The sequence below is a fragment of the Raphanus sativus genome, chromosome 1, assembly GCF_000801105.2.
Source record: "Raphanus sativus cultivar WK10039 chromosome 1, ASM80110v3, whole genome shotgun sequence".
Lineage (NCBI taxonomy): Eukaryota > Viridiplantae > Streptophyta > Magnoliopsida > Brassicales > Brassicaceae > Raphanus > Raphanus sativus.
The window spans coordinates 8,776,424-8,843,535 of record NC_079511.1 but is presented as its reverse complement, the minus strand read 5'-3'; the positions used below and the strand labels follow the sequence as shown (position 1 = coordinate 8,843,535).

The 67,112-nt window shown below is 34.1% G+C and overlaps 12 protein-coding genes, 3 long non-coding RNA genes and 2 other non-coding genes across 20 annotated transcripts in view; 8 read left to right on the top strand and 9 right to left on the bottom strand.

The window, feature by feature from the left end:
• Positions 1 to 1,319, top strand: part of LOC108807589 (expansin-A11) — a 1,489-nt gene extending 170 nt beyond the window's left edge. Inside the window, exons 1-3 of the mRNA XM_018579862.2 lie at positions 1 to 109; positions 190 to 511; positions 845 to 1,319. The exon at positions 1 to 109 is cut by the window's left edge and continues 170 nt beyond it. Of these exons, the coding sequence (XP_018435364.2) occupies positions 1 to 109; positions 190 to 511; positions 845 to 1,151 (738 nt within the window). The 3' untranslated portion in view covers positions 1,152 to 1,319. The remainder of the gene's footprint in view (positions 110 to 189; positions 512 to 844) is intronic.
• Positions 1,320 to 1,405: 86 nt separating this feature from the next.
• Positions 1,406 to 3,277, bottom strand: LOC108844617 (UPF0496 protein At1g20180-like). The gene is made up of 2 exons (XM_018617904.2): positions 2,691 to 3,277; positions 1,406 to 2,466 (listed from the first exon to the last, which is right to left on the bottom strand). The coding sequence occupies exons 1-2, from the start codon at positions 2,746 to 2,748 to the stop codon at positions 1,547 to 1,549; spliced, it is 978 nt and encodes a 325-aa protein (XP_018473406.2). The 5' UTR covers positions 2,749 to 3,277; the 3' UTR covers positions 1,406 to 1,546.
• A 6,400-nt stretch (positions 3,278 to 9,677) lies between these two features.
• Positions 9,678 to 12,708, top strand: LOC108807555 (CO(2)-response secreted protease). 2 transcript variants are annotated; one of them, XM_018579836.2, is made up of 8 exons: positions 9,678 to 9,887; positions 9,975 to 10,343; positions 10,428 to 10,941; positions 11,043 to 11,143; positions 11,242 to 11,484; positions 11,564 to 11,678; positions 11,773 to 11,983; positions 12,052 to 12,708. In XM_018579836.2, the coding sequence occupies exons 1-8, from the start codon at positions 9,709 to 9,711 to the stop codon at positions 12,630 to 12,632; spliced, it is 2,313 nt and encodes a 770-aa protein (XP_018435338.2). In that variant the 5' UTR covers positions 9,678 to 9,708; the 3' UTR covers positions 12,633 to 12,708. The 2 variants fall into 2 exon arrangements, with proteins under 2 accessions (XP_018435338.2, XP_056865480.1); XM_057009500.1 differs by lacking the exon at positions 12,052 to 12,708 and having other exon boundaries at positions 11,792 to 11,923.
• A 777-nt stretch (positions 12,709 to 13,485) lies between these two features.
• LOC108807563 (SKP1-like protein 4) lies at positions 13,486 to 14,478 on the bottom strand. Its single transcript, XM_018579841.2, has 2 exons — positions 14,072 to 14,478; positions 13,486 to 13,831 (listed from the first exon to the last, which is right to left on the bottom strand). The coding sequence occupies exons 1-2, from the start codon at positions 14,381 to 14,383 to the stop codon at positions 13,658 to 13,660; spliced, it is 486 nt and encodes a 161-aa protein (XP_018435343.1). The 5' UTR covers positions 14,384 to 14,478; the 3' UTR covers positions 13,486 to 13,657.
• Positions 14,479 to 20,846: 6,368 nt separating this feature from the next.
• LOC108857530 (uncharacterized) lies at positions 20,847 to 21,919 on the top strand. Its single transcript, XR_001950362.2, has 3 exons — positions 20,847 to 21,055; positions 21,157 to 21,629; positions 21,837 to 21,919. It is a non-coding gene; the product is annotated as an uncharacterized LOC108857530 (long non-coding RNA).
• Positions 21,920 to 22,023: 104 nt separating this feature from the next.
• Positions 22,024 to 22,563, top strand: LOC130501626 (uncharacterized). Its single transcript, XR_008939831.1, has 3 exons — positions 22,024 to 22,126; positions 22,322 to 22,396; positions 22,499 to 22,563. It is a non-coding gene; the product is annotated as an uncharacterized LOC130501626 (long non-coding RNA).
• Positions 22,564 to 27,824: 5,261 nt separating this feature from the next.
• LOC108855149 (anther-specific proline-rich protein APG) lies at positions 27,825 to 30,150 on the bottom strand. The gene is made up of 5 exons (XM_018628887.2): positions 29,711 to 30,150; positions 29,265 to 29,395; positions 28,948 to 29,181; positions 28,237 to 28,492; positions 27,825 to 28,140 (listed from the first exon to the last, which is right to left on the bottom strand). The coding sequence occupies exons 1-5, from the start codon at positions 30,042 to 30,044 to the stop codon at positions 27,947 to 27,949; spliced, it is 1,149 nt and encodes a 382-aa protein (XP_018484389.1). The 5' UTR covers positions 30,045 to 30,150; the 3' UTR covers positions 27,825 to 27,946.
• A 1,081-nt stretch (positions 30,151 to 31,231) lies between these two features.
• On the bottom strand, positions 31,232 to 33,574 carry LOC108852944 (anther-specific proline-rich protein APG). Its single transcript, XM_018626417.2, has 5 exons — positions 32,661 to 33,574; positions 32,359 to 32,507; positions 32,030 to 32,263; positions 31,694 to 31,940; positions 31,232 to 31,591 (listed from the first exon to the last, which is right to left on the bottom strand). Exons 1-5 carry the CDS (start codon positions 33,508 to 33,510, stop codon positions 31,401 to 31,403), a joined length of 1,671 nt encoding a protein of 556 aa, XP_018481919.1. The 5' UTR covers positions 33,511 to 33,574; the 3' UTR covers positions 31,232 to 31,400.
• A 6,683-nt stretch (positions 33,575 to 40,257) lies between these two features.
• On the top strand, positions 40,258 to 41,912 carry LOC108844807 (uncharacterized). 2 transcript variants are annotated; one of them, XM_057009493.1, is made up of 4 exons: positions 40,258 to 40,597; positions 40,962 to 41,205; positions 41,298 to 41,492; positions 41,608 to 41,690. In XM_057009493.1, exons 1-4 carry the CDS (start codon positions 40,517 to 40,519, stop codon positions 41,688 to 41,690), a joined length of 603 nt encoding a protein of 200 aa, XP_056865473.1. In that variant the 5' UTR covers positions 40,258 to 40,516. The 2 variants fall into 2 exon arrangements, with proteins under 2 accessions (XP_056865473.1, XP_018473625.2); XM_018618123.2 differs by having other exon boundaries at positions 40,261 to 40,597; positions 41,298 to 41,912.
• Positions 41,913 to 45,796: 3,884 nt separating this feature from the next.
• Positions 45,797 to 47,823, bottom strand: LOC108853941 (uncharacterized). The gene is made up of 5 exons (XR_001949798.2): positions 47,667 to 47,823; positions 47,267 to 47,588; positions 47,086 to 47,177; positions 46,884 to 46,992; positions 45,797 to 46,723 (listed from the first exon to the last, which is right to left on the bottom strand). It is a non-coding gene; the product is annotated as an uncharacterized LOC108853941 (long non-coding RNA).
• A 2,320-nt stretch (positions 47,824 to 50,143) lies between these two features.
• Positions 50,144 to 51,264, top strand: LOC108841276 (uncharacterized). Its single transcript, XM_018614050.2, has one exon. The coding sequence runs from the start codon at positions 50,483 to 50,485 to the stop codon at positions 51,068 to 51,070; it is 588 nt and encodes a 195-aa protein (XP_018469552.1). The 5' UTR covers positions 50,144 to 50,482; the 3' UTR covers positions 51,071 to 51,264.
• Positions 51,265 to 52,127: 863 nt separating this feature from the next.
• LOC108852198 (uncharacterized) lies at positions 52,128 to 53,608 on the bottom strand. Of its 2 annotated transcripts, none has more exons than XM_018625705.2 (6): positions 53,452 to 53,608; positions 53,019 to 53,155; positions 52,886 to 52,926; positions 52,549 to 52,617; positions 52,403 to 52,459; positions 52,128 to 52,334 (listed from the first exon to the last, which is right to left on the bottom strand). In XM_018625705.2, the coding sequence occupies exons 2-6, from the start codon at positions 53,134 to 53,136 to the stop codon at positions 52,260 to 52,262; spliced, it is 360 nt and encodes a 119-aa protein (XP_018481207.1). In that variant the 5' UTR covers positions 53,137 to 53,155; positions 53,452 to 53,608; the 3' UTR covers positions 52,128 to 52,259. The 2 variants fall into 2 exon arrangements, with proteins under 2 accessions (XP_018481207.1, XP_056865469.1); XM_057009489.1 differs by having other exon boundaries at positions 53,492 to 53,604.
• A 577-nt stretch (positions 53,609 to 54,185) lies between these two features.
• TRNAL-CAA (transfer RNA leucine (anticodon CAA)) lies at positions 54,186 to 54,269 on the top strand. Its single transcript has one exon. It is a non-coding gene; the product is annotated as a tRNA-Leu (tRNA).
• A 1,647-nt stretch (positions 54,270 to 55,916) lies between these two features.
• LOC130497852 (small nucleolar RNA Z161/Z228) lies at positions 55,917 to 56,007 on the bottom strand. Its single transcript, XR_008936874.1, has one exon. It is a non-coding gene; the product is annotated as a small nucleolar RNA Z161/Z228 (small nucleolar RNA).
• Positions 56,008 to 56,727: 720 nt separating this feature from the next.
• On the bottom strand, positions 56,728 to 58,349 carry LOC108850413 (protein PXR1). Its single transcript, XM_018623954.2, has 4 exons — positions 57,973 to 58,349; positions 57,736 to 57,888; positions 57,577 to 57,647; positions 56,728 to 57,169 (listed from the first exon to the last, which is right to left on the bottom strand). Exons 1-4 carry the CDS (start codon positions 58,249 to 58,251, stop codon positions 56,857 to 56,859), a joined length of 816 nt encoding a protein of 271 aa, XP_018479456.2. The 5' UTR covers positions 58,252 to 58,349; the 3' UTR covers positions 56,728 to 56,856.
• Positions 58,350 to 58,535: 186 nt separating this feature from the next.
• On the top strand, positions 58,536 to 60,277 carry LOC108833646 (uncharacterized). Its single transcript, XM_018607059.2, has 6 exons — positions 58,536 to 58,906; positions 59,013 to 59,212; positions 59,429 to 59,569; positions 59,672 to 59,752; positions 59,853 to 59,977; positions 60,080 to 60,277. Exons 1-6 carry the CDS (start codon positions 58,684 to 58,686, stop codon positions 60,126 to 60,128), a joined length of 819 nt encoding a protein of 272 aa, XP_018462561.1. The 5' UTR covers positions 58,536 to 58,683; the 3' UTR covers positions 60,129 to 60,277.
• A 4,006-nt stretch (positions 60,278 to 64,283) lies between these two features.
• On the bottom strand, positions 64,284 to 66,575 carry LOC108839430 (HVA22-like protein h). Its single transcript, XM_057009456.1, has 7 exons — positions 66,400 to 66,575; positions 65,776 to 65,817; positions 65,592 to 65,690; positions 65,446 to 65,502; positions 65,303 to 65,366; positions 65,017 to 65,226; positions 64,284 to 64,892 (listed from the first exon to the last, which is right to left on the bottom strand). The coding sequence occupies exons 2-7, from the start codon at positions 65,805 to 65,807 to the stop codon at positions 64,425 to 64,427; spliced, it is 930 nt and encodes a 309-aa protein (XP_056865436.1). The 5' UTR covers positions 65,808 to 65,817; positions 66,400 to 66,575; the 3' UTR covers positions 64,284 to 64,424.
• Between the last annotated feature and the right edge of the window lie 537 nt (positions 66,576 to 67,112).

Sequence of the window (67,112 nt, the reverse complement as noted above, 5' to 3'; positions counted from 1 at the left end):
TTGGCGGTTCTGATCGCTCTTTTTATGGCGGTTGATGCGTTTAGGCCTTCTGGTTTAATCAATGGTCACGCCACGTTCTATGGAGGGAGTGACGCTTCTGGAACAATGGGTAACATCAACGGCATAGAAATATATTTCCATATGATTTGTCAGTTTCTTGATGAAAACTGATGATTTTTGTTTATTCAGGCGGAGCTTGTGGGTACGGAGATCTCTACTCGGCGGGGTACGGGACAATGACCGCGGCATTAAGCACGGCTCTGTTCAACAACGGAGCTTCTTGCGGAGAATGCTATAGAATAACGTGTGATTACGCTGCGGACTCACGGTGGTGCAAGAAAGGAGCTTCGGTTGTTATTACAGCAACTAACTTCTGCCCGCCAAACTTCGCTCTACCGAGCAACAACGGTGGTTGGTGCAATCCGCCGCTAAAACATTTTGACATGGCACAACCCGCTTGGGAAAAGATAGGAATTTACAAAGGTGGAATTGTTCCCGTCGTTTTCCAAAGGTTAGATTTTTTCAAGAACCCATTAAGTTTCCATCTTTTTATTTTAACCCTTATTTCGTATGAAAATTTCGTATGAAAATTAAGCCCCTAATTTGTCATGATGTTAACAATTACACCCTTAATATTGGGTTCATTTCGGTTTAGATCGGCTAGATTCGATTTATCAGGATTGAACATTCTACATCTGAAGCTTTTAATATTGAAAATAGTCATGTATTTTAAAACACGACAGTTGAAAGTTGTCAAAAAAAGAACAGTTGTAAGTTTTGGGGTTTTTCTTGAATTTTTAGAAGTTTTTGTGTTTTTATTTTGTTTTGGTCTGGTAAAAAACAGGGTAAGCTGTTACAAGAGAGGAGGAGTGAGATTCAGAATAAACGGGAGAGATTACTTTGAGCTGGTAAACATATCGAACGTAGGAGGAGCAGGCTCCATTAAATCTGTCTCCATTAAAGGATCAAAGACTGGTTGGTTAGCCATGTCTCGCAACTGGGGAGCTAATTGGCAATCAAACGCTTATCTAGACGGCCAGTCTCTATCTTTCTCCATTACCACTACCGATGGTGCTACAAGAGTCTTCCTCAATGTTGTTCCTTCTTCTTGGTCCTTCGGACAGACTTATTCTTCCAGGGTTCAGTTTTGAAGACTTTTGTTACGCTGTCTGAAAGATTCTTGGCAGTGGATGCGCTCTGAGTCTGTTCTTTTCTCTTTGGAGCGACCCGCCCAGTTTGTTATATATACTCCATGTAAGATGTTTTGGTTAAAATATAAAGATTAAAAGAACCTATTTTAAAGATAATCTAATTTAAAACGAATTAACCAATCATAAATAGTGAAATAAATATTATTGGTGAATCAATTTTAATAATAGTAAAATTATGAAAACATTTTTATTTTGAAACTTCAAATATTTTCTAAAACATCTTTCGTTTAACTAATCATGAAGAAACCAATAAAAGACATTCTTACGTTTTTATGATACTTAATTCATAAGCCCTACACAAGTATTTATTTTGATGAACCAAAATAATCAAATAATCAAGAATTTGGTCCCGTGATTTGCGTTAACACTAGTCTTCTTGATCTATTAATAGTGTGGAAACATAGGTATAGATGTTCTTCAAGCTCTTGCAACAGCTCTGAGAATCTTTCTTGATGTCCATTAAACACTCTCAAGGCTTCCTTTAACACTTCAATCTTCCCACTCTTTGCGCACATCGCAGCTACGGTTTTTCTATGCTCTATCTCATCGAATAGTCTCCCGGCAAGTCTACTCAGAGTATCCAAATCATTCATCATTATGAAAGTTGCTTTAGCTGCAATATCCACTAGACTACAACCTCCTAGATTCTTGCAAAATGTAAAGAACCATATTTTTCTTCTGATTCTTCTCCTTTTCGATGTCAATCTAGCGAGCAAATCCGAGTTTGCATCATGAACTCTGGGGAACTGAGCTTTGTCGATGATACAATATAAAGGGTTTTTCAGCAAGGCGTATCTCGAGAGCTCTTGAAATATCAAAGCACAGAGGTCCGGGGTTTTAGCACCATTACAAACCCTTTTCCCAATCTTGATAACCCTTTTGAGTTTCATGTCATTGATCTTAATTTGTTGGATGCATTGAAGGAGAGACTCACATACATCACAAGCATCGGAGCTAAAGTCAAAGTATTTAACTAGAAGATTGTGGAAACTCGTGTCTTGTGTAAGAGTATCGAGAGTTTCTTGAGGAGGGTCGAGCAAGTAATCGGTGAAGTGTGAATGGAAGCTCAGATCTGAGGATGAAGGAGAAGGAGAAGGAGAAGAAGAAGAGAGTTTGGTAGAGAATGTAATGCCTAACTGATCTTCTGCTTTTGTCCGAATCTCTAAGTAGGAGTTTGTCCTGAAAGCTTCCTTGTACTCCTCGTTAACACTTTGCTTGCACGTCAAGCTACGACGACATTCCTTCTCGGAATTATCTGCTTCATTGACAAAAAAACAGTTTAGATTAACTCAAAAAGGTTTTGTTATGGGATTTTTCAGAAGTTTCTGTAAAATGTAGAAACTAATCTCGGGACTCTGGCTAGATAACATATCTAAACAATCCAAAAGTATTTCAAGAAATAAATTAAGAGAAGAAGGAGAAACATGTCATCACTCAGAATGTTCTTGAACAAAGTGGAAAGAAAGAAAAAGGTTTCACCTTGTCTTGCTGAGAAAGACTTTAATCTTGAACCAATAAAATTCTTCATTTTCATCATCTGATGGAGCTCAAAGGCAGATGTGATTCAGGTGATAATAATAGTAAAGCTTCTTGTTTCTTCGTCTTTATCTTCTTTTTTTGGTATGGCGGTGTATGATTTATTGTGATTAAAATATAAATATATATTTTAGCAAAAAAGTATAAATATATGATAAACGTATAATTAGGAATGATTGGTTGGACAAAGATAGAGAGAAGAAGAAGATGATTGAGAAGCGACAGCTAGAGAGATAGTACGTTAGCACCGGTACGTAGATTTTGCTTTGGAGCTTTGAACGATAACTTCTGGTGCAAGTTAGAGGGAAATACACGTCGCGTTTTAGACGTGTTGTGGTCTTTAGCATGGAAGGTGACTTGAACAGTTTGGAGAAGAAGTTTCCTTTTACGGTGTTATACCTGCGTTGTTAAATTAATTAAAAAACAAAAACATATACTAATTCGTTACGAGAAATTAGCATGGAGTTCCTCGTACGCTTTCCCAAACGAGTGATTGCCATGTAGACCTCTCTCCTTTCAGATATTATCTGATTTGGACCTCATTTTTTTTTTTGGTAATCTTTTGAGATTTGTTTAAATATATATTTTATTAGTGTATACTGTATATGCAGGTGCTTTCATTATAATTATATTGTAGAATTTTGTAATTAATTCTTCATGTTACCGATCATAGTGTACTGTGTATACTATAATGAATATATATATGAATGATCTGAAGGATATCATTTTAACTGTCACGGTGGTGAAGTAATATATACCAAATCAGCGGCGAATCTAGAAAAAAGTTTTAGTGGGGGCATAAAATAAATAAAAAGTTAAGTAAAGGTGTAGGAGAGGTTTGAACCTTGGTCTAAGGGGGACATACACATAATAAAAACCAACTATGCTACAGAAACTTGCTGTTTCTTAAGCCAAAAAAAAAACTATTTTCACATTATTGTGGGGCAACTGCCTCCTCCTTAATGAACGTGGGTTCGCCACTGTACCAAATGATTCAATAAGATGTTATATAATGTAACCATACTTGCTTACTATATACCAAATTGTACAATTTGGTTATAAATAGAAGTATGTGGCTCATGATTCATAGATCTTCACATCTGCCTTTTCTTTTTGGTGATTCACAGTATTGCAAAAATAAACATTTCACATCATTCTATCTGGTATGATTGATTTATGAAATTTGAATGCGAGTTTAGAACTATAATTATATGATTAAATTAACAATATCAACTATACGGCTACGAGATACTTCAATCCCCATAATCGGAAATATTAATTGGGCATGAAAGTTTTAGCTGATATCTCAGGCTTTCTTTCCAAAAGAACTAGCCCAACGTTATTTCTTTCATATATTGTGACCAACCGAATGAGTTAAGTAAAATTTATTATCACTAGCGAATTCGGTTTAGTTTTGTCATCGGTTAAGTCCTCCGTTTATCTATAAAAGAATTTTGCAAAACTGTTTAGTCTCTTTCTAGCTCTTTTAGGTGTTTGACACTTATTGACGCACTTGCCCATTAAAACATTTTCTCTCTACTATTTTTATCTACTAATAAAAAGTCATAATAGGTTTATTTCATTAATTACATAATATAACATAATAATTAAATAATATTAATAATAAAACAATTTTCACTATAAATTTGAATTTTACTTTTAGTTATGACAAAATCTGTTGAGAAAAATCTAACAAAATCTAACAAAATCTTACTAAATTTTTTTAAAAAAATTAATTAAATATTTCATTAATTAATTTCGTAATTAATAATAGTATATTAATTAATATTATTTAAATTTATTACAAAACAAAAAAGTTATATGCTATTTTTTATAAATTTATATTAGTCCTATTATACTAAAATAGAAGTACTATAAAAATAAAATATTAAAAAATTATATTAAATTGGTAAATTTTTATTTGAAACATCCTTTAGTTTTTATTAAATATATTTTATTAAGACTAATAATATATATAATCTTTAACTATATTAATCATAATATCTTTTGATATCTTTCATTTTAAATATAAATAAATATATACTTTTAAAATTCTAAGAAATCTTTTTAAAAGATTCTAACAAGATCTTAATTTTCAAACATTATATGTAAATATTTTCACTAATTTTGAAATTAGTTATGAAATATTATTATACATTAATATATTTTATAAAATTAAAATTTAAATTTAATCTTATTTTATTTATTGTATAATCATAATCAATCATTGTAAGAGAAAATTATTATATCAAGATAAATATGATAAATTATATTCAATTTTTAAATTTTTAAATTTATTTTCTTAAGTATTTATGTTCAAAATATAATACGTTGGTAAATCGGGTTAACATTAGCAAACTATATAATACATGTATAAAAATTAGTATGTGTTTCATTAAATATAATAATATAAAATACTTTAATCATGATATTTTTCATTTTAAATATAAATATTTATTTTAACAATCTGTTGAAAAATCGATATTTTAATTTTCAAAAAGTTTATGTAAATAATTCAATAATTTCGTAGCTAGAAATGAACTGTTGTTATACATTAATATATATTCAGTTATCATTTATAAAATGAAAAAACAAAATTTTATCTTATTGTTTCTATTTTATAATAATAATTCATGTTAAAATAAAATTATTATATTGAACTAAATATGATAAATTTATATTAAGTTGATAAATTTATAAATTTTATTTTCATAGATATAAATATTTATGCTAAAATGTAATATGATGACATAATGACTTAACATTCACAAACTATATAATACATGCATAAAACTGATATATCTTAGACTTTTGTATATATAATAATATATTATCTAAAATTAATAAAAGTAAAAAAAATATTTCTAATAGGAAATTCAGTTTTGAAGGTCGGCGGGTAAAAATGAGCATATATTTAATACAATATAATTTTGAATATGTTATTTAATGCATATATTAATTTGTTCTATAAATAAATGTGAATACAATAAGATAAGTATATAAGAAGAAGCGACAAATACATGTGACAATTTTAACCAATTGATTAATTATAACATGTAAACTATAAAATTATTGTATTTGAAATAGTTATATAAAAATTTAGATATATGATTAATGTTAAAAAAGTATACCACTAAAAGTATAAAATAAATATATATATTTATATAAAACTGAAAACAAACTCCCGCGCGATTGCATGGATCAAAATCTAGTTTTCATTAATACAAATAAAAGGTCAAATAGAAAGGAAAGTTTACAAAACTTCTTGACATTTTTCAATTAAATCATTTTTTAAAAATAACTAAACAAAGGTCTTAAACTTAACAAGAAAAACCAAAAGTATCATACCATCTAACAATTTTAGAGACAGTTCTTTTTTTTGAAACACAAAAGAAATGATTAAAATATATATTAACCATTTTTATTGACAATATCATCGCCAAGTTTATTTTATATTTACTTTTTTTATGCCGTCTGATATTATTAAAGCCTAAAAAGGCCACAAGAAAAACCAAGCATACAACACTAAAGGCCCAAACCGGGCAATAGACCCAACAGGCCGATACAATTTCCAAGCCCAAAACCGAACAAAAAGTAACCCGACCCACCACCGCGAACCGCTCCACGTGGTAAGATCTCCACAGCAAAGGAACGCGTGGCAAGAAAACGTCGCGTCACCATCGGAATCGATGGAAATCACCGCCAGGACCGCTAATCGACTCTTCACCGGAGGACGAGCCACCATCATCGTCTACGATTGGAATTCGCCACTGTACCAAACCCATCACAAGACCACCGGATTCCACCGGGAAACACATCTCGGAAAACCTACACCCACTTTTAACGACAAATGTTAAAAGTATCGGGTTTCAGTTTCTTCCACATAGACGCTGCAGCATCAAGAGCATCATCACGAGCTCCTCCACGCTCGGCCACCACACACAAACACGAACTTCAACATCGCGATACACTTCCACGAGAAACGACGATAGCCGGCAACCACCACCGAAGCAGAGACGGCGCGGCTCCAGAGACATAAGCCAGTCATCCATCAAACAAGCGATGCGATACTGGGAGCAAAGACCGGACATGCAGCGCCAAGGAGACACCACCGCCAGAAAAGGAGAAACTAGATCTATAATATACAGAACAAACAAGAAAAAACAGAGAAGAGAAGACATAGCCGGACCGACGGTGGCTAGAGTAGCCAGACCCGCCAGCCGGAAGCACAGATCAGTCAGTGGTTGCGCTAGTGAGAAGGAGGAGAAAAAGTTCTAGAGAGAGACTTCTTATTTTATATTTACTTTATTAATATCAAACTAACTCTTATCTTAATATACATATATAGTTGTTATTAAACTGAATATAAGATAACTTGATGATGGTATTGTCAGTAAATATGATTAATTAATTATTCTGAATATAATGAAAAATCAATAGCTAAATCAATAAAATTGTTTATTAAAATTATTGATTTGTGCCTTCAACTATGAAAACATGATAGTATAACGAGTTTTCCAAAACCTGTTGGCCTTCTTTAGTTTATAGAAACTGATTCATAACATTTATTTGCTTCTATTTACAACATGTTCACTGTTTGTACACTAAAATGACATTGAACCAAAAAGATATGACTTTCACATGGTATTTGCGAAGATGAAGACATAGTACTTCTTTACAACATGAACAACAAACGGAACAGAGAAACAAGAGCCACAAGCTACTATAACCTAGAACAACATACCTCTAGTTTCCTCTTTGAGCATCATGCATCAAGAGGCCCATAACAAATTATTTGATGAGATGTTGGATGTATACACGGTAGTCAAAAAAGGAGAGCTTCACAAGCTCATCCACCAACTTATTCCTTGTAGCTTCAATCAACAGAATTTTTGAATACAGCTACATGCAAAGGTAAATCAGATTAGCAAAACTTTCTATTGTTAATCAAAAGAAATTTCAGATCCAAAATTAACCTTTTGCTTGGCTAGTAAGTGGAGACGATCAATTTTCTTGATGGTTGCATCATCATTGACTTGGTGCCTATCGATTGTGTTAAGGAGGTCACCTAAAGTTGGTGAATCGAATGGTGTGGGACATGGTTCTCCTTTTTTCAGAACATCATTCACAGCACATGAGAACATTTCCTTTGTGTCACTCTTTTGACATTCAATGCATAAGAGCGATTTATCTTTGAACAACTCTCTTGATTGGGTAAGCGAAGCAATGTAGTATTCCTATAGCTGAATTTTTACAGATTTTTCTTGAAGGATTCTGCATATGAGCTGTAGAACCCTGAGTAGAGCAACCCAAACATACACATGATGCTGGTGAGGTGGAGAAGGAAAGTTAGAGCCACCTTGGTTGAATGTGTAATCATTCAACCAAGTGACGAAATAGTCCCCACATGGATGATTAACTGTCCCATAGTGAGTCAGTGGATCAAAAAATCCAACATCCCCTTTGTTATCAACCCTCTAAACTTCTCCCCGCAGCAGTCTCTTGTCCAAAAGGAGAAGTGAATGATCACAACTAAAGTCAATCTTGCCTCGGAAACCAGTAACACAAGACAGCATGTCCACTGCTCTGCGGACAAGGTTTGCACCATCATCTCTGCTACATTTCAACTGCCTCAGGAAGTGAAAAAGCTGGTTCAGCTCCTTGCAGTCCAACAAGGAGATGGTCAAGAGTTTCAGGTTCAGATGAATCTTCTTCTTCAAAGTTCATTTTGCAATCTTGATCAACACCATTTTTCTTCCTGCATCTTCTTATTACTACATTTTGCTAGAGTAAAATTTTTATATTATTTTTTTCTTGTTTTTCACAAGTTTTATTTTCACTCGTTTCACCTTTTTATTTTACTCTAGAATTACTAATCAAATCCTAGATAACAGAAATTAAGATCACTAAGCATGTATTGATGATTAAAGTTTATCGGAAAATATCACCCAATAATCAAAATTCTCAAAATAGCATCTATTTAACATGAAAAACATTAAATTACTCTAACCCCTAAACCATAATCTCACTCCTAAAATCTAAATATTAAATCCTAAATCTTAAATTCTAATGACTAAATCCAAACATAAAATGAAATATATGGCTTTAATTTCTAATTGTTTTTTTATGATTTTTCTTGTCAACAAATTTGTCATAAACATAAACATGATTTGGTGTTATCTAAAGGTATTACTTATTAGGCAAAAAGAAATGTATTGATGATAAATACATACATTCCCAAAGTAGCACGAGTGCATTCCACTCTGAGCCACTGAAAACGTCGGCAATACAATATCATTCTTTAAAATGAAAAATTTAGAAGGTGCTATATAAAAATGTATATGTTCTCGATTACACATTAGTTTAAGTACAAGTCATAAGCATGCTTTGGATGAGGAATCCATATGAGTAGCACTCAGGCCCGCACCACATCTCTTTTTATTGGCTAGCTACTTAACCAATCTTTTCTGAGATTATTATTATATGAGCACATGTATATGAACCTTAATACTTTGAAATTAGTGTAGACTTAATTCATATTCTCTTATTATGTGTCAAGAATCTTCCGATTAGTAGACACTCACACTGAGCACCATAAAACTAAAGGGCTTAATCTTATCTAGAGTTGAGGTTCGCAAAGTGTAAATAAGCAATGAAGTAGTAAATCATTTTGTTCAAAGTCTTTGGAACCTTGGAAGAAAAAAACATGTTGAAGTGATGTAACTACTTAAACATAAGATAGTGGTCCGATCACTAGCTTGCTATATCTTAACTTTCTGCCCAATTCAGAAACCCACCAACTCTTCAAAGTGGGATAAGCAACTCAAGCATTAGAGACTCGTGATTCCTTTTGCTTTATCTCTATCTTCCAACCATCTCTCAACCATTATATATACCATTTGCTTGTGTTACGTACACTATGTGAATAAGTCTTTTAAGTGACTAAAAAACTACAGGAGACATGAAAGGCCTTTCCTTCTTCTCCTCAATGGTTCTCTTTCTTCTATGCATCTCATTCATGACAGAAACTGAAGCTGGGTTGAGAAACGGTGATGGTGTTTACATTGTTTACATGGGATCAGCTTCCTCTGCTGCAAACGCTTATAGAGCTCAGATACTCATAAACACCATGTTTAAGAGGTTATACACACTACTGAACATGACATGCCTTTGTTATATACATATAGTTTTGTTTTGTGGACTCTGAGACGGGTTTGTTTGTTGTAGGAGAGCTAATGATATCGTCCACACATATAAACACGGGTTCACTGGTTTCGCTGCTCGTTTGACAGCTGAAGAAGCCAAAGTCATAGCCAAGAAACCAGGAGTTGTGTCGGTTTTTCCTGACCCAAACTACCAGCTTCACACAACTCATTCATGGGACTTTCTCAAGTACCAAACAGCAGTAAAGATCGATTCCGGTCCACCTTCATCACCAGCTTCAGATGGATCATACGACACCATTATCGGTCTTCTAGACACAGGAATATGGCCAGAATCAGAGAGTTTTACTGACAAAGACATGGGTCCAGTTCCCTCTAGGTGGAAAGGTACATGCATGGAAGCAAAAGACTTCAACTCTTCTAACTGTAACAGGTTACACACTTTCTTTCACACCCTTAGTTAAACTAGATGTTATGTTGTTAACTTCTTTTTTTGAGTACTGTCTTATATATGCAGAAAGATAATCGGAGCAAGATTCTACAAAAGCCCTGAAGATGATTCAGAATACTTCACAACAAGGGATGTGATCGGCCACGGTACTCACACCTCCTCCACAGCAGCTGGATCAGCCGTGGAGAACGCGTCCTACTACGGTGTAGCTTCAGGAACCGCTAAAGGAGGTTCACCGAACGCTAGGATCGCCATGTACAAAGTATGCAATCCAGGAGGATGCGCTGGCTCCTCTATCTTAGCTGCTTTCGACGACGCGATCGCCGATGGAGTTGATGTTCTGTCGCTCTCTCTCGGAGCTCCATCTTACGCTAGGATAGAGCTGAACACTGATCCTATAGCCATTGGAGCTTTTCATGCGGTGGAGCAAGGGATCTTGGTGGTCTGCTCTGCGGGGAATGATGGACCTAGTGATGGTACGGTTGTCAACACTGCACCTTGGATAATGACTGTTGCAGCAAACACTATTGATAGAGACTTGGAGTCTGATGTTGTGCTTGGAGGCAATAAAGTCATCAAGGTAAAAAAAAGCCAAACATATAGAGATATTATTATTTTATTATTATACACTGAAAACAAAAACATCGAGTGTTCTGTTTTGCTAATATATTTTTTCTTCAGGGAGAAGGCATACACTTTGGGAATGTTAGCAAGTCTCCTGTATATCCTCTGATTCATGGCAAGTCTGCAAAAAGCGCTGATGCTTCCGAAGGTTCAGCCAGGTTTATAAACAACTGTGGATGATTCAAATACAGTATCTTGAACATATGTGTTAGAGAATTACTAATAATTGTTTTTATAAAATACTTGGGGGTTTCAGGACGTGCGACTATGGTTCTTTAGATCAAGAGAAGGTGAAAGGGAAGATTGTGTTATGCGAGAACTTTGATGGATCATCTTATGCATCAAGCGCTAGAGATGAAGTGAAGAGCAAGGGAGGCATCGGTTGCATCTTTGTAGATGATAAAACAAGAGCAGTTGCTAGTGGTTATGGTACTTTTCCTACGACTGTAATTGACTCAAAGGAAGCAGCTGAGATCTTCTCCTATATCAACTCTACCAAGTACTTTGACAAACAAACCTTGCAGTCTCAAAAGTTCTATATATATGAACTGTAATGTATTGAAATCTTGTTGTTGCAGAGATCCTGTAGCAACGATTCTTCCCACTGTAACAGTTGAGAAGTTCACACCTGCGCCTTCTGTTGCTTATTTCTCTTCCAGAGGTCCTTCAAGCATCACAAGAAGCATTCTCAAGGTAAAAATTCTCCCCAAAAAAAAAAAGACTTGTGGCCTTTTTTTTTGGTTTCTAGGGACTGATTCAGAGAATCCACTTGCCTCTCTATTTGCAGCCTGACATTACAGCACCAGGAGTGGCGATACTCGCTGCATGGACAGGGAAGGACACAAGTATTTCACTGGAAGGCAAGCCGCCTTCTCAGTTTAACGTCATCTCAGGAACTTCCATGGCGGCTCCTCACGTTACAGCTGTTGCATCTCTGATCAAATCACTGCATCCCACATGGGGTCCATCTGCCATCAGATCAGCCATCATGACAACAGGTTAGGTCCCCTTTCCCTTTGCATAATCCAAAGTTTAACAATGATTCTCACCATATACCGTTTTGCAGCGACTCAAACGAACAATGACAAAGGCCTTATAACAACAGAAACTGGTGCAACAGCCACACCTTATGACACAGGAGCAGGAGAGCTAAGCACAACAGCATCAATGCAACCAGGACTGGTTTACGAGACTACTGCTACTGACTACTTGAACTTCCTCTGTTACTATGGATACAACATAAGCACAATCAAGACGATATCAAAATCAGTTCCAGCAAATTTCACTTGCCCTGCAGACTCCAAGCTAGACTTGATCTCAACCATGAATTACCCGTCAATCGGAATCTCTGGATACAAGGGAAATGAGAACAAGACAGTAAGCAGGACAGTGACTAATGTTGGTGGAGACGGTGTGGCTGTTTACACAGTCAGCGTGGAAACACCACCAGGGTTTAGCATTCAAGTGACGCCAGAGAAACTTCAATTTACAAAAGATGGTGAGAAGTTGACATACCAGGTGACGGCGTCTGCTGCTGATGCTGTTTCACTTAAGAAAGATGTATTTGGGGCTCTTACTTGGTCTAATGCTAAGTATAAGGTCAGAAGTCCAATTGTAATTAGTAGCGAGACTAGTACCACAAACTGAGTAATGCTATAAAAACTAAGTTCAGTAATGATGGATGTGAAATAATAATAATAAAACTTTTAAACTTAGTGCAAAATAAAACATCTTTTCCGATTCTTACACGAATAGCTAAAGCAGTTTCTTACTTGCATCAGTATCAGGCAAAACTCCCATGCACAGATACAAATATGGATTCTATGGATTTACAACATATTTATCAGAAGAGGAAGTACCCCTAATGGCCAAGCAACAAGGAATATTAATATTATCGGTCTTTCCCGGTCAATGTTACCGCTCAACATGAGACGTCTTGGTGCAAGAAAGCTATGAAAAAGAGACGCAATTAAATGAAATGAACTCTCAGCCATAACTAGATGTAGCAGTTGGAGACACCATCATCGTCTTCCTTAATTTAGGTGAGAACATGTTAGAGAAGATATATATATATAGTCTACTTCGTCACCTAGACTGGTTGACGAACCAATTAAACAGACGGCCTAACCTCCCTCTGCTATTATGGGTTTCACTTCTATCTCAAAACCCATACCGAAAGTTTTTGCTTGTCCTGAACAAGGGGGCACATATCTATTATCATCAAGCATCAATCTCAATTTCCAACTTCAACGGATAACAAAGCAGAAGGGTAGGCAGAGCAGTGACTAATGTGAGAATCACGTCTCATTGGAGATTAAGACACCGTCTACAATGTGAGCATCAATGCACCAACAAGGTTTTACACTAAACTACCAAAACATCCACACTTGAGGAAGATGCGTTTGGATCAATCACATGGTCTAATGGAATGTACAGAGTTAGTATTCCGTCGTTGTAACGGGAAAAAGATGATAATAGCAACCAATTATAGATCAAAAGAAAGCAAAAAGACACAAACTTTATGATCTAAAAAAAAACCAACAGAACTTGTCAGTAGAACAAAGCCATTAGGGGTTCGTACACAGATGATGAAACTTCAAACCAAAAGAGAAAAAGAAAGAAGACATCTAATAGAAGACAATCCTAAAACAAACACCAGGAGAGATCATAAGTCACTCGAAGGCCCATGCATGCTCCTTGCGAACCTCTTCTTCTTCCTCCTTCGTGTAGTCGTTCTTGATGTTGAAGTGGGCGCGCATCTGCTCTGGAGTCTTGCCTACCATCATATCCGCCACAGTCTTGCACGTCAAGTCAAGAAGTCCACTGATGTTCAGATAGTTAGCAGCCTACACCAAACATCAAAAAATACTCAATCTTTACCCAAAATTCAATCATACCCTAAACCGAATTCGATCAAAAGACTCAACCTTTACTCAAATTCAATCATACCCTAAACCGAATTCGATCAAAAGACTCAACCTTTACTCAATTTCAATCATACCCTAAACCGAATTCGATCAAAAACCATCAAAAGACTCAACCTTTACTCAAATTCAAAGATACCCTAAACCCTAATTGGCTATTACCAAGATGAGATCGAAGAGCGTAGGCTGATCAACATTGACGAACTCGGTATCCCACTTCTTGAGCTCGGTGTCCTCGGTGTTACCGTAGATATCCTTGTCTCCGGCCTCAGCTTCGGCGGCGGCGTCGACGTGCTTCTTGCAGTACTCGATTACCTTAGCGAGGATGACACTCGTGACGTTCGGAAGAGGGATCCCGTCAGCGACGCAGTCGTCTTCGACCATGTGCTTGATCGTCTGCGACTCGAGCGCAACCGCTTCATCGACCTCGAACGATTCGCCGTCGGAACTCTTCAGGATGATCTTCTTCGACATATCTGCGGTAAAAGAAACGACTTTGATTCGAAACGGCAAAGATAGAGCGAGAGAGAGAGGAGGAGGACTCGACAGTTAGCGATGAATGAATAAAAGGGTTAACGAATGGGTACAGTATTTATAGAGTCTGTGTGATAAACTATAAAATCTTTATTTATAATTAAAGTCGGTTTGTTGCGATCCTTTGTTTAAAGAAAAAGGGAAAAGAATGTAATTACTTATTTTAAATTTATAAAATCAGAAAATAAAAATGTTAACTGGCATATCAATCCTCCTATACATTAAAAGAGAAGTCACTTTAGTGATTTTTGCTTAGGTGACATTCATAGAGAGCTTCTAGGATTAATTCTCTTAATCTTATTGGTTGAATTTTTGATAATTTCTTTTTCATTTATTTTTTATAATCGACCAAACATTACCAAATTTGAATCCATATAATTAATACGGTCTTATTAATATAGTATATTTGATCGACACAAACATTACCAAATTTGAATCCATATAATTAATACGGTCTTAATAATGACATACTTTATGGATAAGGCATTCATATTAGAAATTTGGAAAGCTTCTCAAATATAGAAATTATAGAAAGATTAATAATATTTTATTTCTTACTTTTAATATTTATAAACTATAAAATATAATGAACGAAATTTTATATTAGATAATTATAATAGTTTTATACTCTACTTGATGAATTGTATTCGAATATAATTATATAATAATTATTTTAAGTATTAAAAAATCCAAAAATGTTTATTAAAATTATTTTAAATTATTTATCGTTGTTTAAAGAATAAATTTATCAGAATTTTAAAATAATTTACAGAATGTTATAAATTATTTATAAAAAATAAATTTACTATATATTGATTGAGAAGTCACATAAGTGATTTTTATTACGTATCGATCATAAATGAACTCTTAATCCTTCTATATATTAAAAGAGAAGTACATTGGACACGTGGCGCTCACACAGAGCTTCTCACGGAAAATCTAGCGATTATATTGGTTTTATTTTTGTATTTTTCTTTTTGATTTATTTTTCTACTCGAGCTTCTAATTGGAAAATCACATTAATTGTTAATCGCACTAATCATTTCTTGCGCTAGAATCTTAATAAATGTCCGCCATTAATCACAACTTGCAGAACAATTTTAATAAATGTCGACTAATAATTAAATGTTTTAATGGCATTAAATGTCTTGCGCAAGTTATGATTATGAACATACCTTACTTATACCTTACAAATTTAATATATTTCCTTTAACCAATTGCTCTCATTAATCATAACTTGTTAATCGGAATATTACATTAATTGCTCTCATTAATCATAACTTGCGCAAGAATTACAATAAATACGTGTATTAATAAGTTTCTTTTTTACAAATTCAGAAATAAAATATTATGATATTTTGGCTTATCATGCAAGCTAAATCATTGAGAAACGTACACCAATTTACTATATATAAGATATTTACAGTAGAAGAAACGAAGCCACTGACTTTTTATTCTCAACTTTTTATGTTCATATTGTTTTTGTTGTTTTACATCATTAAGCTTTTATATATACATATTTCATCAGAGCTGACTTTTCTTTTGATTTATATGCAGATGCCCTATTATAACGATTTCACCACGATGCAGGTAAATTTTTTTATCTCTCTATATGATTTGATTAATCGTAGATTTATTTGAATTCTAATTCTTACTTTTTAATATGTTAGAAATGATTGTTTGTTAGAGCTTAGAAGGAGAATAATGCTTTCATATGTATTTTCCTATTGGTTTTTTAATTTACAATTTTAGTTTATATATGCGGAGACCAACGATTATGATGTTTCCTCATGTGGATCCATATGTACTTAAATGATCATATCATCCAAAACACGTAAACTACAATGTAAGTTTCATGCTTTGTTACATTCTTCATGTTTTTCAAATAATTATTTGCTTATACATTAAAGAACAAAATCTTTAATCAATATTTTATTATAAAAATTAGTATAACTTTTTATTCATATTATCAACTTTGTACTAAAATATAATTTTATACAATTTATCATATTATAAAATGTATATCTTATAAATTCATATATATAAACTATATAGTTCTTTTTTCTCATCATAAACTATATAGTTCTATGTCAACTATATTATAAATTGATTGGCTGATTTATTTTTAAATTTTTTTCTTTTTCTAAAAACCTATCCTACGCCATCTCTTTCTCTCATCTCCTTCGTTTTCTTCTTCTCGATTTCACTTTATACTAAAACAAAACTAAACGGAGTAAGGGAAAATTGGGAACACATATCTGCACATTTTTGATAGAACATGCATTGATTATTAATTATTTTCTTGCGCAATTAATATGATCTCTTATGAATCTATTATAAATGTAATTTACCTTATTTATTTGAATAATTTTTGCGAAAGTTTTAATCACATTTATTGATATTTATTGAGAATCTGTTATTCTTGCACAATAGGGTATCACATTAATTCGACTTTTAAATCTTTCTAAATTTTCAAAGTCGTTTTTAATCTTGTTGCCTTATTTTAAATAAATCTAACTTGCGCAAGAAGACTAATATTTAATTCAAATCAGTTTATGATATTGTATATTTAATAACTTTATTTATTCTTGCGGAATGTGGTATCACATTAATTGGACTTTTAAATCTTTATAAATTTTCAAAGTCGTTTTTAATCTTGTTGCTTTATTTTAAATAAATCTAACTTGCGCAAAAAGACTAATATTTAATTCAAATCAGCTTATGATACTGTAGATTTATTTATTTTATTTATTCAATTTAAATGTTTATTATGAAAAATTAATATTTCATGCTTTGCCTCCTAAACAGGTATTACACTTTAGTGTTTGCTTACATTTTAGAGTTACAATAGCATACTAATGAGATGAACTCTTTTTTTTTTGCAGGTCCCGATGTTACAGTCCTCAAGTGATATTTTCTCTGGTTCTGGATTTTTCAGGAACTCCCTTGTCTAAAAGAAAAAAGCCAAAAAGATCATGATAGTAGCCTTGAGGATCAACACTCTCTCAACAAGAGACATTCCCACAAGAAAATCAAGGGGGAGTGATCTCGAAGATTTTTTAAAACATTTATTTCCTATCGTTATGGCTTTGTCTTACTTCCGCATTCTTACTATGATAAAAATGGATTTGACTTATCATATCTAACTTGGGATTTTTTTGATTATTGAAAACTTACTTATGTTGCAATGGTTTTTGTCACTATCCGCGTTATTCATTATTATTTATTTCAAAGAAAAACACATTTAGTCTTTTCTTTTCTTGTGATCATGATAATTTTTAAAATAATTGCATTGTAATAACGCCCATATTTTAGTAATAATCTGTTAGAAGAGATGAAATTATCTAATTTTCGTTCTAATGACATGTTATTATTTAGTCAATGTATTCGTTATTGTTTTTTAGTTATATTTTTTGTTGGATTATTTTTTTGTTTTCAGATCTCAATATATAATAAGGTCATTTTTATAATTATTATTATCATAATTTAACAATTATATTATTACTTGTTTATTATTTAGTTGTCACAATTTGCCTTGAATGAAAAATATGTCTATATTTATAACATTAATGATTACCAATTAATGATGATTACAACATCACGTAACATATATTCGTCATATTTAATTCACAAGATTGATTGGTAATAAATAAGAATGATCTATGTTAACGCATTAAATTCAAAACATCTATATAGCAATAAAAAATGTAATAAATTGTAGGAATATATTATTTGATACTAACTTGTCGTGCAATCATATTTAAACACAGTGATAAATATGATACCAAGTTGCGCAAGTAATCCACAATAAAAATAAGGTAAGTTATTAATAAAAAATTAGCAATTTACAAACATGGTAAATTACATTTAAAATCGTGAAGTAAATACTCTTGGGATTCAAATTACTGTTAAAAGAATGTTTACATTTTTGTATTTTTCAAAAAAAAGGTTTACGATGAGGGGGAGAGAGAGAGGGAGATTTAGTGTTTTGGGTATACTCAAGGATTTATAGTTTAGTGTTTAGGATTTATCCAAGGGTTTAGGGTATATCCAAGAATTTAGGGTTTAGTGTTTTTGGTTTTTTACCCAAGGGTTTAAGCTTTGTCCAAGGGTTTAGGGTATAGTGTTTATTGTTTATGATTTACTTTTTTGTGACGATTTTAAAATTGTTAAAAAAATTCTTCTTTTCGCAGCTACTAATATTTTTCATTTATTTTAAAAACTTAACACAAATTATTATTATTTTATTTATTATCTTTAAAAGAAGATGTACATTAATTGGCAAACTATGATTAGTTGGTAATTCACCCAAGAATTACAACATTCATCTGTTTGACATGTTATTATAACATTTATCTGTTTGATTTCTAGAAAAGGTGATCTTAGAACATTAAGATACCTATTATATTATCATAAATTGATATGCAGTAAATATGATATCAACTTGCCAAAGCAATCCGTATTTAATATAAGGTAAGTTATTAAAACCAGTGTTTCGAAAACCGGATCGGACCGGCCGGTCGAACCGGTCCGACCGTGACTCGCTGAAGAAGCCGAGTCCGGTTCGGTTTAAAACCCGGATTTGATAAAAACCAGTAAAACCGGCTGAAACCCGGTAAAACCGGTGACCCGGTTTAATTTTAAAACCCGGTTCTTAAAAATTAACATATAATTAAGTGTTTTTAATTATTACTAGCTAAAATTTAATATTGTATAGTTAGTGTTCAACTATTACTATTTAATTGATTTTTTATTTTTCTAAGAAAAAATGTGAAAAATATATTTTTGACTCTCATATACTATTTTTATTTTACCATATTCTTAAAATTTGAAATGTTAGTTGTAAAAATAAATAAATATGATTGTTTTAGCTGTAAATCATTTGTTCTTTTTTTAATTTTTAGTTTACATAGTAATCAGATTTATGTTTGTTGTTTATTTTGAGTTAATAAAAAAAGAATAGAGAAAGTATTATATGTAGAAGTAAAGTTTATATAGCATAAATATATAATTATATACATTTTTATATAAATAAAAAACCCGGTTCGACCGGTTGAACCGGTCTAACCAGTCAACCAGTAGCTTCACCGAGTCAGTGTTCGGTTTTTCAAAACATTGATTAAAACCAAATTAACTAAAGGTAAATTATTTAAACAAAGCAATAAATATGATACCAAGTTGCGTAAATAATACACAATGAAAATAAGGTAAGTTATTAATAAAAAAGTAACAAATTACAAATAGGAAAGTAACACAAATTTGAGAGAGAGAGAGATAGAGAGAGAGAGAGAGAGAGAGAGAGAGAGAGAGAGAGAGAGAGAGAGAGAGAGAGAGAGAGAGAGAGAGAGAGAGAGATTTAGTGTTTTGGGTATACCCAAGGGTTTACAATTTAGTGTTTATGATTTATCCAAGGGTTTAGGGTATATCCAAGATTTTAGAGTTTAGTGTTTGGATTTTTACCCAAGGGTTTAAGATTTGTCCAAGGGCTTAGGGTATAATGTTTAGTGTTTATGATTTAATCTTTTGTGACGGTTTTAAAATTGTTAAAAAAATTCATCTTTTGGCAGCTAATAATATTTTCATTTATTTTAAAAACTTAACACAAATTATTATTCTTTTATTTATTTCTTTAAAAAATGTTGTACATTATTTGGCAAACTATGATTAGTTGGTAATTCACCCAAGAAAAATTCATGATAAAATATTAAACTAGGAAACATTCATATATAAATCAAAATTGTGGTTGTTAAAAAAATAATCGGTGAATTAAAAGAATATTTACATTTTTATATTTTTCAAAAAAACAGGTTTATGATGAGAGAGAGAGAGAGAGAGTGAGAGAGAGAGAGAGATTTAGTGTTTAACCCGCGGGTCCCGCGAATTACCTGCAAATTTGGGCGGGGCGGGTGCAGGTATTTTGAATCTTTCATTGCGGGTAATGCGGATCGAAATTATGAGTAAAAAAACTAGGTGACCCGCGGGTTGGCGGGACGGACGGGGTGGGTCGATCCGTAGACCCAGCTCTACCCGTATAATTTGAATCTGTATAATGCCCGCACAGGGTGCGGGCCGGCCACCTAGTACTATATTAAAAGGTAAATAAGCTTCATAGATAGAGTGTCCACGTCACTCAGTTAATTCCAACCAATGGGAGTTCAGCATACATCCAACTCGACACTTCCTTCCCTCTGCTGGGCTTGAACCGAATTCCGTTTGGGCTTCGATTTCGTGGTGTTTCTGGCAGCCCGTTAACCCGTGTTAGCTCACATCATTTTCTCACAATTTACTTTTCTTCGTTTTTTACTGCCATGTCACCAGTCAACAAAGAAACCCTACGACTTACTCATCGACTTCTTCGTCTTCTATGTTTTCTTTTCTTCAAAACTCAGTTACAGAGTCCATCTGTTCTCAATGTGTTCTTCAATACAGTTTTAGTGGATTCGTTTCACCTCCCTCTCTTTCTCCTTCTTTATAAACCACTTTGTATTTACTTGCTTCCATTCAATCCCGAAAACTCCTCTGAATTTTTTTTTATCAGAAAGGCAGATAGAGGATCGTTGGTTGTGCGGCTGTGCGATTGACATCAAAATTCACGAGTTTGACGTTGCAAAGGTGAGTCTTTCCATCAGTATGCATCTCGATTGATTGTGAGAAAATATTGATTTTCTTTCCTACTTTTGCTGATTCTTGGCACAATTGATCACTGAAAGCAGCTTTCATCCAAAGTTTGGCTTATTGACTTCCTCCACAATGTCATCCTGCAAAAGTATATCAACAATCAAACAATCAAAAAGGGACAAAACAAATTCTGACATCAGTTTTTTTTCTTCAGTTTCAACAATTACGTGTACTTGCTGCTTCTATGTATTAAATAGATTAGAGTCAGAAGCTCTGGTTTTGAGCTTTTTGTTTACTGAGAAGTATGGAGTTTCTTCTGTATAGGTCAGAGGAATTGAAGAAAGAGGAATTGATATGTCTATGATATCTGAATAGATGGAGCTAGAGGCTATTAATTCAAGTTCTCAGCTAAACCATATGGTGCTTCCTGGGTTCTTTACTTGAATCAAAAACCCTCAAATAGCAATGCTGAACTGTATGATTTTCTTTCGATTGCTTCTGTGTTCATTTTGACAAAATATTCAGCAGAATGGAGGCAACCACCACTGCTTATCCTGCATTTTTAGAGGTAAATTTCTCACTGAGCCTTAACGTTTTTGTTTGCGAGTTGATTCTATGTGTCAAAAGTTTTTGATTCATTCTCGATGATGAATAGGTATGGCCATCCCAAAAGCAATTTTAATTAAAGACATATGTTTACTGAGAAGTATGGAGTTTCTTCCATATATTTATTAAAGATATTCAACTGAATCATTTTTTTGGCTCTGATCTCTAGGGAACTGTCGCTCAGGGTTCATCGCTCAAAGCCGTGTCAACCGATATGAATGTGGGAGCATGTACACTCTGACATACTTCTTTGCATCTAGCAGCAAGGTGATGTACCGTGTGGCTGATCAAAAGAGAAGGACAGAGACAAAATTCACAGCTTCTACAAATAAAATTGATGTTGTTCGAGTGGATTCTCGGACCTTATTGACGCCAAGATCAGCCAGATGAGTGATATGAGTTGTACGAGTGCCTCAGCTTCAAGTAAAACAACATCTAACATACATCTTAGTTGATCCTGTAAGTCTTCTTTCCTTCATCTGATCCAGTATCCTGTAAGTGGGAGAAACCATAACAAATAGAGTGTTGGGATAAAATTTTATAGGAAAAAAAGAAATTGACGAGAGAATGTTGTTAGTGCGAGTTCGCTTCAGCCATTATTACATCAAAAATATATATTTGTGCTCTATGAACTAATTTATTGTTTCATTGTAGTGCTCTACATGTCGGATCTCTTCTAAGCTCAATGTTTTGAATCCAACGGAGCTCCTAGGGAGACCACTACGTCAAGTATTCTCAGGACCTTTTATATTACAAAAGTGTTCAGAGACTATGTTCACCCGTTTCAGAATCTCAAAGTACTCATTTCCGTATGACTAATTGAATTTGCAGATATTCAAATGCTTGGCCACCATGCCTATCGACCTGGAGTGCTATATCTGCCACGGTATACAATTTTGACTCTCTTTATAGCAATGGCAGGGATTATGTGGGCGAAGGTACATCATGTGATCTTTTTACTCATCATTTTCATGTTTTATATGCCACAACACAACATAAAAATAGTTTCGTTTCAGTACCATTTCAGGCAGTATCATTTTCAAGATCTATACAATCTGATTACTCAAGTGTCACTAATAAATATTAAATGTCGTTGTAAATTTTTTATTGGGCAGGTATATGGATTCAGACAAAAGGTTCCAGCACGTGGTTTATGCTTGTGGTGTGAACACAAATCGCCGAGGAAAATGAGCGTCAAAGAAGGTGATAATGTGAGATGTTTGTATGAGTTACTCTAAATCTTTTCTGTTATAAGTGGTTTAGATTTGTCGGATTGTAAAACTTTACACATGTGTCTGAGTGAACAGATGAACTTGGTGTCGTATGAATCAGCTAATGGCTTTAGCCGTCGTACAAATTTGAACAAGGATTCAACTCTGTTGGATGGCCTCAATGAGTCAATGGTAGGGAATCAGCCCTGTTAATGGAATAACCAACAGGTTGCAGATCATTTAATCGAGATTTATGTCTGCTATTTTAGACGCAGGTGGCTTTCTCAAAACCTGGAGCAAGGAAGTGTTTACCATTCAGTGATCTGCAGATTAACTACTAATGGAAAAAACACATTTTTGTCTCTAAAAGATTACACAAGATCTTTCTCACTCTCACTTTTTCCCCTTTAAATTGTGGTAAAAGAAATTTCATGTGTCAAACACAATTGTGGTAAATTGTGTTCATTTCGTCTTTCTTTTTTTGGATTAGTAATTGGCATTGCCACTCTAAACTAATACATGTCATATTTTATGTAGATTATATCTAATATAGTATTGACATCATGTTTAAATTAGCAGTACCAACTATTATATTTAAGTTTATCAATCTCATATGTTCATTTGATCTATAAAAACCTTTATCCCTTCAAAACAGCTTAATGATAAGTTTCAAATCACGTAAAAACTACTATTAATATGAATGTGTGTTGATATTTTAGTGACAAGTTTTCTTCCATGTGCATGTTCTTCGCTACATTGAAAAGAATAATACGTTGAAGAGAACCAGACTTCTTTAATTTTTACAGTAAAACAAATACAAAGTAGAATTTTTATCATTTAGAGAAAAAGCTAAAGTTGGTACTACTAATAACCATTTGAAGGGATACACAAAAATACGACCATTTAACATACAATTAAACAAATTGTAAAAGCGATATGTAAACAACTATCAAGTAATCAAAATGCATAGTAATCAAATCAATTTAAAAATAACATTTTAACTAAAAATTCTATTAAAATACAAAATAATAATATAAATTAGACACTGAAATGAAAATATGTTTGGCACATAAAATCATGTTTGGAGTTATACCTATTACAATAAACTGCATAAATGTTGATATTCAAATAGAGCTTAAATTCACATACTCCACGAAATAAATAATAATACACGATAAACAATAAATAATAACTGAAAATAATATAAACAAATACAAGAGTTAAAAATAACACATAATGTAAAAGTAACTTTATTATAAATCATAAAACCCGTTAATAAAATAAATATAAAATTAAAATAGATTGAAAATAAATTGATTAAAACAATCTATTGGAAGGATATTAGAATTCAATAATTTGATATCTTCTCGAATCAATAAAACAATATTATTAACTTTTTATATATTTAGAAAAAATATAGTATGATAATCCGCGCGTAGCGCGGAGACGAACCTAGTATGTTGTAATTAAAGGGTAAATTAGGCTGAAAATCTGTAATTTATAATTAGGCTGAAAATTAAATAATGGATACTAGGTGTCTTCCTGCACCATGTGCAGTAAAAAAAATTAAAATATGTTAGTATAAATTTGATTTAACTAAATTTGATTTAAAAATTAAAATATGTTAGTATAAATTTGATTTAAATTTTTATTAATATTATAAATTTTCTTTTCTTATCAATATTTTAGTATAAATTTGATTTAACTAAACATAAAAATAAAGATAAAAATAAATTGTTTATTTTAAATTATAATTAAGAATATGCAAATATATATTTAAAATTCTAATCTTAGATAGATTTTTCTATCTATTTATTTTAATTAAATATATTAAATAAATATGTAAAAATTGCATAATTTTCAAAAAAATAAAATTAAACAATACTTATAAAATTTGTAGATATATATAAGAAACTAATGATTTACGATTTAATTTTATAATTTTTTAAAAAAATTGTATACATTTTTTTTGAAAATTTTATAATTTTAAAATAAATAAATAAATGATATTTCGAAATTTTAAAAATATTTGTAACAGATAAATATGAATTATATTTAATTTTTATTAATATTGTAAATTTTGTTTTTATTATCAATATTTTAGTATAAATTTGATTTAACTAAACATAAAAATAAAGATAAAAACAATTTTGTTTATTTTAAATTATAATTAAGAATATGCATGTATATATTTAAAATTCTAATCTTAGATAGATTTTTTCTATCTATTTATTTTAATTAAATATATTAAATAAATATGTAAAAATTGCATAATTTTCAAAAAAAATAAAATTAAACAATACTTATAAAATTTGTAGATATATATAAGAAACTAATGATTTACGATTTACTTTTATAATTTTTTAAAAATTGTATACATTTTTTTGAAAATTTTATAATTTTAAAATAGACAATTAAATGATATTTCGAAATTTTCAAAAAAAAATTAAAATTAAACAATACTTATAAAATTTGTAGATATATATAAGAAACTAATGATTTACGATTTAATTTTATAATTTTTTAATGATGAACAATTAAATGATATTTCGAAATTTTAGATGCCATAGTTGAATATATTGATTTAATGATGATTTATGTGTTATTACCATATTCTAAAAAAAAAATCCAAAATATAAATCAACAATAAGTGTAATATATGAGTTGTTACCATATTTTAAAAACTTTACAAAAATATAAATTAACATTAAATTTAAGTGTAATATATGAGTTGTTACCATATTTTAAAAATTTTACCAAAAATATAAATTAAAATTAAATGTAATTGTCCATGTCATATTAATCTATAAGCCATGTCATCAATATTAGTAGCCATGTCATATTATTTTTCTGAAAACGATTGTAGAGATGACATGTGGCAAAATCACTTCTCAAATATAGTATAGGGGATTATACCACAAAAAAAAAAGAGGAATTGTAAAAAGTCTTTGAATTAAAACAGTTCTTTCCAAATTCGAAGTAATCTGATTCTATTCTTTTTTTATCTCCATTATAATTAATACACATATCTTCTCTTTTAAAATAATATTTTTATCTACCATAAAAAAAATATTAAGTCCATATTATCAATTACCATAAAATATATAACATTCTTAAAAAACTTAATAATTAAAATGATATTTATAATAATTTTTTTAACTTTAAATTAAATTTAATTTTAGTTATAACAAAATCTTATTAATTATTTTTCATTAGTGCATTGATTGATTTCATAATTAGTAATATAATATTTTAGCAGTAATATAATATTATTATAAACTAATTTTAAATAAAATTTTATATAAAACAAAAAGGCAAAATTCTATGCTATTTTATAACTTTTATAGTTATTTTGTCATCATAGAATTAATATATAAATTAAATATGAAAATTATATTAAATTGTTAAATTAACATATTTAAAATAAAATATTTTCATTTAAAATAAAATATCATTCACCATTTAAAAGGATCAAAATTCGTAAACTATGTAATATTTTATACAAAAGAAATTGTAAATATATGTTAAGACTTTTATATCTATAACTACATATTATCTATTTATTTATTTTGGAAATCACAACAACATATTATCTAAACTTATTATATGCAAAATATAATACTCCCTCCGTTTCAATTTATTTGTCGTTCTAGACTTCGACACACAGATTAATAAAACATTTAATTTTGTATATTTACTAGATAAAAACATCATTATCAATACACCTAACTAGATTTCAACCAATAGAAAAATAGATTAGATTAGAAAATCAATAAATTTTGCATTGAAATAATAAAATGACACTTATTCTGAAACGAAAATTTTGCTCCAAAACGACATCTAATTCAAAACGGAGGGAGTAGTATATAACAAATCTTTTGTTTAAGTGTTGCTTACAAAATTTGCTATTTGAAAACATTCAAATTTTAATAATTCATTAAAAATACTAATAATAAATAAATTTTAACTATAAATTTAATGTTATTCTTAATTATAACAAAATATGTTGAAAAATATAAAAAAATCTTACCAAAAATTTCAGTTTAAAAATAAAATAAAACAAAATAATGGATTAATTTAGTAGTAAAAAATATCAAAAGTCATATAATTTCCAAACTAAAAAATAGTTGTGTAAATTTTCAAATTTATTTTTGGCAAAATATAAAATTTTAAAAATAAATATTCTAAACTCAAATTATTATATTTCAAATTTACAAAGATACAATCATAGCTGTTAAAGAATATTTTTTTGTAATGTAGCACGAGAAAAAGATATAATGTAAATCTACTAAAATAATAGGGTTAAATTACTAAACTAAAAAAAATATTTACTTACAAAATCCAGCAATATACTAAAATATAGATGCTAAGGTATATTTTAAACACAAGATGGAAAAATAAATTATTCTAAAACAATATTTTCAAATGTATTGTTGCAAACTGTATAAATTAAAAGAAAGATAATTCTCTATTTGATTTTCATATTAAGAATTTATTCTACAGAACTCGAAAAAATATTAGTATATAATAAAATTAAATACAAAGTAAAATATATAAAAAATCATTATATATGAATAATGTTGAATAATAAATTTAACCAATAAGGTTATAGAACTACACAATATATAATATTAAAATGTAAATCATATATTCAAGATATCTGTGATAATATCAAAAACTACATTTATAAAATGAAAGGTTAACTGCAGTGAAAGTCTAGTATCTAGTTATTATTAAGATTGGGACTTATTATCGTAAAGCTGAGATACATTCAGGATGCGACTAGCCGATCCAACTAGAAAACAAAACTACTTGAGTTCCTTGTTGTCGCTTATCGGCAAAGTAACCCCTCAGTATTCGGTAACTATGGTGAAGATATGCCATCGGTGCTAGCGCAGTCTAATAATATTTCTACAACGTTGCTCATAACTGATGAGATTTCTACAAACTATAAACAGTGATGGAATTTTTAATAGAGTCAATTTACACCAATAGAGTGATTTACAACGACTTTAGACATCTATAGCTTTATTGCGTTAGTATAACGAAAAGCATACAGTGTTACATTTTATTTCAAACGGTGGATGTATCTCTCAATTAGTTTTTTGGCTACAATTTTATTGAATCGTTGGGTAGGATGGAAACTATCCCAAAATAAGTAAGCAGATACATTGGAGCACACATCTGTTGTGAGTCGATTGCAGAGTATACCTGCTTCAAAAAGTCCAGTTCCACAACATCCTTTCTTTATTTCCTCAAACCCTGAAACATTAATATCCCAATTCAAGCTATAGATATATATGTTACTATAAAATTCATACTTGTAATTCTAAGAAGTCGTGTGCGGTCTAAAATCACCATAATCTTGTGAGTTTTCTGTGATGTCACTGAAAGGAGAGTAGATGTCGATGTAGAAGATATTTGAATTTGGAAGGGCCTGATTCAATCGATCCAACGTGATGAAGAGTTTGGCATTGAAAAGCTGAGATGCATAGTTTAGTTCTTGAGCGCAGTCTCTATGAGGACCTCCCTTTATGCTTCTTTGCGCTGGTATACATCCAAGTGGTGGTGTTCCTATCACTGCTATTTGTCTTGCTCCATATCCATGTAATTGCTGTTTAATTATATCCATATTATCAGTTCAGTAAGTTAATATTTGAACAGTTACTCCCATGATTATAATTAACGTGGGATTTCTGTAGTTTAAAAGAAAAAAAAATAACAGCTCGGTTTTTGCTGGATGAAATTACTTTGACTAGTTCAAAAGAAAATTGTTGTTTCAGATCCTATGATAAATTAGTTTTTGATTTTAAAAGTAGTCCAAAAAGAACTCACCATTGCATACTATGTTTTGTTTTAATAACCAAAAGGAAAGTACAAGCCTATATGGAACAGAATCTGTTCAAGTAAGGTCGTATTGCATAACTATGTTCCTAATTTTGTAATTTTGTAAACTCCTCTTAGGGTCAAATTCTTATTAATTTGGGTTCTTTTAGTTGTTAGCAAATTTCAGTTTACTTGGGGTAGATGAAATTATAGCTTTAAAAAAGGCGGGATGAAGCAGCGTACCATAACGAAACTAGCGGCAGAATTAGCCATCATTGATGTAAAGTTGTGAATGTCGTATATGAGCGATTGAGCCCCTTGACCATAGTATGTAATAAGCAGATCGTTGTTGCCTGCGACCACAATGGCTAAGCCCTTGGCTAATAAGTGATCAGTCTTATCTTTCCCTAGTGACCTCTTTACCCTCGCTATGTATTGTTCGAAATATGTCAACTGCTCCAACAGTGACCTCACCCTCTGGTTATATTTTGATGAATGATCATTAGGCTAAGAGCTAGATATATAAAATTAAAATCTTGAAGAGGTTGTTTTGATCTTACTGATATTTTGGATGTTAAATAGTGATAGCCACTACCACCCGAAGCAAATGATACGCCAGTGAGAAGTTCTTCTAGTTGTACGTTGGGTTCTAAATATGCCGGTACAATCGGCTTTAGTCCTAAATATTCGGCTGCATGGATTATGATACCAACAAACAGTTATTAGAGGAAATAAAAATGATATATATCGACCAACAAAACAACAAATATATCCTCACTACCTCAACATTGTTTCGATGTTTTAGAAACAAAGATAGTATTAAAAAATCTGCAAAAAAAGTTTTTTTTCTGGAAGGTCTTGTTCGCTTAACAAAATAACAAATAGATTATCTTCTAAATGAACTAATAAAGGTCACATATTAACGGAAACAATACAATTTATGCCAAGCTCCGGCTACCTCCCCAGCCCAAAAGAAAAGGAAAAAAAAAAGAGAAAGAGGACGAACATATATAATCAGTAGCGACCTTTCCATCGCTGAATCTCCCGGTGGCAACTCCCGTAGGAAAATTCATGCCATAGGGACGAAAATTACATTTCATTTCTGTTGTTAGATTATTATTATTTCCCGTGTCGATGATCGAATCACCAAAGTAAAACACTGCCGGTGTAGCTGGGTTATGTGGTGATGGATCACGTGGTGGGCCTGGACCAAATTCTTGTGTTAGCCATGGCAACAGTCGTCGGTGGTGGATCACTTGGGAATGGGTCGTCGTCACTAAAAAGATACAAAATGATGATAAGAGAAAGAAAATAAATCGAAGCAGCTTATATTGTTTCATAGTTCTACAACTATCAATCTCTGAAAAAAAGGAAAGGCTTCTCTAACAAGGAAAAACAAAGATGGAATTTTACTAATGATACTATTTTGCATGTGTGTTTATACAAAAAAGAAAGAAAGATGTGTATATTTTTCAACACACTTGGACATGCAATTTATGTGTCGTGTTAGGGTTCCGTGTGTCTCAAAGCTTCTTTTATCACATGTTTGAGATTTTCCTTACATTCAGCTTCATTTTTCCTTTTAGGGTCCAAAGTAGTAATAATACGTAAGCGTAAGCCAGTTGCAGATAGATCTTAGTTCTGTCGGGAAATGGTTATACCTTCTAAGATACTGTAATTAAATCTCTTTAGGAGTTTTTCTTGTCAACGAAATGCATAGTTAGACCGATTTGAACTCGGGTGTGGAGTGGACTTGAACACAAACCATTAAGTTACTGGTCAAAATTATACATATTAATCAGCAATGAATAGATTAGCATATACGATCATTTTACATATACACATGATTTATCTTATCATTCAAGATTCTTAAGATAGACATCATTTTATCTTTGAGATCTGTGAAATTAAATGAAATTATTAACAACTTAATGATAACAATAAGCAACTTATATATTGTTATAATAATCAGAGATTCTTAACAAATGTTTTAGGAGTCTATGCAATGAGAAATATTAATACTTTTGGGATCGCCAAACTTACAGTCCCGAACTTGAAAACCGTTTCAATTTTCAAAGACAGAAAATAGATAGGTAACCATCATAAACAACAATCATTTCGTAAGAACAATATGCTAATTAACACATATATACGTATGCAAAAGGTTTTCTCTCTTTTATCCTCACACGATAAAACACGTTTTGCATAACAATATGTTAATTAGCACATTGTTCTTATGAAATGATTTTTTTGGAACATTTTCTTATGAAATGATTGTTGTTTATGATAGTTACCAATATCGATTTTATGAGTCTTTGAAACAGTTAAAGCTTCAGGGCCGAAACTCAATTGCTCAAGTAGTCGATGCATAATATTTGTTTCAAGTGACTATCACGCACATATTGTTTGTCTCCCAATTAGTTAATTTGTTCCCCGGTTATCTTATGATGGATTATAGTCTAAAACGTACCGTACCTGTTAGTTTGCTCAACATAAGGAATACAAAACTTAAACAAAGATGGCTGGATCGTTGAGGAATTTGTTTACAAAAACCAAAAGTTTACATGACTATCTCAGATCTTGTTTACATTATTTGTGGAAGAAATTGATCATGCCTACATTATTAATATTGCAAAAGTTTCCTTTTCGTAAGATAAAAAGATTACCAATAATATACTAATAAAGATACTTATTAATCAGATAAAATGGAGGTATTTCTTTACAAGTTTTCTGTTTGATATTTCATAAGCTCTCTGACTGGGATGGATACCGTCCCAAAACAGATAAGAAGATGTATTGGGACATATTTTTGATGTCCTCTTTTTGCAGAATACACCTCCTTTCAGCAATCCTGTTTTGCAACACGGTTTCTTTATCTCCTCAAACCCTGCATGTATTCAAATTCATATGATCTCATATTATAATTAAGTAACCTATATGAATTCTCACAGTATTAATTATATAAATAATATAATAGATAATTAATTACCATAGTCTTCAGGGCTTTCTAGCATCTTACTGAAGATAGAGTAGATGTCTCCGTAAACAATTGTAGAATTTGGTAGGGTTCTGGACAGTTGGCCCAAACTAATTGAGAGCTTAGCATTGAAAAGCTGAGCAGCATAATTTAGATCTTCATTACATATTTTTTTCCTTTTAACTCTCTGTGAAGGTGTACATCCAAGTGGTGGTGTTCCGACCACTCCTATACGTCTTGTTCCAAATCCATACAGTTGCTGCCCAAATATTTGGATTAATATATTTCTTGATGAAAAAATTACATTTTAAAGAAAGTATAGTTTATTGATGATATAGCAACACGTACCAAAACGAAACTGGCAGCAGAATCAGCCATCATGGTGGTAAAAGAGTCGACGTCATTTTTGAGGCGTTGAGCACGACTTCCAAAATATGTATAAACCAGATCATTGCTTCCTGCGACCACAATGGCTGCTCCTTTGCTCACTATATGTTTAGTCTTCTTTTTTCCTACTAGCTTCTTCATTCTTTTCTTGTAGTCTTGGAAATATCTCAACTGGTCCAACATTGTTAATACTTTCTGATTTAAATAAGTCAAAAGATCAGTCAGTGTATTAGTAATGATTAATATTTCAAAAAATAAAATCTAGGGAATTATGATTTGATCTTTTTTACCCATGATTCAGATGTTTGAGGAAGATAGCCAGCACCACCCGAAGCAAAAGATACGCCCGTAAGTAGATCGCTTTGTTGTAGATCGTCGTTTTGTTGTAGTTTCTTGTCTAAATATGCCGGTACAATTTCTTTTACTCCCAAATATTTGGCTAGTGTAATCAGGAAACAAGGAGAAAAGTACATAATTAGAGGAAATATCTAAAAACGAGCTAGGTAAAATGTCAACGGGAAGAAGAACACACATTAGGCCAAACTGTGGCCCGAAAGAAAGGGAAGGTGACAGAGAGAAAGAGAGTACGAACATATATAATCGGAAGCGACCCTTCCGTTGCTGAATCTACCGGTGGCGACTCCCATAAGAAAATCAATACCATAGGGACGATAATTACTTTTTAGCTTTGTGTCTAGGTCATCGTTATTTCCTGTGTCAAAGATCGAATCACCAAAGAAAAACACTGCCGGTATGGTTTTGTTCTGTGGCTTAGGTGGTGATGGGGCAGGTGGCTTGGGTGGGCTAGGTTTTGGCGATGGGGCAGGTGGCTTATGTGGGCTAGGTTTTGGCGATGGAGAAGGTGGTGGTACAGGTTTCGGAGCTGGACTAGGTGGTGATGGTGATGGGCCTGGTTTTGGTGATGGACCAGGTGCTGGTGGTGGCTTTGGATGAGGCTTTGTTGGTTGCGGTGGGCATGGAGACGGGGCAGGTGATGGTTTTGGTTCCGGCTTTGGTTGAGGCTTAGGTGGTATTGGTGGACATGGAGATGGACCAGGGGCTGGTGGTGGCTTTGGTTGAGGCTTAGGTGGTATTGGTGGACATGAAGATGGACCAGGGGCTGGTGGTGGCTTTGGATGAGGCTTAGGTGGTATTGGTGGGCATGGAGATGGGCCAGGTGGTGGACCAGGATTCGGTGATGGTGATGGTGATGGGTTTGGTGGTGGGCCAGATTGTGGAGGTTCCATTGGCCAAGGAAACGGCCAAGGCCTCGATGGCCAGGGATTTGATGGCCAAGGTCCCAGTGGCCACGGCCAGAGCCGTCGGTGTACTACTTGAGCATGAGTCGTCGTCACATGGAAGATACAAAGGGATACGAAAATGAAAACAAAACGAAATGTTATCGAATAAGAACAAGAACGGACCATGGACGATTGCTTCATGCTTTTACTACAAGTAGTAGTAAGAATATGCGATTTCTTCTTGCATGTCAATATGAATATCAAAATGTGTGCTCCTATGTCTATTATATATGCATTACGTCGATTAGGACATGCGATTTATGTGGCAGTGTTGAAGTTGCTTTTGTCTCAATGCTTCTCTCATCACACATTTTGAGATACCTTCCATGTTCAGTTTATAGTCGAAACTTGACTCTCTTTTTTTTACTTCCGTCAAAAAACTTGACTCTCTTTTAAGCATCTTTCGTGACTTCCTGGAACTTAACTCTCTAAGGATCTCCAACATCTAGATTTTTTCCAAAAAAAAAAAGATCATCTGTTAATTGGATATTTTAAGATAGGTTATGGCTATGTACTATGGTTCCATTAGACAAGGCACAACTTGAATATGATTGGCTATGTAATATACTTAATCAATAGGTTATGACTACGATAGGCAAAAGAAGATGAGGATTGTGCCATAACAAGATGAGGATTGGTTTTTCAAGTAAGTTTATAGATTAAGATCCTATATATTAGCTCTTTCCCTAGGATCCTAAAACAAATATGCAGATATATTTGGACATTACGAAAGTATTTGACATTATGTACTAACTGCAAAGATCCATGTGTACTTTATAAACATTGATTTGCCTAAGGGTCAACTTTTGTGGGTTAGCCATGTAATCCACGTTCTCAAGTACTTTCAGGTTTGATTTGATTCCTTTGCTTTTTTATTAACGTCAAACTTTTTAAAATAAAACTAGAACTGGAATTCTTTGGTCAAAACTTGAGGCCACATTACATATCAATCCACGAAACCACTATCATCATATACTCAGATCAAACGGAGTGTTTTAAGTTTTTTGTTGTTGTTGCTGTCAGGATAATAGACTCTATGCTGCAGTTTATTTACTTCAATGCTGTCATCAGCACCATCAATACTATTATGGTAGCAGAATAATATGCGTTATACTATGGATCAGCTCAAACAGACATAAATGTTATACTATACAACCATAGAAAAGGGTAAGAACACTCTTCTTCTTTCAGTATCTAGCGTTTACATGAACGATGAAATCATATTAGTATTCTCTCTCAGAGCATGTAAATGATCATATCAAAGGTTTGACAAGTAAATCAGACAGTCAGGCATCAAAGATGTTAGGAATTATCGATCGTTTGATTGCTTAATTAAATAACGGCACAAGATTTTTAACCCAGTTCCCTTGCGGTACCTCTGGGGTGGGAATCGTCTCCCACAACTTCCACTATCAAAAGGTTTACACAGACGCTCTAAGCGCTCTTCTCGTATAAACATGACACCAACAAAGAATAAGAAGATCAAAGAAACTCTATCCCTTAGAGACATGACTCGAACAATATCTCTTAGTTTTTTCTACTCTTGATCTCTCTCTTAACTTCTCTTTGTTTTGTGTTTAGGGTTTCTCTCCGGATCTCTGGGATGATCGTATAAGGCTTGGACGTTTTCTTATTTATATCAAAGATCACCGACTGTCTTTTGTGCTTTTCCTTTTTCTCCATAATGACTTGTAGCCGACATATTCACATACACAATTTCCTTTTCTTGTACGTGAAGCAAGAGCTATCTTGAATTGGGTTTAGACAAAACTCAGCCCAATTTTCAAGCTCATGAAGATATGATATATGAAGCCCATATACTTACAATCTCCACCTTGGGCTTCATTCTTCTCATTTATTTTGTTTGGCCCAGTGCTTGATCACTTTGACCCTGCCCAAAAGAAGCTTTCTTCTTTTTTTTTTTCTCTCGATGACGAGAACATATCATCTCACAAACACAGTCGATGCCATCTCACCGGAAGTTATACCGTTCCCGATGAGTGTTCCGATCACCACTGCACTCTTGTGAATCACTGCCGCTGTTTTGTCTGAGAAAACCTTAAAGCTCCTGAAAAATCGAATCAACCAAGCTTCTTCTTCCTTATATCAACTTCAATCTTTGACTGCAATTCGATCAGCTTCTCGTCATTACCCGAAGAACCTTCGCATACCAACCAATACACAACTGCATCTTTGCTCGTGAATCCTTCCTTCCCTTTGATATTGAAGTTCCAATGCAAATTTTCGGTTTGCAACTTCGGTGACTTCTCTTCACCAACCTGAGGTATCAACTTGTTCTATTCCACTGCCGTGTAGCTGTATGTTGATACCAACTCTGAGAATACCTACCAGCTTCTCCAGCGACCCTGTTGCCGCATTCTCCAGCTTCTCAGGTATTATTTTCCGCCTCCTCTGCTGTGTATAAGTCACATGACTCCCTTCAGCTTGCCGGCGATTTCCAATTTCCATCGATGAACCTGCTTTCCCATCGGTTCGCCACCATCGCAACTCCAATCCGAGACTGCGCTCCGACAATTACTTTGCCATTGAACTCAGATCAAGTTACTCCACCTTGAACTCTGATTCTTCCTTTGATTACACCACCGTCGACGCCACTGCTCTGTTTTCTTCTTGAGCTCAAAACCCAGAGAGATTCATGACTCTCTCTCAAGTTTCCATCTTCTCTCGAGCTATCATTGATGATCCTGTGATATCAATGCTCAAGAGCCTCAATCCAGCCTCCGACTTATCTCTCTTGATAAGTTGCAAACAGAGCTAGTGTACTGGCTTGTCTTCTCTCTACAGCTTGTCCGGCGAAAGCCTTCGCCACCTCCACTGTTTAAGACGTTTCCTCCTGAACAGCTTCTCCGACGATTAACTGCGTCTCCTCCGTTGTTCTGATTGCTCCGTGTAAACCAATCTCTCCCTTTTTTTTTTTTTACTGTAATTTCTTTGCTTGCTGAAACTTGTGAACAAACATCTTTCACTTTTCATCTCTGCGGCCTTGTACGATGGATGAACAACAGACCCGTGTCCGTCTCGGCCTCGATGATTACATGTAGCCTCTGAACTATGTATCATCATCTGCCTCTGTTCCAATAACTCCAGGTAACCCACCTCTTGAACCTGGAACATTATCTCACGTATTTACTCCTTGAGAACTCGCTTGATTTTTTTTTTTTTTCAAGCTCCACCTTGAACCAGAAACAACAGTGCACGCCTTCTGATGCTTCACGGTTACCAGCCTCCTCCTCTTTTCCGTCCTCTAGGTAATTCCCTTTACCTAAATATGTTTCTGCACTCCTCATCATTAAACTTTCTCGCTGTAATGAAATCTTGTAGTGCATCCAGAAAACATACGCCCCTTTCTTTTAAATAAAATCATATTTGCCTCATGCCTGAAACTAAACTGATTCTACTGTAAACCAAATCAACCACACAGCCTCCTCCATGACCATCATGAATCTGTTATGTTGATTGAATTCATCTTCCCTCTGCATCTTGATTTTTTTTTTCTTTTGATTCTCGTGTGCACTCAGCTTAGAACCAATTTCCCTTAAATCAAATGCAATAATCTCCTTGTATCATGCATGTTTCAACCCGTGAAACAATCTATGATTCAATAATGCTTTTCTGTTTAAACCCCACAGCTTTGGATCCTCTTTCTTATTGTACCGCCGTTAACGTAACAGAACACGCCATCAAGCTTCCAAACTTGCTAGATAGACTTTCGACACAAACCATGATCCATGCTTCTTGTTAAACAGAAACTTACTAGCAGTATTAAACCTTGCTGCTAGATTTTTCTTTCTCTTAGCTTTACTTGAGCTTCCCTTTTGTGTTTCAAAAATCTTGCTTTATGGGTAAACAACCAGTCTGAATCCATCTTGTACCGCTATCATCCGTGATAGAACACGCCTCCTAACCAGTCTTGTTGGGAAGACTTTCGACACAATTTTCTATTCAGCTCTTCTTGTTTAACCAAATTCTTCTGTATTAGATCTGCCTTGAACTCCTCTGTGTACCGCTGTTATCACTTAACAGAACCCGCCATCAAGCTATCACCATTGCCAGATAGACTTTCGACACACCCTTAGTCCAAGCATCTCTTGTTACAGAACATAACACACCCTTTGTGTTCTTCTTTAGCTCTTGAAACTCTGATCCTTATCCCTGAAACTTAACCCTCTTTGAAAACTTTATTAGACCTGATCGTATATGAACTTCTCCTAAGTTCCCTGCCTGCTTTGCCTCAAGCAGACTCCTTGTTTCACCTCCATACTCTTCTGCTATATCCTTTCCCTTGAATCAAAAATCTTATCCTTGTTTTGAACGACTCTTTTTACTCATGTATCCTTTTATAAGGCGTCCCTTAGAACAAGATACGCAAGTCCTTGTAGCTGTTCATTTAATCCTCGAACACCAGACTGTTTTTAACAATCAAAACAAGCCAAAATACAACCTGATTTCACAGCAAAAAATCTTGACTTTTCTATTGTTTAAAAAATAGTCTACTCTTGTGTATTCTCCCAAAACTTAGATTCCATATCCTTAGCAGCCTCGAGTAGCCAGAAACTTGACCTCACAATTACCTTGTGCCTGCAGCGGAAACTTGTCGCTAAAGTTTTCAACACGTACTTCTTTAAACCATGCATGCTTCCCTTTGATCTTTTAACTTTTACCCTTCTTGTGTTGCCTCCATAATCTCACTAACACCCGCAATCAAAACCTGGATTGCTCTGATACCACTTGTTAGGAATTATCGATCGTTTGATTGCTTAATTAAATAACGGCACAAGATTTTTAACCCAGTTCCCTTGCGGTACCTCTGGGGTGGGAATCGTCTCCCACAACTTCCACTATCAAAAGGTTTACACAGACGCTCTAAGCGCTCTTCTCGTATAAACATGACACCAACAAAGAATAAGAAGATCAAAGAAACTCTATCCCTTAGAAACATGACTCGAACAATATCTCTTAGTTTTTTCTACTCTTGATCTCTCTCTTAACTTCTCTTTGTTTTGTGTTTAGGGTTTCTCTCCGGATCTCTGGGATGATCGTATAAGGCTTGGACGTTTTCTTATTTATATCAAAGATCACCGACTGTCTTTTGTGCTTTTCCTTTTTCTCCATAATGACTTGTAGCCGACATATTCACATACACAATTTCCTTTTCTTGTACGTGAAGCAAGAGCTATCTTGAATTGGGTTTAGACAAAACTCAGCCCAATTTTCAAGCTCATGAAGATATGATATATGAAGCCCATATACTTACAAAAGAGAAAGCGACTAGACAAAGTAAAACTGCTACATCACTAAAAAGACTTTCATACACACACACACAAAGGGGAAGCACCACATGACCACCAACTAGTTTTTGGTATGATCAAACCCAATTCAGTAACCAAATCTCACACACGTTTGATTGATAATATATGTTAAGGCAGAAAATAAGCGAGTAGGATTAGGAAGATCAATGCACGCTGACAAGGAAAGGGTGTTGGGCAAACACCGCATTCGATGGTCTCTGATCCAGAGATTGGAACCTGAAAATAGCAGACTTCAAATTTCCAATCTTGCACGAGTCCTTATATCCACGTTGCTTTAACTAACTGTTCACATGATTAAGCGACAATCTCCTTGATCCATTTTAGAACTAGACGGCCATAACTAGCCCACGTAGCGCTTCTCGATGATCTTTAACGCGTGGTGGATACGCCCACGTAGCGCTTCTCGATGATCTTTAACTTTACCCGATATTCGAAATGGCACCTGAACCCGACCCAAAAAACCCGAACCAAAATCCGAACCGAAATAGCAAAATATCCGAACGGATATTGAATTATGAGAGATTGGATATCCGAACCCGAACGGGTAATACCCGAACCTGAATGGATATCCGAAGATAACCGAACTTATGTACCATTAACCATATATTCATAGTTTAGTTCTCTAATTTTATTCAAAATATTTATATTAATTATACACATGGTTCAAAATTAGATAATACACATATAGTTACAAGAAAAGTGATTTTTTACTCACTTAAAATACTTAAATGCATGTCTAAATTTTTGTTTCATACATTAACAAAAGCTACAGTTAAAATTTCAAAACAATAATCAAATTAGTATCTTTTATTTTTAAGATTTTATCTTCAAATTATTCAATGAATTAAAAATAAAATATCAGTTAAGTAAAAATTATATTTTTAAATAGAAAAAACTTGAGAAATGAAGAAGTTAATTTTTTCGCAAAATCAAAAATATCCGAAAACCCGACCCGAAATAACCGAATCCGAATTAAAATACCCGAATCCGACCCGAAGTATAGAAATACCCGAATGGATTTTATACTCCTATACCGAATACCCGAAAATCCGAAATACCTGATCCGAATCCGAACGGGTATCCGAATGCCCACCCCTAATTCTATATGTTTCTAGGCATGGCCACTTTATCCGAATCCGGAATCGTATCCGAATCCAAACCGAAATCCGAATCGAAGTAACGAAATATTCGGATGTTATGAGAGATCGGATATCTTATCCCAATAACAATAGGCCTTTTTGCAATTCTATGCAAGTGCCGGGAACCCAGTCGGAGAAGACTTATAATGAAATTGGGCTTTATAAACTGAAATGAGCCCAATAACAAGATAAGAGTATGAAATATGCAAGGGGGTAGAAAGGGTGTTTCAGATGACGTAGCAATATAGGACCGAGTTTCACGGTGATAGTAAATGACGAAAGTGACCCTTTGAGAAAAAAATAAAGGAAATTTGACAATTAGGCTTTTCCTTTTTTTTTTTTTAAAGTTAATTATTCTCCCAAACGTAGGCCGAGTCGGTGGATCTCAGCGTTTTCACGCGTCTTTAAATACACACCTCACCCTCTCCTTTATTTTCTCATCCAATTGTTATTTCCTCTCTTTCTCGATCTCTCGTTTTTGGATTTCGATAATACGAATAGAGGAAGATAAATTAGGGTTTGCTTCGATATCGATTGATTTCGCGCCACAGAGAAGAGACGTTCCGTAGGTTTGTCTGAATCATTAGGTTGTATTAGTCCTCCTGTCCGTATCCTCGCCCGTGTCCGTTTTTTGCTGTTTAAACCGATTCGATCTGAGAAAAGAAAAGAAAAAAAACGATGCCGAGATATTTCACATGCCCACCGCCCGTGTATGCGAGGAACTGGGCCAACGGTCAGAACTTGGTCGAATCGACTAAGGTTCGTTGAGCACTCAATTCTTGTGATTGATTCGCACCCGTGTGTTCCCCTCCCCTGTTCAGGGGGATTTTTGAATTCCTTATCTGATTGCTTAGGTTGTTAGATTGATTGCTAATAGATCTGTCAAATTAGTCTTAGCCTATCTATTATCTTGCTAATGGTATCGTGTGAACGTGTATGTTGTTTGGTTTGGTCTTGGAATTTTAGTCAACGACCATAGAGACGTGTTGTAGGTAGATATCCTATATATGTGTTTTACTCTTGCTTAATTGTTTTATTTGATATCCACGTAAGTGGGTTCTGGTTGTTACTCGATTATTCTCCCAAATAGTCTAAATCCTTTATTCTAATTCGATTATTAAAGATCGAAAGACCGATTATCGCGTCTAAGAAGGCGCACCGTAAAGAGAAGAAGGAGAGAAAGAGAGAAAAGAATGAGAAAACCATTGAACATCTATATCTACGTACCAAGCAAGTGTGCGATGAATCCGAACAACTTGAGAGGTCTTGTTTGACAGAAGAACATGACAAGTATCTGTCTGATGGTAGCCAAGACAGTAAGAAGAGAAGAAGGGAAGCTTCTCCTGCCGTTGAGAGTAATATTAAAGGTTTGTGTGTGTGTGTTTTTCTTTGAATTAGACGAATTTCATTTTTAAATATTCATAATGTTCTGAAGATCGTTAAATTTAATAATTTGCAGCTACGCCTGTAACTGGTAATCCTCTACGGATACGTTTCGTCTTCAAGAAACCTAAAGAATCTGAGGTTGTTGTCCCTCAAGTACCCCAAGAGGAGGATCTTGTTTGCTCCACCTCAGGGGCTGATCAACCCAGCAAAATATCAAGTTCTGTCTTAGGTCATCAAGAGAATCTGCTCTCCCCTTCTCTTGAGAGTGACAAGACTGCTGCTATTCTTTCTGAATCAAAGAAGAAAAAGAAACATAAGGCAAGCAAGGAATCACGGTACTGTTCACTGTTTGATGAACCTGCTCCTCCCAGTTTTTCAATGGAGGAAGACGGTAGCAACAGCGATGATGACTGGCTTTTTAGTGCAAGGCCGAAAGAGAATATTTCTACCAAGTCTATTATTATGAAGGAAGACGTGGTCATGGACTTGCAGAAGTCGGGGGAGTCCTGTTTTCCTAGCTCGCAGTTTCTGTCTGAAGTTGGAATTTTTTCATTGCCATACACAGTCCTGTTTTAGGTATCTTCGTAATTGTTTTGTTCTTTTATCAGCTTAGCCTTAGGCCTTTAACTTGTACAGTTCCACGAATTGTAACAAACACAAAGATCAATAATACTTAATGATTTCCCCATTTTTTTGACACTAATCTTGTGTACTATTTTATCTTATTCAAACTCTGGCCCCATTATAGAGACGATTGCAACAACTGTTTCCAATAAGTCCTGAGTTTATTGTGTCCAATTGCTTTCTCTCTTTTGTGCCTCGAGTTTGCTTGAAGAGTAATCAATTGTTGGAAGTGTTATGTTCAAGGAAGATGACTTTTTAAGACAGCCAGCGAATATGATTACATTCACATCAAGATTCTCAATCATCAATTTGGGGAAGAGGCAAAAGACAAACAGCTTAAAAGCAGAATCAAAAATTGCAGATTTAATTCTCGAAATGTCTCCCTTCACGTCCAAATTGTCATATTAAATAGTTGAAATCATCATCTTCTTCATTTTGTTAACCTAGTCTTTAGAGATTTTCTTTTTTCACAAGAACGCGCAATGGTTCTTGTTCTTTTTTCTTCTTCTGCTTTGGTGGCTGAAGCACCACTTTTATGGTTTAAGTTATATTAGTCATCTACAAAGTATCGCACTTGCTACTCACAGATCATTAATAGAAGGAATTTACAGTAGGGAAAGTGTTGCTGGTGTAAGAAATCAGCATGCAGGTTGTGTGCGTGTGTGAATATATATTACATTTACAAGTGCTAAAACATATAGTAGTAATAAACACTATAAGAAAAACTTTAGAGATTACATTTTAAAAGAAAAAGTTCTAAGAAAAAAACGAGTCAGAGAGATTAGAGGAAGGAATTGCGGAAAACAAAGAAAACATAGAAGAAGAGAAAGCGAAGAAGATATTAGCTAACCGAATCATTACTACATCTGCCTGCTCCGCATACCAGCTATTTACCAAATTCTAATTAAGTTTTATTTAAAATATAATCATTTCATTCATACCAGAAGAAGTATGTAAATTATAAATGAAAAACAATAATCTGCAGAATTTTTTTTTTGTCAACATCTGCAAAACTTAAACGTGATCGCTCTATCCGTTTTATTATAAGCTACACGATAAATCACAATGTTTAGTGTACGTTTGTTAAAGACCAAAACCAGTTGCCCAGTAATTTCCATAAGGCCCATTGTGTGCGTAAGCCCATTGTTCTCAAAATCAAGTAATATGAAGAAACAGAAAAAAATTGCTGAGCAAATCATAGTTTGGATTTCAAAGCCAGAACCGTGTTCTTTCGTGCACCCTAGGACATATCTATGTGTAATCCTTAACATATATATGCCCTGAAGACAGAAGTACACCGCCTATCAATGGGAAAGCCTAACCTACCCATTAAACTATTATCATCTCAACTTAAATGGAACATGAACATGTATTTTGGTATTTGATGTAACGAACACTACTTAGATGTATGATATGGCATATGCGATTTAGTCCGAAATATCTCATAATATATGAAAATGGATTATTAGATGTGTCATACACCTAGCTAGAGCTGTATTATGTCTTCATGAAGAAATTTTTGAAGTTTGATAATCATGTGTTGAGTATATTTATAAATTATAACCAATAGCCAAATTTCTCTTCAGTTTTTCTTCTTCTTGCTATACGTACTAACGTCAGCAACATTAGCTAATGTTAATACGTTACGTAACTTATATCCCTAGAAATTTGATCCACTTGTTCGAAATTAAAAGGAAAATGCTACGTTCCTCGCTGCTGACAAATTTCTCACATCGATACACCATACATATATACTATATTATTGTAAATATCCTAGAGGGAGATAAGGAACGATCTTAATTATAGGTTGCATTCAAATATGTTATATTAGAGAACGATACTTTTATTATTTACAAGTAAATCAAATATAGAATGACTAGGAGCGGCCCGCCCTGCGGACGGGATGAAAATTTGAAAGTAATTTAAATAGTTATAATAGTATTTTATTTATTTTTATTTAATTTGTTTTTATGTCAAATTTTTTTATTCTATATTTATATGAATCATTATTTTATTAAATTGTTATTCTTTATTCAGTTTCATTCTCATTATAATCAATTAAAATTTTCTTTACAATTAGTAAGATTGTTTATTTGAAATTTTATTCTGTTTATAATTTGATGTTGTAGAACTATTGATTTATTTGTTTAATTTGAAGTTATCTAGTTTTATTCATTCTCTCACATTATTTTATATTGTGTGTTTTTATTTGACTATAGAACTTTATATTTTATTTTTACACAGTTATGGATCTATGTTTATAAATGTGTATCTAATAATATGTATCTAATAATTAATAAATATATAATTTCAAAAAGAAACGGTCAGCTTTTGTGAGAAATTAACTGTCCAAACATCAGCCACCCAGTTGGATTAGAAATGGTGTTCCTGTGTTGGGAATGGTGTTCTTGGTGCTCACCCGTGATACTCGATTTTGGTAGAAAAAGTTCTATTGTTTGTTAGGAACAAATATGAGCATATATTAACTATTTTTTTTGCTTGGTCTTAACTCTTAAGCATATAATTTTAGGTTTTAGAGAAAGAGATTCATAATGGTGTTTATGTTCTAGTCGCCAGTTTGATCAGAAAATATTAGTTACGAAGGTGTTTTTATTGTCAAAATTTTGAAGACCTGTTAATAATTTTTTTTTTTGAAAAGACTCAAAATTTCATTTGAACTAAAATACAAAATATTGGATTTTCATTGCCAAGGTACTAAATCTTTTCCATTGTTTGCAGAAATTTTAATCCTAATTTATAGTGTAAACTATACATCATTATGCATATTTCTGTATACTTTTTAATTAGTAATAGCTTACTGGAAAGACATTTTCATTTTAAGTCATTTAAAAAAATATTTTATAGGTTCAAAAAATATACACAATCAAATAAATGAGAATATAGCCTCTTCTAAGATTTCATTTAATATTTAAGTTATTATTAACTATTTTTTTGTTTGGTCTTAACTCTTAAGCATATGATTTTAGGTTTTGGGGAAAGAGATTCATAATGGTGTTTATTTTCTAGCCGCCAGTTTGATCAGAAAATATTAGTTACGAAAATGTTTTTATTGTCAAAATTTTGAAGACATGTTGATAAAAATTGGTTTTTTTTAGAAGACTCAAAATTTCATTCGAACTAAAATACAAAATATTTGGATTTTCATTACCAGGATAGTAAATTTTTCATTGTTTGCAGATATTTTAATCCTAATTTATAGTGTAAACTATATATTATTATGCATATTTCTGTATACTTTTTAATTAGTAATAGCTTACTGGAAAGACATTTTCATTTAAATTCATTTTAAAAAAAATTATAGGTTAGAAAAATATATACAATCAAACAAATGAGAATATAGCCTCTTCTAAGATTTCATTAAACATTTAAATTATTATTGATCTTCATTTTTAGAAGCTTGATTATAAATTATGCGTAAACTGTTATATCTTTTCTTCATTTTTATTATCATTTCAGTTGAAATTGTTAGATATCCAGTCCCAAATTTCATTGTGAAAATTAAAATTTATAATAGGGTTATTGAAAATTTTATATTAAAACTTTTGTATTTAGATAGTATGAGTCCTTTGGTTTTTCTATTTTATTTTACTTTTATTAGCTATTTCATGTTTAAAAGAAATTTCAGAAAATAATTTTTTTTTTACATTTTCAATTTTATTTATTGATAAATTGTAAACTTCAAAAAGATATTTATTAAAAATTCATTAGTTAAAAAATTTGAGATATACTTAATTATAAAACTCATGAATTAGTAATTAATATCTTATACATTTTTAATATGTATGAAAATATTAAAACTTATATGTTGTAAAAATAACGGTTGTATATCTTTTTGACCTATGGGAGGATCCGAGGATCCCCTTTCACATGGGATTGTTATTCACTTTTAAGTTTATTGTTTTCGCAAGATTTTTATTCTTTTTAAGTTTATTGTTTGATGATTATTTCTTTATCGAAATAGTAGAGTAGTAATTTACTGTCACACAATTTCTTAGGGTTGTATTTATGTGAACACAGTCTTATTGTTTTATGAGGTCTGCCATTTTCTCAAAATGAGAGTTGAAATGGAGCTGTAAAAGTAATGTGTGTTTAATTAAGTGTTGTCTATTTGATTTATCTCGAAATCTCGTCATTTTTTCTTGTGTGGTTGTATACTGTCTTTGTATCTTATAAATGTAATTAACTATAATTAAATTTAGCTACATATATACGACGGAACAAAACCCATATTGATTAAACTATGAACTATGAAAGAAGCTACTCTATTGGCATTTTAGTGCACCGTATTCACTAACCAACCTTGTCATCCAGACCAGAGAGAGCAGTCATCACCTCCATATCTTGAAAGCTCAACGCAGGCCAAGCATCAGGTATAGCTCGAAAAAGAAAATATTCCTTGATTTCACCTGCAAATATGGCATTCTTTACTCTTTGGCTGGTCATGCTTTCTACTGCCCACAAAATAGTTATCATCTTGGCTTCATCCTCCAAATGACAACCAATGAACTTCCTCCTACTATGACAAAGCACCAGTCTATTTCACATCTCTGAGACCCCATGCCGCATCAACCATGGACTTCTCTTGCCACATTACACATAACCCATCCCTCCAGAGGGTCTCTCCATTGTTCTGTATAGAGTTCTTGTGATCCCACCTGAAATTTTAATTCTCCTCCTCTACTCTCTGAGACAAAAAAACACTCATCAGCATCACAAAAGTTTGTCTTTCCAGTAAAAAAAGAGAAATAAAAAGCTTTCCTTTTGTTCATATATTTGCATCTTCGCTTTGAAAACGGTGTCTTAGCTGTGTCTCTTTCCCAAATATTGTTTGCCAATCCAACGCTTTCTTGAAATCTGCAAGCATCCAAGAGCAGCGATTGAATAAACCTTAGACACAGCAGCAGCTTTACATGTCAAAATCACAGAAACATATCGAATCATATATCTTTGCTTCTTCGGTTACCCTTGAAAAATTAATGAAACCAGTTTGTAAATGAGATTTGATAGAATGTACCTGTTGCCACATAGTCAAGAGCCGCATAGCCGAATGTACCCATGATTTCTGTACTAAAATAGCTTGTTTCTCTCATGGGACCGTATTTTTCTAACACAGAGTCTGAAAACTTTCCATTTAGTTTATTGTCATGAAATAGAACCAAGTCAGTACCATTCTTAGTCCATTAAGACAATACTGAGAGTTCGAAAAGAGGGTTTACCAAGTCCAGCAAGATGTTCGAGGCCTTGATGTCTCAGTATATGACTTTAACCCGTAAGATCCTAAAGAGCGGCTTACACTGCACATCGTCCTCTTCAACACCGTTCAAACATAAGAACAAATAATCTCCTAAGAGTTTCAATAAAATCATGATTATGAACCCCATAACTGCAGAAACTTACCCTCGGTGGAACACTTGCCGAACTTCAAATCGGAGAAAAACACCGTCGAGTTAGCCATCAACCCGCGAATTAGTATAGAGAAGAGAGATGAGGAGACGATGATATCCAGAAGAGAATTACAAACATATTTATACCCGAAATGACAGAGCTTCACCGACGCAAACAACACATTAAATAGCTCATTGTGGGCGTCAGAGTTAATGAGATTAAACCCCAAGAACCATAAAGAAATCCGATTCAGTAACCGCGAAGAAACTCGAGCGTCATGTAGCCGTCGAATGTAGAAGAAAGAAGAAACACATGTCTTCACTTGTACGTTACCCTGGGCCGAAGACACAATCAGAATCTGAGCCCAATATCAAACAAACGTGCTGAGCCCAATATATTTAATCTAACGAACCTTTCACGATCTAAAGCCCAGAATATACTTTCATTTAACAAAGCGCTGCGCTTTACTCGTATGGACACGTGTAACGATGGTAGGAAGCGAATTAGTGACATGGACGACGACGTGGCATCACGGGAGGGATGAAAACAGTTCTTTATATATAAAGATATCTTATGGGAAATAATGAACTTGACATTCAAAACAAAACCTATATATACATATCTTCCTTGATCTTCTCTTCTTTGAGAGGTAAAGGACTAAATCCTTTTAAAAGTTAAAGCTTTTGATGGGACGATTAATCAAACTGAAATTTCTTCACTTCATAATATACCATATATTAAATGTAGTCGAATTAGTATATATTATATTAAATATTTTTAGTGTGAGTTATCATAAAGAAAAGTAGTTCTAAAAACAAAAGTACAGGGTATTGGAGCATACAAAGTGAAGTACGTGGCCTTAGATATGGTCGGTGCACAAAGTAAATAATAATCCTAGTGGACCACGTAAGGCGACTCCAAAAGTAGCAACAGGCCCTCGTGGTAACTCCACATAATGATTAAACCCTAACTAGCAGCTATGTAAATCAGTAAATATGGGGGAAATTTTTAAACTTTTTGTGAAGAATGGGGCAGAGGAACAAATTTATTCGAACTTGGGGTTTGTGAAGAATGGGGGGCAGAGGAACAAATTTATTCGAACTTGGGGTTTAACCTCACTTCAAAAGGCTATTTGATAACATGAGATCTGTTTATTGATTACCGTAGGTCGGGGTCTTGATCTTAGATTATAAAAACATATGATGATATATACGTAATATGCATCTTGTATATAACTATATATATCAAAACGGTATATAGGTTGGACTATGTGCATGCAATTTGTGTTAAATTTTGATTTCTTTGGTTGAAAAATGGAAGTCAACAAATAGAAACAAAGTTCTACCAAACACGGTGTATTGTATTAAATATTAAATGTGAGACGAAAGGATGAAAAGAAAAGAGTAACCACACCTAACCATAATCATCCCAAAACAAGTAAATGAAGAAAAGCTGTCATCATCCAAAGTATCTATAGAATAAATGACAACCAAGCGTCCACACTCCGTATATCTATGTATATATAGTTGTTACATATATACATATAAATATAGCATGCGATTTGTACAATATAATGTTTGTTGGTTTTCCAAAGCACATCGACATATATACGGATTTACATGCTTCCAATTGCAGTTATAAATCAGTTATATAGAATGATGTTTGTTTTGGTATTTCGAGATTTGCGTGTCTGAGTTAAAGCATTACGTTTTATGAATTGGCAAAAGTATATTGATTCTTTCTGATAACCACAAGAAGTAGACGAAAATTCATGACTCTTTGAAGATTGTGGAACATCATTTTTATTTTGTTTCATTTATATTTTATAAACGTATACAAATTATAACTAGTACTGCAGCGGGATACTATAGTGACGCATTTTCAGCTAATAAACAATTATAGTTGGTTAAATGCTAACTATAATACTACTTAGGTGTGTAATGTTAGCCGTCAGGCGTCAGCTGTGAATTGTCTATTTTCTATACACAAAAACTCTACCCCATCCCGTTAAAGATTCCAGAGAGCCGATTGGCTCAGTCGCTAAAATGGTACATTAGGAAAATGATAAATGTTTTGATTTCATAGCTATAATGAAATTCACATACTTACAAAAAATGTTTTGATTTGCTGTCTAGTGTTATTGAATAGTTTATTCGATTTCTAGCTAGGCTTAATCCTTCAAATGGTAGCATTATACCCTATCATTTGCATTTTATTTTGGGTTAATTATTTTTAAAGTTGATCTTTACGCAATAGACAATATCGTAGTGATATCCTTGATGCTTTCTATATTATAATGTCCACGATGGAAAACAACTACTATTCAATGTCTTCTTCCTTGGTATTCTTTTTATGGTAGGCACATGCAAACGATGCATGAAGACCGACCAATCCTATTCAGGGAAAGCCTCACCACAACGATGAATGGCTAGTGTAGTGCCACGTAATCAAGATCTACGGTGAACGATAACTGGGACCCATACTTTCCCTCCACGTGAGGTCACCAAGGAAGAAAGCCACCGATGATACCGACGTGTATGGTCAAGATCTACCTAAAAACAGATCCCGTGTTAGACGGTTCAGATTCTCTAAACGGCTATTGTAATACTAATTTCAAGATCCAACGGCTTAGGTATAATCGGCGGTGACCGTCCTACAAGGTATCTCGGGACTTGTACTGCATTGCGCAATTGGAATGTAAACTTGAAGCTATTTGCTGCGACATTTCTGTGTAAAAACAAATAAATACTTAAAAAACATTAGATTAAAAAATACGCATTATTATTGGTGGTTTCCACTATAAAAAGAAAACAGCTGGGCCAATGACAAACAACATCTGTCCTCTCGAGGTTAGGGTTCTTTAGAGAGAGAGAGAGAGAGAGAGAGAGAGAGAGAGAGAGAGAGAGAGAGAGAGAGAGAGAGAGAGAGAGAGAGAGAGAGAGAGAGAGAGAGAGAGAGAGAGAGAGAGAGAGAGTTTACATCTTTGACGAACAATCCTTTGGATCTTGTTCTGGAAGATTGATCATTATTAATATGTTCTAGAAAACCTTCGTTTTATCACTTTCTTTATAAAACACTGGAAGTTTATTAACTTATAGGGTTTTCGATCGTATTATTTGGTAGATCGTCGCCATTAAAAAGAATAAATCTGTTTTCCCCTTGTTTTTATTGTTCAATATCTTTCATAAACTACCCTCTTTTCTTGAAACTGTATTAAAGAAAATTTCAATGGAAACAATATCAGTGCAACGTTCGTCACCGGGTAAGCAGGTTTCTGGTATGAGGCCATTCAAGAACCCAAGAAGAAGGAGTTCTCGTGGTTCTCTTTCGAGATCCGGAGGAAGTTTGGTAATCCCTACTAACCCAGCCTCGTCTTGGGGATCTTCGTCGGCGTATCCTCCGCCGCCTTCAAACTACTCGCAGCCTCCTCTTCTCCCTCTTCCACGTGTCAACAGCTCAACTCTTCCTCTGCAACGCGTCAACAGTTCTCGCACACGTGTGAACAGCTCTACTCTTCCTTGCGCTCAGACAAGAGCAACGTCCACTGAAACACAGCAGAAGAAAGTAAACTATGTTGAATCTGTACCGAGATTGACTAGAACCGGCTCGGTTCCGGTCTGGTCTAACCACCCGCGTGATTTCCCTAAAGGATTTGATGGTTATCCTGGTCCAGCAATCTTGCTGCTATCTCCTCCACCGAGTAGTTTGCCGATGCCCAAGTTTTCGATCAAATCGAAGCTTCGTTGCAACGCAGAAGCTGCAGGCAAAACTGACGTAGCAACCGATAACATCCGGCGAGTTTTACAGCTCGGGTGAAAGGTGGTGCTACTGCTACGCAACGTTGATGATATTACAATAAAATAAACCCATGGGCTTGTGCCAATGTGCCTATCTTATTTTTAAAAGTGATAGAGCTCTCTCCTTTTGTGTGATTTGCTAAGCCGTAACTTTTTTATAAGGCTCCGTTGACACAAAATATTCCTTTGCCGGAAATATAATTTTTCTTTTTATACTGTATCCTTTCTCTATGATGATTATTCCAAATACTAATAAGAAAAAGTTCAAGATGATTAAATAAATTATAAGTTAAATTAAGATTAAGTGAGGGTTATTGGTTCTAGTAGTTTAATGGATTTATAAATCCTCATTAGATTTAGAAATCTTCCATAAATCTAATGATTTTCAAATCAAACAAGTGGATTTGATAATTTACTGATATATATGAATTGCAAAATCAAAATAACTGAATTGTTATAAATGAATTTATAAGTAGACCTATGAGTTTAGGAGAAAAGATGTTTGGGTCTGGGAAATTTGTTATAATGTTCAAAACCGTAAGTAAGTTAGGCATTGAGTTAGCACTATGAATTGGCTAAATTTTCTCAATTATCTTCCTAAGGCTATTGGCCAAATGTAATTTAACATCTGTTGAGATGTTGGTCATATAAATATCTATAGTTTCTGATGAGGTTGCAGGCTTGCAGCACAAACCAGAACTCATTATACGTGGAAGAGCCAAGCCAATATTCATCTTGTCATGCCACACGTAAAATAATGAAAAAAACCAAAAATACAAATCCAATCAAAATACCAAAGTTATGTTCAATATTTGTTTCTTTGTATTTTTATCTTTAAAACATTTCAAAATCCATTCAAATACAATTTCAAATCAAATCCATACACAAATCATTGCTAGTGAAATAACACACTTGATTTTAAAATTTATTTATAAATCATAAAATCAATAACAGTAGATTCAAATATGGATTTTAAAATCATATAACCAATAACACTGAATTTGGATTAAATTTTCAAACCCACTAAAATATATAAACCAATAACACCCTCTAAGGTTTTTATTATGAGTATGACATTTGCTAATTAACTCGTAACATAAATGGAAGAATCAATAATAATACATAATGGTTTTGATCATGACATAGAGCATTGAGTTCGTAACATAAATGTAAGAACACAAAACTGGCTGGAGAATGTAGTAATAATCTCAACCTTCTGTAAATCTATGTCCACAATTGGGGCAAGTATAATATGTTGTTTGTCCTTCGTCTGCTGATCTTGTCTGCAAAAAAAAAAAATAATAAGAAAAATCAAGATGAAGACAAAGAAGTTGAAAAGCTAATAGCTTACCTGTCTGGTCGTGTAAACAAGCTCAGGGTGCTGGCATTTCTCGCAGGCCTTTTTGATCTGCAAAGAGAATCATCAAAAATCAAAAGTCAAGAGCCTGAAAAGAAAAGCGTACTATGTTTATGAGAAAGTAGATCTTATTTATAAACCTTTGGGAGCTCAGTATCTTCCTGTGTTTTTTCACCAAAGAGAGATATTCCAAGTTCTCTTCTGATATCCTACAAAAAAAAAATCAAAGGTCGATGAGTTGTATTCCAGCTCGATTACTCCCAAAAGATGAGAAGGAAAACACTCTGAGAAACCCGTTTAGACTGCATATGATGCAATGTTCTTGCAAGAATAACAAAAGCAGTGTCCAGTTTTGTCTGTGTTCACACTGTCTACTAAGACCAGCGGAAGCGGAAAGAAATCAAGAGCGAACTCTTTGCTACTCAGTAAACAGAAACCAAAAATGCGATTGCTTGTGAACAACACATAAAAGACTACCTCATCAGAAACTACGTAAGCTATATCCTTGCCAATGATATCTGGAAAAAACAAATGACGTATTAAAAGCATAATCAAAGGATTAACTAAAAAACTGTTTGATTCGATTGAACAAAATACAAAACGAATATACCTTGAGCATTTCGCGTTGTTTTGCAAAGTGGACACTCCGCATACTTGCTTGATTTCAAAACCAGCATCGTTGAGCACATATTGCAGAACAAGAAACCGCTTTCCCGAGATTTCTGCATTACGACAACCTTTTTGCACCTGAAAAAAGGAACAAGCAAAAAACATAAGTTCAATGCAAATACAGTTACAGAAACCAAAGTCAATGGGGGAACAGAGCTCAATGGATTTACACGAGGAAGGAAGGATTACGATAACAATTTGAAGCACGAATTAGAGACTAACAAAACTATTAGAGTCTACAGAAACACAATCAAAACCCTAAAAAAAGAACTTAAAACAAAATAAAACTGAGCAGCAAAAAAATAGATATACAGCTAAGAATAAAAATCAAACGAGTATCTGAAAACAGGGGCAGGCATGTGGCGTGAACTTACTGAAAGTCAAATTTTCAGAGCAGATAAAGAGAAACTTTACGAGTAGAGTGAGTGGGAGATGGAAGGATTTTAGGGTTGGGAACGGGGATGAGTGGAGAGAAATATGGTTTACGGTTCTCGGCGGCGGAGATAAAAGACAGACACCAGTAAGAAGAAAATAATGAAGGAATGTACAACAAATATAATGGGCCAAAAGCCCAAAATAAGCTTTTATTAATCTTCAGCTCCTTTTACTTTGTCTTTGTATGTTTCAGCTTATGATTTTTACTTCTCTGAATTATCCACAATTTGGAGCAATGCAAAGTCCTTGAATTGGCTAGGCAATGCTGAAACCTTGATACAGATTCAAACACCCAATCTTTCGCTTCCAAATAACTTTTCGCTGTGTTCAATGTGCATATTTATTTCGCGCCTTATCCTTACAGAATAATAAATCAAATCTAACTTGAAGAGCGGACGATCTACATATCTCCACAATTCACACACACACATATATATATATATATAGCAGAGAGACAGACATCTCACAAGTGACAGAGCAATGGAAGAAGCGGCGCATCCTTACGTTCCGACTCGGAAACTCTTCAAATCCCACTTGTGCATTTTAGCATAACTTGAATAAGGCTCGTTGAAACTTCCATACATAATATTTTGTCATCATTGTTCGGGTCATTAGCAAATGCAAAATACTTTTTTGTTATTATCTACGTTGTAGATACTGTTTAATCAAAAATGTCAGGATGGCCGAGTGGTCTAAGGCGCCAGACTCAAGTTCTGGTCTTCGAAAGAGGGCGTGGGTTCAAATCCCACTTCTGACAATTTTTGTTTTATTTTTTCCTCCAAAACTATCAGACTTTTGTGGACCTTTCGGCCTTACCTATGGTAAATAAGGTTGGCTAAACGGTCTGACAATGTTTATCGTCAAGATTGGATATTAGTCTCTTTCAGCTCATAGTAAGAGGATTGGTTATCCTACCATGATATACAGATTGCTGCCCAATTGAGAAGATCTCTCTATCAATGTACCATCTATATTGGCCAGAGTAATGGCAATGAATTGCCAAAGATAAAGGAACCTTTTTAGTAAAAATATATATCTAAAACATAACTTGTATTCGGATTACATAATGCTAAATTTATACTTGTTCCACTATACATGACTCATCACACAAAACCATCACAAAGTTATTAAACTACATTTGATTATCAAATGGAAGTTTCAAGATCTGAATTTAGATTTAAGTTATGAGACCATAATGTCATTAATTTCTTTCTCTATGCCCTTAAGTCCACACAGGTAGACATTATGTGTTGTCTTTCTTCAACAACTCCCATAGCTCAGCTGTTGCATATTGTGCCATTCTGGTTTACATTTTCATTTTCTATTAGTTTCAATCACAATCATGTAGTGAGAATAAGATGTTGAAGAAGTGACAGAAAACATAGCATTCGAAGTAGTGGATTTGATAAGGAAATGAAGATGGGAGAAAATTTCAAGGGAGTTTAAAAGGGAATCAAATGGAGAGAGATATGAGAGGCTTTACAAGAAATTAGTTTTTTGTTTTGTTAGATGAGGTTTGAAGAAGAGAGTATCTTCGTTGATCAAAGCTGTTTCTTGAATGCTAAATTTATAGCATGTTTTTTATTTATTTTTATATCTCGAGTATTTCAAAAAATCGACAGAAGTATCTTTCAAACCACAAATACGCCATAGAGACGATTGGGTCGAGTAATTTATTTTGTCAAGTCACTGTTTTGTCACTGGATAATACTTGAGAATACAATGTTGTTTTGTCAAGCTGGCACAATGGACTTTAACAAAGAAGGGCTATACAATTGAATGAGATGTTAAAACACTAAAACACCAAACAGCAATGAGCAATCGATGGCAACAAAGTCTATTCTGTGCTGAATTCAAACAAAACCAAAGGGCTTCATCACATAGTTGAATCTTTTGTCTATGACAAACAATTGCTCAGCTTCCGTAAAGCTTCTTCACCACTTGATCCATCAGAAAAAAAAAAGAGAATATTAAAATTATTACACTTAAAGCTCTACAGTCTTCTTCACAATACCTGAAGACAATGATTCTAATGTAGATGCCAAACGTTTTAAAGAATCATAAATTCAGTGAGATTATAACGATTTTCATCCTATACATTACAACGTTCACTTACACAATCCCCTAATATCATTAACTTAGATAATTAATATTTATTAATTGTTGTTCCTTATCGCTTCAGACATATAAAAAGTTCCTCCAATTATATGAGATAATCATCGAAACTCTATTTTACAATCATTCAGACTCGTTTGGAATATGTCTGAAGATGGAAGCAATCAAAGATTGAACAGAAGCGAAGCGATACGAATATCTTTTGTATAGAAGATAATTTTAAAAAATACGAAGAAACAAATTTATGGTTAATAAAACTGAAAAGTAAAATTGATAATGAGGAAAGCTTATTCATCAGAGAAAAGCGATCGGTACATCAATCGACACATAGTCTCAGACGACCGTCGTGAGAATTTTAGATCAAATCTCATCACTTGAATATTCTACTTCCTTCACATTCCAAGAAAGAACAAAAACTAATCAATTTTCTTTCGAAATATAAAACGAGATCAAAGAAACGGGACGATAAAAAAAGAGAGACGAGAGGAACAAGTTTCTAACCGGCGATGACGTTTAAGAAGACTAGGTGGCCTTTTAAAGGATGTTGGTGAAGCAGCAACATGCCTAGGGTTTAGTTGCGCATACCGTACGGCATCGTTTAAAATTAATGGGCTTATTTAGTTGTCAACTTATCGACATTCATGGCCCATTACTTTTAGCTTCTGTTCTTGTAGGATTCTAAAGTGGTTTGAAAGAAAAAAAGTTCTAAATAGATCGAGGATTCAGTGTTGAATCTGATTTGTGTTTTAACAGTATAGAAGTTCTTTTTGTATAGTTACTAAAGGGGTTTGGAATAACTTGTATGGATGGTTGACAAAAAAAAAAAAGAAAACTAAAAGAGACTTGAAACAATTTCAAACTTTGAAAGAAACATTTCATTATGAACCTGCAGAACAGTAAGGGTTTATCAAAGATCTAGAAAGATAATAAAGCTGGTAGGTATAAAGGTCATATCGACAACCCTTGTAATAGACGTTCTTAAGTGTACAAATAGGGTTTTGATCAACTCATAATTAAAGACGATTTCAAAGAAACACACTCAGAGAGTCAGAGCTATCAATGGTGAAAGAGAGAAAACTTGAAGAATTAAATCAGTTGAAGGGATTAGAAACAAACTCTGCCATTACTTTTATCGAATTCGACTCAGAGACAACTTAAGTCCTAAAACACAATTAGATAGAGTTTCAAATCACAGGACGAGATTTCTGAGTATTTTTAAAATTCCAACTCTACTTGGCTCTTGCCTTCTTATTAGAGAGACTGCTAACAATGAAATCATCATCATCATCATCAGAATCCTTCTTCCGCTTCTTCGTGGTTGGTTTCGAATCATTTCCTTTCTTTTTGCCTGACAAAGCTTCAGACGACGGTTTTTTAACTTCCTTCTTCTCGGCCACTAGTGATTTGGAGCCGGTTCTTGGGGCACTTCTTGGGGTGGAAGGTGCAGATTTTGTAGGAGAGCTGAGCTTTCCAGTCTTTTGCAACTTCTTCTCAAGAACTTTCTTTGCCTCTGCAGCTGGAAGCAACCCTGACTCCATCATCCTGAGATTATTAAAAAAAAAAGGGTTCTTCAAACAAGCAGAGCAATCTCATGCATACCATAAACAGAACCCACACAACAACCATCAGAGATGTAATGTAATAATAATGCTTTGTGTTGTTGGTTTGAAAGGACTCGCCTTTCCGTATCAACAATGTAAGTCACGTTCAAATTACATGTGACCTTTAGTGCTAGTGGTCAGCACACACAAGAGACAGTCGAGAAAAAAAAGCATGCATTTAACAAGCCCCAAAGGAAAACAGAATACTACTACAAGTCTTCAACTCAAACATAATAATCAGCTTCACACTAAAATTATAAACATTCTAAGTTGCTCATCTTATCGGTGTTCCCATTAGGAGTTGCACAACAATGTAGGCACATAAAGGAAGGAATAGAAAGGCCTCACCAAATCTTAGCCATTTCGCTAGTTGGAACTTGCTTGTGAAGTGACTCATAGAAAATCCTAAGTGGATCTCTCTGCAGAATTACAAAAAAAAATCAACAGTCAAAAAAACAAATTAGCAAAAAATATCAGGAACAGTGCAGAAGAAAAAAAAAAAGGCACCTCCTCAGGTTGGTCTCTCTTCTGACCAGGCAAATCATAAACTTTCTTCTCCTTCTTCTTCTTCACATCTCCTTCTTCTTTTTTCTTCTTCTTTGCCTCTTCTTCTTCTTTCTCTTTCTCTTTCTCCATCTTCTTTTTCTTCAACTCTTTCTCCTAATAGACACCAAACACAATCCTTCATCAAATCCCTCACCATCCTAATACTTACCAAGGATAGAAATTTTTTAAAAAACGAACCTTTGAGACGACGCCAGCAGATGAATTCCTCTTGGAAAGAGGCTTGTCATCGTCGTCTTCTTCAGCAATCTCCTTCTTCTTCACTGGCTTTGGGCGAGACCCAGATAAAGATGACTTGATGGGTTTGTCATCATCGTCTTCGTCCTTCTTCAATTTCCTCGAAGCTGACGAACCAGCATTGTTGGCGTTTGTGGGCTTCTTCTTAACCAATGAACCCAAGCTCTTGTTATCGTCGTCAGCCTCCTCTTTCTTCACTGCTTTAGCATCATCCGATGTCATCCTTCCTTCTTCTTTCTCCTACCAACAAGCTTTGGGGGAGATTTCAGACGGAAACCGCTGTCGTGTGTTTCCCCCTTGGGTCAGGTCAGTTATGCCCTAATCCGAAACCAAGGGAACCTGAAACGGCGTCGTTTCAGTCCTCTCAACCAAAAAAAGGAAAATCATAATTCGTTAAATCGAACCGAAATTAGCCGGTTCAGATAAGAACCCGGTTATATTATATGAACCCGGAAAGAGAGACGTAGCTGCAAGTTAAGTCGTTAGAAAAAAAAAAAACAGAAACTATCAACGGCAACTCTAGCTTCCCCCCCACACCACGTGTCCTCAAGTGGCTTTGCGTTAAGACATATGCAGATTCGTTCCCCACTAGTAATTGTGTGAATTATTATTATTAATCAGAGAGAGAGATAAAGATTTGAGGGAATCTGAACGATGAAGGCGGAGAAGAGTCCGATTCAGACAGTGATGTCGTGGATTCGACGTCAACCGCCCAAGGTTAAGGCGTTTTTCGGTGTGGTTACGGCAATGACGGTGCTCGTCTTCCTCAAGGTCATTGTCCATGAGCATGACAACCTTTTCATCGCTTCCGAGGCTGTCCATGCCCTTGGCATCTCCCTTCTTATCTACAAGCTCACCAAGGAGAAGACTTGCGCTGGTTCGTTAATTATTACATTTCCCTCGCTCTTGTTGTGTTCTCTAATCCTTTGATCCTCGATCCTTGTGATCGAAACATTTTTTTTGATGATGATGATCATCGACAGGGATCTCTCTCAAGACGCAGGAGTTAACGGCTCTGTTTCTGGCCGTGCGGTTGTATTGCAGCTTTGTCATGGAATTTGATCTTCACACGTTACTTGATTCTGCTACGTTGTTGACGACTCTTTGGGTCATCTATATGATCCGTTTCAAGCTTACACCCACTTATATGGAAGACAAAGACAACTTTCCCATCTACTACGTTGTAAGTTTGTTACCATCTTGTGTGTGTTAGATTTAAGGGAAGTTCTGTTTCAGTACATTGCTTACGTCGAGGCTAATTATGCTTAAAGGCTCTGTGATTTATTTTGTTAGGATCATCGGTATTTAACACTCGCTTAATCATTTATTAGAGGAGTAATAATATATTTGATCATTAAGAATCTTGAAGCCAATTTAATATTTGGTTTGTTTGGACCAGGTAGTCCCATGTGCTGTTGTATCACTCCTCATTCATCCATCGACGCGTCACCACATCATAAACAGGCTCTTTTGGGCATTTTGTGTTTATCTTGAAGCTGTTTCAGTTCTTCCTCAGTTAAGAGTCATGCAGAACACTCAGGTATTTTTTTTTCATTTTACGTGCTTTGTATATTTAAATATAAGCACGTTGTGTCTGAATCTTCCTTGAATAAATGTTTATGCATGTCATATATACTCTCAGATAGTGGAACCATTCACAGCACATTACGTATTTGCTTTGGGAATCGCTAGGTTCTTGAGTTGTGCACACTGGATCCTTCAGGTTCTTAGAGTTTACATTTTTAATATAAACTCTTTAATCATCACGTTTATCGCATTTTACAGTTTCTGAAAGGATTATATGAAACGTACGCGTCGTGTAGGTGTTGGATTCAGGAGGGAGGTTACTGACTGCACTAGGGCATGGATTGTGGCCTTTAATGGTCCTTCTCTCTGAAATCATCCAAACCTTCATTCTTGCAGATTTCTGCTATTACTATGTTCAGAGGTAAACCATAAAATCATATATATAACGAGCGATGTATTATTATAGATACTATTGTTGAAAAATGTCTAAATATTTGGAACGTTTATCTGGTTTTGGGGACAGTTTAATGGGTGGACAGCTTGTTCTTCGTCTTCCATCTGGTGTGGTGTAAGAAACTTGAGCTTGTATGGAGCTTCTTTATCATGATCATAGACTTTTGAGATATAGTTTTACATATATTTGCTAGCAAATAACAGAAAGAAACCTTGATCGCAAGAATTAATTTGTCTAATAATGTCAATTAATCAGTTTTTCTTGTGATGACGTTCATATAATTTGAACTTAATAACGCTGTAACGTTTCTCTGTGGAAGACAGCAAGAAGTGAGGAGTACGTTTGTTTGATTACAGAGTGTTTCCGCAGTATGAATTTTCAGTGAAACATGCACAGCCCGTGGATCGGACCTCAGTATCAAACAAGTCATTATCCTCTTTTAATTCATGAAGCCTTGTATCACAGTTTACATACACACAAACAAATCATTCATGATGCTACGGGAATATAAACCACCAAGTATAATACCAAATTTGATTGTTGAAATATATGATGACAATGTTCAAAACCTAAAAATTGTTGTTGATAAGAGAGAACAAGAAGAAAAAGTATCCGAGTTATTTTAGAATAACAAAAGAAGAAGGAAAGGTCAAAGGTAACATGATATTGATCACATCCTTTCTTTCAAGTTTGACTAAACGTTGAAACAATCATGATCATGAACAATCTGGTCTTCACGTTCTTGGTGATACCTATAACGCTATAACTAATCGATGACTTGTTGAAAAAGTTAATGCAATCTGAGATAGCTTCACTGCAGTGCGGATGCGAGGAGTCGTACGAATTACTTCATGGTATATTCGGCGTCTCTAGCTCTCAATGCTATTGCCAGAGTATGCGGTTATGTTTCGGCGCAGGGTGGCAGAGGAAGAGAAGGAGGAGGGGGGGAAGTGTGAAAATGATCTTCACGAGAATCTTACGAAATTTGGTGAAGAGCTTCATGGGATGACGACAACCCTATGAAAGTCTTGTTGTTGCGGTTATGATAACGATGATGGCTAAATTGTTCATTTGTATGAATGGTGGAGTGTGAGTGTGTAACAGGACGAGTTCTTTGAGATCTTTTGCATAGTTTGGTGTACATCACAAAGTTTCTTATAGTCTGTCTCGCATATGTAGACTTGTTTATACACGTCGTAAAGGGTTGTTAGGCCTTTTCATAAATTTATCTTCTTGACACTCAACAGCTATTATATTATTTAAACTAGAGTGTTTTGATAAGGTATATTTGAATAGAATAACTACCGAAATACGAATTCCTTTGATATGATTTTGCAATTTTAGCTAATGAATTTACAATAGCGTTTTCTGCTGGAAAATGATAATCAATCTTGAAATTTTGGGGAAAAAAAATTCAAAATCTTATAACTCTTTTAGCGTAGTCGAACAGTTTGGCCATACTCATGGGTCTTCAATCATATATAGAGGGTCTAACTATGACAATATCAAACTTGAATTCAACTAAAGCAGAAATGTAAATAAGATTAATTCGATCTGCTTAATGGTGTATACGCTATAAGGAGTACATGTTACAAGAAGGATCTAGCTTGTTCTGAATTAGAGACCTTTCCGTGATTTATTTCAAACATAGCCAACGATAGCCCAATGCATTTTCTAATAGGCTAAAAAGTTACAAAATATTAGTAGTTGCCTAGTTGGTCTGACCAACTAGGTCTATTTAAGTCCATATGGGAAACTGCTGACTAATATTGTACGCCAAATTGCTTATTTTGTCAGCTGATCAAAGTTTTTGTAGACTTTGGCAAATTAGTAGACGTACTACATCAAACTGAAATCTTATCAATTATAAACAGCTAGACCATTTACAGTAGGATTTCTACGGAAAAGTTAATGTTATGTCATTGTACTTCTACATTAACTTGACATGATATGTATAAACCGTGAATTTCTTTAAAGGCATCTTCGTAAACTCACATAATCAGTGATAAATTAGCTAGGGAGGTATATAAATATTTGACGAGGATGGATGCTGACAGTTATAGTGGATATTATTCCATTCAAACACACTCCACACACCAAAGGTGTATTTTCAATATATAGTCTATTTTATTTTTCCATTCGAGAATTCTTTAAAAATGGTCTTTCATATAACTAATGCACGTTCCTTCTGATTTATTCCTGAATTCTTTAAAAATGGTCTTTCATATAACACCATCTTTATTGATGTTCCTTAGCAAAACCCTTATGAAGGAAAATGTGGGAATTGAGGAGGAAAGAGAAGGGAAAAGCTCTTATTTAAAGGCTGGCCCTTACTTTCTACTGAACAAAAAAAAACAAAAACACAAAAAATCTTTAGTTAAGGGACAAAGTCCAGTCCCTCTAATAACGATGCCCTAACTAATGCACGTTCCTTCTGATTTTTTCCTGGCGATATGTGCTTCTGAGATACTAGCATACCATACTTCACTTAGCAAGTTAGCATCAAACAATAATAGTTTTTTTTTTGAAACTTTAAATTCTCAATATTAGTTTACTTTGAGATTTTGTGTCAAGCGATCTCAACGTACCTATGACCCTCAGTGATATAGTTTCTGATATCGCTTTGTTTCATCGATTCGAATGAGAGAGAACTTATGTTTTTTCTATTTCTTTTTAGAGTTTCTAAAATTAATTGCAGAAGTTGAAAGCAAGAAAAAAAAATAAACATCATTACAATGACGATTGAATAAATTTAACATATTTTAAAAAGAAATACAATGACGATGATGATGGTCATTATGTCGCTGGCTTATTTAGATACAATCAAGTTAACATGAACAAAGATCAAAAGTAGTTCACAAAGAAAAAAAAACAACGATCAAAAGCATATTAATCACCACCACCATTTTCCACTTAGACATTTTGTTGTCACAAGAAAAATAAAATAAAATTATTTGTTGGTAGAGATGCCGAGAACTCCAGCCCAGACTTGCGTCCTCACCTTTGCTCTCTGCGGCTGACTAGCAAACGAACCACCGCTTCCGCCGCCGCTATTACCACCACCGTTACCGTTTCCACCGGCAGTTGTTGAGGATTGGCCACTTGGGTCGCTCATGGTTTTGTTTCTTGTTTTGTCTCTGACTCTCTATGGACTCGTCGGTGCTAAGAGTGCTCACACAGAAGTAAACTAAAGGGGTAGATAATTATAGATAGTCGAGGGTTGAGAGGGACGAATAATGGAATCTTTTTTTCAACATCTACCCTCATTTCCGATAGTGATGTTATTTGTAAAATGCTAATGCATGGTTAAATGTATCAAGTTGATACTATCAACCACCAATTAAAAAGTCACAACTCACGTTCAATTAAATCACTTTTTAATAACAATAAATGACAGTACTATGACAGTTCTGGTTGATCTTATCTTCGAGATGGAATCTAACGGTGAAGAAGAGTATTAGAAGACAAAGCCATTGGTGATATATATTATAATATATCTTTTTGAAAAATAAAATACGATAGATATATATTCTGCAAACAACACTATTTATTTATTTATTATGGTGCCGCCACACAACTAAACTGACCACTCCACCTCTATTATTGATGCCTTCACTCCTCAGCATGACGCATGCAGCATGACATCATTGATATGTTCATTTTAGAGTTAAGCTCCTCAATAATATTGATAACTGAGACATGTTGTCTTTGTGGATAGATGTTAATTCTTATTGATCGAAATCAATGGTTATAACATATTATGATAGAGGCATATTGATCTTGTCTTAACAGAAAAAAAAAACAAAAGATAGAAACATGTGAGAGGTAGAAAATACAACTATTTCAAATATGGATCCTAGACTTTATTAAAAAGTTGATCTGAGATAGTATCAACAAATCCGCTGTAGCACACAGGTTAATTTCAACTGATGAAATCTGGGTTCAAAGCCCGGCAGCGGAATATATATATTTTTTGTGTATAGATATTGCCTTCGGGCTGACTTTTTGGGTAGGTTACAACTGCAAGATCTCACCAAGTTGCTGTCGATTTTATTTCTGTGTATCATTTCAACCAAATCGACTGTTCGCAGTTAAGTTAATTTCGCTACAAAAATCCATCCTTTGACCTTCTCAAGTTTCTATATAGCTGGCTATATAAATTTAGAGGTAAAGTTAAGCAACGGATTCGCTGTAGCACACAGGCTCATTTAGTCATTTCAATGGTGGAATCCGGCGGGATATATTTTTGTATTTTAAAATCGAAAAGAAAAAGAAGTCTGAACAACAATTTACATCTGATTAAAACACAAATGAAACCATTTTCTCCCAACAAAATCAATTATTCTTGTTTACGTTGACTTCATAAGAAAGTCACCATAGAAAACAAAGACAAGAGTTTTGAACTTCTATGTTTTTACTGCTCTATTTTTTCCTTTAGAGTGTTCCCCGTTGAACGAGCTTTTCTCAGACTACCACGAGTGACCCTTATTGTTTCCTCCATTATCGCCTCTTTCGAAGATGACGCTCGCTGAATCTCTGACGCTGGTAACGCTGCAACGATCTCTAATTCTTTATTTGCCTCTGTTGTTGATAGTGGCTGTGCAGAATCAGCGTTTGGTTTAGTGGCGGGTGAAGGTGATGGCGGTGGGGAAGGAGTGAGTTTGGTTTGCGACACGCTGGGTTGTGCTTCCTTGGTTTCTGTCTGTTGTTGTGGCTGCAGCTGCTTCCGTGGCTTGACCGCTATAGGTTCTTTGGTTAGAAGCAGTGGTTTCTTAGGTTTCGGTCCTTGTAGACTAGCTTGAGGAGTTGAAGAAGCTGCTTGGCTCGTCTTAAGATCTGGTTGCTTCTGTTCCTCCTCTTTTGGTGCTGGCTGCTTCTTTTCCTAATTGTTAGGTAATATGACGAATTAGAAACAAGAGAAGTCCATAAACACCGTTGATTGTAGTACAAAGGAAGAAGATGAAAAGTAAATGATGCATGGAATCTTAGTAGGATATATTAATTACCTTGGGTAGTTGAGGTTTTGGTGTTGACTGTAGAGCAACAAAGTGGAGGATGTCAGTGAACCTAGTTTGTCCATAGGAAACAGCTTTCCTACAGTACAACACAGCCATATCACCAGCTTTGGTCCTAAGCTCAACCAAGTTGCGGTCAATTTCATTTTCGTGCTTTGCAACATATGGTCTAAAGAAAGAGTCATAAACGTAGGTAGTTCCCTGTGGAAATAAAAATAGAAGGAAATGCAATGAGATAGAGCTCCAGTGGATCTCACATTATACAAATAATACTTACTCTAGTCTTGGGGAACCAGAGATAGATGAAGAATGCCAGCTTTGCCTCGCAGTAGAGCGGAACCCTTGATGAAAACAGGACGTCAGTATATATATACATCTCAAATTCTTCTGAAAGTATTTTCTATAAGCAAGAACACCAACCAGGAAGCAAAAGTATCCCCAACTCTTTCGAAAATAGTCAAAGCCGCCACCAAAATCCTTCAAAAAGAGGGGAGGATAAGAGTTTACTTTTACACAAGAAAAAAAGCTGAAAGGCAAATAAGAGAGAGAAGAGGGGAAAGACAAACCAATACTGGCACCAGAAACGAAGCTGTTGAATCTCAGGTTTATTCATCTCAATCGCTTTGTAGCACTCATAAGCAGGATACGCATATCCAAATACCATTCTGCCCCAAACAAATAGAAAAAAACTCACTATGACCAAAGAAGCATTACTATGGAACCTCAATGAGAAAAAGATGAGAGTCATACACAAGTCCTCTTGTTAGAAACGATCCAATCATTGTTTCACACCTGATAGAGAGAGATGAACCAACAAAGCAATAAGTGTTAAAACAGCATTGTCAATCCAAAAAAATTATTATCAACTATTAACTTTACAGATTCAGAACCAAAGATTTCAACAAACAATAAGCAACGTTTTATAACAAAGCAGAATCAATCAAGATAGCTTAGATTATCTAAACCAACTACACATACTGAAGCACAAGAAACCACTTGAATCCGAGAGGAATCAACGTTCCTTAATCCTACCTGGTAAAATGAGATTAGTTTCGGTGGCGAGATATGACTCGGGAAAACTAAAATGCCGTACATCAGAAGCAAAAGCAACGGACTAAAGTGAACGACACTGATTGTAGCTACCGATCTATTTTAGCAAATATTCATCATCATCCAGTCTTCGTATTTGGATTTGAAATCGAACTTACAAAAATCCCTCTACATATTTGAAAATCCATTCATGAAAAAGTAACCACAATATTGCATCTGATACAGAAACTAACAGCGACGAACTAATATTTAACGCCGATCGTTATTGACAAACACAATCTCGAAGATGAATCGATTTCTACTTGAACCGAATGAACACAATACCTCCTGAGAATGCAGTGGAATCGAAATAACTGCAGGGAGAGTTCGAGAGGAGCTGGTTTCGAGACGTCGGCGAAAGCAACGGACTGATCGGTGGGAATGCGGGTGGCGACCGTTACGCAGACGGCGGCGAGAGAGAGAGAGAGGAGAGAGAGCGGGGGAAAGAGACAAAATTATACTCCCTCTGTTTCATATTACTTGATGTTTTACCTCAATGCACAAATATTAAGGAAAACTATTTTTTATTTAAAATATTACTAAATTACAATTTAAAACTAATTTATTTAATTATAAATAGAAATAATAAAAATTCAATTGGTTACACAGTTTTTGATAAAGTTAAAGTTACATAGATTTGTGCAAACATCATCTATTATAAAACAACAAAACTTCTCTAAAACATCAAGTATATTGAAACGGAGGGAGTATAATGAAAGGAGAAAAAAAAAAGTAAATCAAAAGTAAAAATAATTTGTGGCTTTACTGAAGATACCAGCGGTTGTTTTAAATACTGTTTTGGTTTTTTCGTTACGAGTCCTTTTCACTTCTCTATGGGTTTAGTAATCAATCTCCTGTGGCTTAATCTTCTTTTTTTTTTGCCGACTGAAGTATTATTAAAAAGAAATATTTTACAATAGGTCCATAAGCGAACCAATAAAACGAGCAAACCGAAAAAGCCCACAACACACATAATCGGCTCCAAGCCCAAAGGAAAA

Bases quoted from the DNA above. Each gene is read 5' to 3' on its own strand.
- LOC108844617 (XM_018617904.2), bottom strand. From the start codon at position 2,748: ATGATGAAAATGAAGAATTTTATTGGTTCAAGATTAAAGTCTTTCTCA. The intron at 2,467-2,690 runs GTGAAACCTTTT...TCAATGAAGCAG, and splicing joins GTCTTTCTCAGCAAGACAAG to ATAATTCCGAGAAGGAATGT.
- LOC108807555 (XM_018579836.2), top strand. From the start codon at position 9,709: ATGAAAGGCCTTTCCTTCTTCTCCTCAATGGTTCTCTTTCTTCTATGC. The intron at 9,888-9,974 runs GTTATACACACT...TGTTTGTTGTAG, and splicing joins ATAAACACCATGTTTAAGAG to GAGAGCTAATGATATCGTCC. The intron at 11,144-11,241 runs GTTTATAAACAA...TGGGGGTTTCAG, and splicing joins GCTTCCGAAGGTTCAGCCAG to GACGTGCGACTATGGTTCTT.
- LOC108807563 (XM_018579841.2), bottom strand. From the start codon at position 14,383: ATGTCGAAGAAGATCATCCTGAAGAGTTCCGACGGCGAATCGTTCGAG. The intron at 13,832-14,071 runs GTAATAGCCAAT...TGTTTGGTGTAG, and splicing joins CGCTCTTCGATCTCATCTTG to GCTGCTAACTATCTGAACAT.
- LOC108855149 (XM_018628887.2), bottom strand. From the start codon at position 30,044: ATGAAACAATATAAGCTGCTTCGATTTATTTTCTTTCTCTTATCATCA. The intron at 29,182-29,264 runs GTAAGATCAAAA...AAATATAACCAG, and splicing joins ATTTAACATCCAAAATATCA to AGGGTGAGGTCACTGTTGGA. The intron at 28,493-28,947 runs GTACGCTGCTTC...ATAATTAAACAG, and splicing joins CTGCCGCTAGTTTCGTTATG to CAATTACATGGATATGGAGC.
- LOC108852944 (XM_018626417.2), bottom strand. From the start codon at position 33,510: ATGAAGCAATCGTCCATGGTCCGTTCTTGTTCTTATTCGATAACATTT. The intron at 31,941-32,029 runs GTACGTGTTGCT...ATATTTGGGCAG, and splicing joins CTGCTGCCAGTTTCGTTTTG to CAACTGTATGGATTTGGAAC. The intron at 31,592-31,693 runs GTAATTAATTAT...GAATACATGCAG, and splicing joins AGAAAGCCCTGAAGACTATG to GGTTTGAGGAGATAAAGAAA.
- LOC108844807 (XM_018618123.2), top strand. From the start codon at position 40,517: ATGCCGAGATATTTCACATGCCCACCGCCCGTGTATGCGAGGAACTGG. The intron at 40,598-40,961 runs GTTCGTTGAGCA...CGATTATTAAAG, and splicing joins ACTTGGTCGAATCGACTAAG to ATCGAAAGACCGATTATCGC. The intron at 41,206-41,297 runs GTTTGTGTGTGT...AATAATTTGCAG, and splicing joins CGTTGAGAGTAATATTAAAG to CTACGCCTGTAACTGGTAAT.
- LOC108841276 (XM_018614050.2), top strand. From the start codon at position 50,483: ATGGAAACAATATCAGTGCAACGTTCGTCACCGGGTAAGCAGGTTTCT.
- LOC108852198 (XM_018625705.2), bottom strand. From the start codon at position 53,136: ATGCAGAAATCTCGGGAAAGCGGTTTCTTGTTCTGCAATATGTGCTCA. The intron at 52,927-53,018 runs GTATATTCGTTT...TGTTTTTTCCAG, and splicing joins AACAACGCGAAATGCTCAAG to ATATCATTGGCAAGGATATA. The intron at 52,618-52,885 runs GTAGTCTTTTAT...TTTTTTTTGTAG, and splicing joins CTTACGTAGTTTCTGATGAG to GATATCAGAAGAGAACTTGG.
- LOC108850413 (XM_018623954.2), bottom strand. From the start codon at position 58,251: ATGACATCGGATGATGCTAAAGCAGTGAAGAAAGAGGAGGCTGACGAC. The intron at 57,648-57,735 runs GTGCCTTTTTTT...GTAATTCTGCAG, and splicing joins AGAGAGACCAACCTGAGGAG to AGAGATCCACTTAGGATTTT. The intron at 57,170-57,576 runs GTGAGGCCTTTC...TAATAATCTCAG, and splicing joins AGCGAAATGGCTAAGATTTG to GATGATGGAGTCAGGGTTGC.
- LOC108833646 (XM_018607059.2), top strand. From the start codon at position 58,684: ATGAAGGCGGAGAAGAGTCCGATTCAGACAGTGATGTCGTGGATTCGA. The intron at 59,570-59,671 runs GTATTTTTTTTT...ATATACTCTCAG, and splicing joins GAGTCATGCAGAACACTCAG to ATAGTGGAACCATTCACAGC. The intron at 59,753-59,852 runs GTTCTTAGAGTT...CGCGTCGTGTAG, and splicing joins GTGCACACTGGATCCTTCAG to GTGTTGGATTCAGGAGGGAG.
- LOC108839430 (XM_057009456.1), bottom strand. From the start codon at position 65,807: ATGATTGGATCGTTTCTAACAAGAGGACTTGT. The intron at 65,691-65,775 runs GTATGACTCTCA...TGTTTGGGGCAG, and splicing joins TTTCTAACAAGAGGACTTGT to AATGGTATTTGGATATGCGT. The intron at 65,227-65,302 runs GTAAGTATTATT...TTATTTCCACAG, and splicing joins TCTGGTTCCCCAAGACTAGA to GGAACTACCTACGTTTATGA.